Source organism: Miniopterus natalensis, chromosome 4 (assembly GCF_054644295.1).
Source record: "Miniopterus natalensis isolate mMinNat1 chromosome 4, mMinNat1.hap1, whole genome shotgun sequence".
Classification (NCBI taxonomy): domain Eukaryota; kingdom Metazoa; phylum Chordata; class Mammalia; order Chiroptera; family Miniopteridae; genus Miniopterus; species Miniopterus natalensis.
This window is the reverse complement of record NC_142084.1, coordinates 10,506,823-10,578,561: the sequence shown is the minus strand read 5'-3', so window position 1 is coordinate 10,578,561 and position 71,739 is coordinate 10,506,823. Positions and strand designations below refer to the sequence as shown.

Below are 71,739 nucleotides of genomic sequence, written 5' to 3'. Positions count from 1 at the left end.
TGAGTGAAAGAAGACAGATATTAGGCAAATAGTTAAAAGAACTTGTCAACAGCCAGAACTGCCCAAATATGTAATGAGCTCTCCCCAGGGGTATTTGGGAGAGGAAAGGTGGCCACAGGACAGAAATCATTTTACAGGGGCATGGATAGGACTTTGGGTCATGGCCAGGCCTTAAAGGACTTTCCAACTAGATTATCCCCTGCTGAGTTCATGTAAATGTGGAGAGAAAGGCATGTACCTAGAAACGGAAAATCTGAAAGGTTTTGTAGCTTCCTTTTGATTATATGTACGTTCAACCTCCACTCTCATTTGGCTTCCCCTAAATTTAGGCTTTATCAGAGCTGAGGGGAGAGTGGTCCTCAGGTACTGGTGGTCTCTGGAGCTGGAAAAATGCCTGATTCAGATTTTATTGAACTTAAATCACCATATTACATACTGAGTTTAGGAAAATGCCTACCTCTGAAAAGGCAGCCCACATTGTTGGTGATTCTTTAGCCTAGAAAGCAAACCTAAGTCTTTTCCATTAATGATAATGGTAAACCCAAAATAATTATTGATAAAAGCACCAGTAGAAATAAAAGTTTATGGCAAATAATAAAAAATGAATAAGTAATAAAAAGTACTCATTGCATGCCAAGGACTGTGCCAAATACCATGGAGCTTATCTAATGCTATGCAAACATATAAAGGACTATTATTACCCCATCAGCAGATGAGAAAACCAAGGCTATGTAGGTTGAGAATCTTGTTTGCCACCCTCGAGGCCTCATGACTGGAGCTGGCACATGCGAGGGAGTCCACAGCCATGTTCTTCAACATGCTAGAAACTGTCCTCTCCCCACACATTCTCAGCATCGGTGCAGATGAAACATCTGCGTGTGTCTCAGGAAGATAGGGTACGCCTTCGGCATGGGAGCAAGTTGTTCCTTTTCTATATTGGAAAAGGGTTATGGAGGAAATCTCTAAAGAGCAGTGTGTTGAATCTTAGGTTGGAATCTGCTCAGCGTCCCTTGGTCAAATGCTACATTGTCCACTCAGCACAGGACAGAGACTGGTGCCAAAGAAGGGTGTCAAAATCCCATAATTCATCTGCTGAACTTTACATAGAAACTTTTAACAAACACCACTAATCCAGTGTTTACCGAAGGACACACCTTTTTCTAAAGATGATTATGGGAAGGATCCAATGTCTAAAAACATTTTCAATAAACCATGAAACATGCTCAAGATGGAAAATTTGATAAAAGAAGTAAAAAAAGAAAATGTCGTTAGAAAGCCTTCCTTGTTAAGCCCTGGTGGATCATCTAAGGTCCAGCTATTCATTCCAGCTCAAGCTCCTGGCGACACAGAGCGAGGCCGCCTGTTTTCCCTGCAAGAGCCCATCATGTAGCTGAGGGCAGTGGCCCACTCGCCACTCCTGGCCAGGCTGGGCCCCCTCTTCTACAGCCTGAACAGGGTACTAATGGAAACGTGTTGAGTTGAGGGTTTGGGCTTTAAAGGAACAGGGGCCCACTCAAGGGAAAAGGTATGAGGGAGGATTCAAATGGGTGCTAGAAATTTCATCAGAAGCTAAGGTTGCTTTGGGGCTCAGCTCTTCTTTCTGCTCTGCCTCGTGGCTCACAATGTGGCCATCTTTTAAGGCAGCTCTGCCTTGTCCCTGCTCCCCTCTTTCTCTTGGGACAGCCACTTCTCTATATCTGGTCTCTTATCTTAAAGATTCTGCTTCCTTATCGTTTCACCTCGCCGTGGCCTCTCTTGACTCAAAGCAGTCTTTTGTTTTCAGCTTCTATCGCCCACTATTTCGTTTTCTTGCATCAATACTTTCATGCTCCTAAATGCAAATCCTGACCTACATGTGTGTGTGTCTGTGTGTGTGTGTGTTTTAACCAGGTCGTTCCATAGTTCACAGGCCAGCCTGGAACTTGCCTGCCCTAGAGCCAAGTGCATGGTCCCTGGATAAGTCCTTCGGAGCCCTTGCATTGGTTTTTCTGGTCAACTTCATGGCCATCTAGTAAATGGGCTGTGAGAGAAAAGGGCTTCCTTTCATCAGCACAGTAGGCATCCTGAGGCTCCGCCTGCCCAGCAGAAGCATAATCCCTTACATTTCCTTAAAGGTTTTCACATATAAAATGCCTTCAAATACACATGACTCATTTATCACCAACATTGTGAGGACAGCTACTGTTTCCAATTTAAACAATAAAAAACAACTGAAATGAAGTACCTGGCCCCAAGCCACTGTTACCAAGAGTGATCCAGAATTGTGGTTGGTCTGATCTTAAGACAAGTGTTCTTTCTTCTGTCTCAGAGGTTCTCAACTTGAACGTACATTAGAATACCTTGGAGGGCTTATTAAACCACACATTCCTGGGCTTGAGCTCCAGAGTTTCTGATTCAGTAGATTTAAGATGGAGACAGAGAATTTGTTGACAAGTTTCCAGAAGAGGCCCTTGCTTCCAGATGTCGGTCTGGGACCATAATTTAAGTGGCTTCATCTGAGGCTCTCACTAACAAGTGATTGTAAGATGCCCTTTGTATGCGTCCCTCTCTCCCTCTACCTTAGAGAAGGGGAGCGTCTCATCTACATACCAGACAGTGAGTTACTGACGGCAAAGACGGTCATCCCCAGCCCCGGGCACAGTGCTTGCCACAGGGCAGTTTCATGGTTCACAGCACTGGCTTTAACTGGCGATCCTCTTGCAAAAGATACTTATTATTAAGCATTTATTTGTCACCATACAAATGGTTTCCAAAAATTCATTGAAAGACACGTGGCCTTTCAGTGCTGGTTGTCTCATTTAATATTTTTAGTTTTCAACCCTTGTTGAAAAAATATATTTTTTAAAAAATGCGTCAATCCTTGTTCCTAGTCACTGTGTAGAGTTGAATGAGCTGACTTCCTTTAATGATGAAACACTAGCCTATTGTTTAGGGCCCTGGTTGGGGTGAGGTGAGGCTGAGTCATTCAGCGGCGGAGTTGAATCCTATCTTTATTTAAAATTTTATATTTTGTTTATCATGAGTGTTGGGTTTTAATTTTAAAAAATATTACAGCAAGGAATTATTTATCTTGCTGCTGAGTTTTTGGAGCTCCCTTACATTTTGACCCTGAGGTACCAGCCCTGCCAGTGTTCTGATTACCAAACACCATTATTTTACTTGTTTTGGGTACAAATTTGACTGAATATGGGATCCCACTGGTACTTGAGTTTTTGACACTATTTCCATGGAAGCTTATTGAGATAGTGTAGCTGGAATTCTTGTTTGTTTGGTTTTTAAATTTATCTTTATTGTTGAAAGTATTACAGATGCCTCCTTTCTCCCCCCATTGGTCCCTCCACCTAGCATCTTTTTGCCTTTCTTGCCTCCAGCCATGCTACTCATCCTCACCCACTGTTACATTCCTAGGTTCTGCCCACTCCTCCAGGCCTGGCCTGAATTCCCACCCTCCGTGAAGACTCAGACTTTGCCGGCGTGCCTCAGCTTCCCACTCTGGGGACACTCATCCTAATTCCCATGCCAGCACTCACCGTTGTTTTGGCAGGACCCTGACTGTGCCACATTTCCAAGTTCTAGATTTGCCGGATTTCCTTCTGTCTTTGAGTTACAGATTTCAAAATGTTTTTCCAGTAACTTTAAGTGTCTGAATTCTGTCCAAACTTGAGTATGTAATTGGTTATCATTAGTTTCTTTAAAAGCAGTATCCTGTGGGGAAAACCTGGGAACAGGAATTTTCCTTTTCCCTCTTTTGTAGCAACATCATTCCAGGCCCCACCCTTCTCAGTTGCTAGTGGGGTTGTCTGCAACAGATTTCCTCTTGTCCTCTGAAAATTTCCCCTGGTCTGATCAAGGGCTCTTACTATTATTTCTGTGTTTTTTCTTCTTAGCAACAAGTCAGTTCTGAATCGTGGTGTAAACTGGCAACAGCTACCATGAACTAGTAGTGAGTCCATTGATTTGGCCCAGAACTCGCCTCTGAAATAATATATTGCAAACTTTATCCCTCTGGGTTTTATCAGTCCTGGCAAGGCTCTGGCCTCGGGACTATTACCCATGTGTATCATTCCTGACATGACAGGGCTATCTTTGAAACCGCAAATGTCTTCTTTCTTACCTCCTGCCCACCTAGTAAGGAATTAGGCCTTCATTTTAGTATCTGATTTATTTTCTCTCCCCTAGGCCTTTACTCTGTATGGGTTTAACAAAAGCAAAAATGAGCATCCGAACCCCTTACCACTTAAATAGGAGCTTTATTCTTTATAACTCAGGTGGCATCTATTACATTATGTGTATCATGAACGTTAAGCACGCGAGGGCTGCTGCTTTGGCCGTCCAGACTATTAGGTGCTTATTAAAGTTCCCTCCATACCCTCTTCAACAGCAGTTATTTAGGAACCAGTATCAGACTTCTGGCCAACAGCCAAAAAATGACATTCAGAGCCTGAGACTCTGATCCTATATGGATATACTGAATAAATCTTTATACTAATGGCTCCCAATTGTTGTTGTCGTTGCTCTGATCAACGCTGTGTTTCCTATAGAAATTGAACACTTCCACTGTCCACTTATTGGTTGGGACAAGAATGGGACATAATCCCTCTTTCCACTTGCTGTGAGATGGAAGGGGCAGTGGCCACAGCTACTGGGTGTTACTTCAGGCAGAAAGCAGTGGGCAGCTACCACCGCAATATCCATCAGTGTCACAAAAAAGCCTGGGAGGCGGGGAGTTTAAACTGTCAAGTGACTTTTAGCTTGGAGGGAAAATGCATCCTTGCTAGTTGACTTTTGCGGAGTGCCTCTTCAGGAACTCTGGGCTTAGTTCCAGGACCCTTTCCAGGATGCAAGAGTTACACCTATTTATGAAGGGAGTAGGAAATGTGTGAGTCAAGCACATGTGCTGGGAGTTTGAAACATGCCCATGGGCTTCTGTTACTGCACTGAACTGGGTCCCAGTGCTTAGCCAGCCAAAAGACAACTCTGAGATGATTTTATGAAAAGGAACTTAATTGCTAGCCGGCAAGCCAGGACACACTGGGGATGGCTCCCAGAACAGCATGTCCCTGAACAAACCATCAAATCCATCTTTATTAGGGGAAATCATGCATCGGCATCAAGGTAGGCTTCGTCATTGTGTGCGTGGGTGGAGACATTTCGGTGCATGTGCAGCCAGAAAATACAGCTATGCATGTATCACATGTTCAAAATGGCAGGTATGGTATCATGAGAAAAGTTCATGAGATGGTCGCTGGATGTCCTTCAGGCTGCTCCAACTGGTCTCAGGCGATTTTAGTTGATTCACCCCTTGGCTCTGCAAGATATTCCGGGCTTGTTCCTGATAAACAGTCCCAGCTCTCATCAATATCAGGGATGGCATAGGTATGGATAAACATCTGACTAAGTCTTGGTCTTTCAGCAAATTACCAAATAGAATTATACAAGCCTTATAAATTTTAGAGTGATCCAAGTGGGGTTACAGGTTAATTGAGACAATGTTATAAACTCTAAACATAGGTTAATCTGTACACTGGGTTACCTGTGTAGGTTAGCTTACACTACTACAACTTGAGGTTCCTTTTAATGTGGAGCATGACTAAAGTGTCTCGTTAATTTTTTCCCCTTTCCTTCTCTTATTAAACATCCAACAAGCACCTGATATATAACATGTACATAAACACTGTTAGACCCATCTGCTCAGATTCCTTGGTTCAAAGACCCCATATCACCATTAAGACACTGAGCCATCCACTAAAGTTTTAATACCAAACCAGCTCATCTCCAGCAGGTTTTGGCTGATGCTTATGTCCAACCTTGACCTTCTATAGGCAAACTTAAAGCAGTTTCCCATCAGTGCTCTGGACTCTAGTGTTAAGTCTCTCTTTCTGCAGTCTGATCATACCTTGTGATCAGTTCTCTCAGGAGTCCTATCCCTTTTCTGTTTGAGTCTTGGTGAGCTGGTCAGCATGTCTTCCTCTTTAGAGTGAGATCTTGTTTGTTTCTTGCTCTTGTTTCCCGAGCTCTTAAAGCTCTATTCCTGAAACATAGCTCAGCCCATTTTCAAGGTGTGATTTATTCCCTAAAATTCTGTTTTAATCTTGGATTCCTGGAGACCTGCCTATAAAGATGGAGTGAGTTGTGACCAGATGGCCTGGGAAACTGGGTCATATTATGAAGGATTCATTTGTCTGCGAGCTGGATTTGCACCTCTGGTGTCCTCTCCAATGTAGCCAGCAGGGAGTAAAACAAGTACTTTCAGAAATCATGCCCAATGAAGACATAAAGAACCGGGTTGAGGCAGCTGTTGATAAAGGCCATACGATGAGGCCAAGGGGCCTATAAATAAGGCAACTTGGTATAGGTCCTCCCTGTTCTCTTGGTAGGAGGCAAAGTCCAGCCACAGGATACTTGCAAGGGCCACCAGCAGAGGAAGAAGGCAATCTCTATGGTTGCAAGGACCTGGAAGAGTCAGCTGAACCTAGCCAGCTGGCTTTGTTTACGCTTCAGCGCTATAAGGATATAGCAGCAGGTCATGATGGCCAGAGGGAGAAAGAAACCAGAGACAAATGGCTGGAGATCAGCCGTGTTACTGTAGAATAATGATCTCCTTCAACAGTTGGTGACTTCCTTGAGTTTGATTCCAAAGGTCATATTGGTTGAAGCAATAGGTGACCCCCCTGTAACTGTTTCCTTAAAGGAAAAGTAGGGCACATAGAAGGAGACTGCCAAAAGCCATGCTCCCAAAGACCCCAGAGCTACTTTAGCTTGTGTGTTGTGGTTTCAGGATTGGATTGGCCAGAAGATCACAACACAGTGGTTCATGGAGGTGAGGGTCAAAGAAAGACACTGGACAGAAGATGAAGAATAGACTTAGTGCTATTGAGCTTACAGAGCAACTGGCCAAAGGGCCAGTGGTTGTGCAGAGCCACCAAGATGAGCCGGAGAGGTAACGAGAGGATGATGGTGAAGCCAGCCACCGCCAGGTTGAGGTACCACACCACGCTGATTGTGTGGGGCATGTGGAAGCCGGCCACCCAGAAGACAAGGCCATTGCCAGTCAAGCCTAGGAAGAAAGTCACTGAGTAGACTACCATGGGAAAGATGTCAAGAGGAGACTTGACTATCTCCAAAGAATCATCATCATAGTCTGTCATAGGCGTAGAACTCTCCGTGGTCCACAGTGATATCATAGATACCTTCTCCATGCTACTGCAAAGAACTAAGGTTTAGTTAGACTCCAACTTCCACAACTACATACATTGCTTAAATTCTCACCATCTCCCTTCTTATAATAACTGCCGAGAGCTTTCGTGTCCATGCTTTAGGGTGTATCTTTCTCTGCTGCTGATGTTTCTTCTCCTCTTTGGACTGTTCCCCTCCCCTCCCCCTCCTCCTGTTCTTTCTCCTTCCTTTCCTCTTTATTTTCCTTTTCTATTCACTTTCTTCACTACACTTAGATCACTTATTGTATATCACCTACTTTTCATATGATATTGCATATAATGAGTTAAACACCAACTATGAATCCAATGCTTTGCTCATATATTGCATTTATCACTTATAATAAGCCTGTGATGTAGAAAGAAATTATTATGCACGAGGAAAAAGGGTTCAGAGAGGTTAGTAAATTCCTGAAAGTCAATTATCCAGTAGTAAAAATAAAATAAAATAAAGCAGAACTGAATTTTGGGCCTAATTCTGCTGAATTAATAATTCATATTTCTGGCACTGTTCTTTGATTCTCAAGGTACACTGCTTTCTCAGTGTCATGAGGGGACTCATCTTTATTTTTAAAAATTTGTTTACAAAGGAGCTTTCCTGTACTTCACAGCATTTAATAACTCCCAAGGTGGAATGCTTGGCCAGACATGTTTTATTATTGATCTCATTTTACATATATGGAAACAAAGACTCAGAGAGGCTGTTTTCATGTGGTTAGCTACACTGGGAACTAGCAGATCTGGGTCTTGAACTAAGACTTCCTGATGCCAAACCCTATCTTTTCCCCACCTCATCTCAATGCTTCCTTATTATGGGGAAAGAGTATCTTGAAGCTGCTGCCCTGGAGGTACTGGGCTCTCTTCCAGTGAACCTCCAGGTTGTCTTAAGGGACTGTGGTCCCATCAGCTGCATTTAGGAGCCAGGCATAAGAGTAGCACCCTTATGAATAATTGTTCCTCAGTTTCTTACAGAAAATTCAGTAAATTTTGCCTCACATTGCTGTCTTGTCATCTATTTCTATTCTGTTCTCCTGTTTTAAGCTTTACATCCCTTAAGCAGTGGGGATGGTCTTCGATCCTATTAATGCCCTCAAGTTTTGCTTACACTGTTCTCACTGCCTGGGATGCCCCCACTTTTCTGTTGGTGAAATCCTGCACAAAATATCCTAGTAGATTCAGTTGTTTCTCCCTCTGACTGCTCCTAGTGCTTGGTATCTGCTTGATGCCAGCAGTCATGCCCGTTTATCAGAAACCCTTGTCTCAGGGTTCATCTTACAAGCCACACCCTCCTCTGCTTCTGCTTCCTAACACTTTAGGCCAGAGATTTAGCCTCTCTGAACTCTATGCTCTTCCTCTTTAAAATGCATATATAATATTTATACCTCATAGGGCGGCTGCCAAGCTCTGCAGGAATAGTCCTGTGAAACATTTGGGAGTATATCTGATATATTAAAAATACTGCTGATAATGTCAGCTATTACTTTTGTTGATGTTGTTATTATTACTTTATCCCATACATTTGGTTTATATTAGCCATTTCATAGCATTTATTTATTTATGTATTTATGTATTTATTTATTGTAGTACTGATCAAGATTAAACGAGATGATATAGGAAACTATGGTGTCTTATTTGCTCATTTATTTAAGTGAAGCCTCCCTCTTCTTGACCAATCCATACCCAGCTTCCCACAAACATCTCCCCAAATACCTATTGAGCCCTCCCGTGCCTGTGTCAGGAGTGGAGCCCCACACTCTCACCTTGGCTAGCTTGGGGGTCTGCTTTGCTGTGGGGCTTCCTGGAGGGTTGTTCACTGCCTGCGGTCTGTGGGATTCTGAGGCTTCCGGGTTAGTTGTCAGACTGGAGAAGACTCTGCTGAGGACCTAAATAATATGATTGAAAGGAGGAACTTAGGGACATAAATGAGAAGGTTTGCCTAAATGCCTAGAATTATTTCACAATAAGAATCTTTTGTACTTCTCCTGGACTTGAAGTTCACTGGCCATTGGCCAGGCCACTGAAACTTTTAGGAAATGGTAACCTTATCCTTGACGGGATTTTTTTGTCTACACTTTTAAAACAAGTATATAAAAAATAATACAAAAGTACATGAGCATAGTAAAGCTTGATGTTAATTATAACAGTAACAGCTAATATTTATGGAGTGCTTAGTACAGGGCAGCTTTACTCTCTCGTTTGTCTGTATTTGGCAACAGCAGAGTGGTATGAGCATTCGGAAAGACCACACCAAAGAATGTCCTGTGGGGATGGAAGGGGCGGTCGCTTGGTCACAAATGCCAATCAAATCACTGGGCTTCGAAGGCTTTGAGTCTTAATGTTGAGACCAAGCTGTAAAATGAGCTCAACCTCATTAGGCCCTAGCAAAAGAATTAGTATCGATTCCCGTAGCGTAAATAGGTCCAGTTAATGAAAGCAATCTGACAACCAGAAAGCATACTACGAATGTGTGAATTATGGCTTGGTTTAAAATAGTTTGACAGGAAACAAGATGGCGATGTAGGGAACCGCTGCACTCGCCGCCTCCCGCAACCACGTCAAAATCACAACTAAAACACAGAATCACCAGCACTCAGAGCCTCCAGAGATCTGGCTGCACAGAAGCCCCACAACCAGGGACTGAAGCAGCACCGAGATCGGGAGGAGGGGCGGAGACGCGGCCACCCGGTGCTGCTGGGTAAACCCAGGAGGACATCTCCCTGGTGGGGGTTTCCTGAAGGAGGGAGGGGTCCCAGCCCCACAGCAGGCCCCCCGCCCAGGGCTCCAGGGCCAGGAAGAGAAGCCTCCAAAACTCTGGGCTGTGAACCCAGCGGAGACTGTCCCTGAGGGTCGCGGAGGCTGTGGGAGCCCCAGCAGCTCCTCTGAAGGGCCCGGCGCGGACTCACTCGGACGCTCCCTCTGACCCGGCGCCGGGAGCAGCCTGAAAGGACCCGGGACACTCGGGGAGGAACTAACCTGCCTGAGATCCGGGCGAGAGGCGGAGGGCGGCTTCCTCCCGGGCAGAAGGGCTGGCGGAGGCCATGGCTCCTTTAGCGAGTCCTCCAGCACACAGCCGGCGGGCAGGCGCCATGTTTGAGTCGCCAGCACCTGACTCACCTTTGGCCCCGCCCCGTGATTCCCGGAGGCCCCGCCCCTCCCACCTGCAGCTCATCCGGGCCATTTCCAGGGGCTTTTCTGTGCCAGTGGCCTCTCAGGCCCCATGCTTAGGACTTTCCTAAAATCTCTCAAACAAGCAGCAGTGGGCACCATCAGCTTGATCAGCGGCCCCAGGCCTGGCGCAAGCAGCAGCTGCACTGGCTCACAGCTTGGCCTCTCCTGGGCACCGCCAAGCCCAGCGCAAGGAGCAGCCAACTACGGTTTGCTGTGTAGCTCATGCTGGGTGGCCCTGGGCAAGGCACTGGCACAGGCTGACTTTGCACCTCCCGGGAGGCCCCAGAGACAGTGCACCTGGTGGTCAGACTCGACCGCGCTGGATTACAACCCTACCACATCCACAAGTGACACTCAAGGGGCACACTTGGTGAACACCAAAGCCCCACTGAAGTAAATCCTGCTCCATAGGGGTGTCTCCAGCACAGCAGCTCTTTGGCTGTAGCTGCAGCTGGTTGTCACAGCCGATTGGCCTGGGCATCAATTCCTTCCAATGATGCCAACAACAACCAAGACTCAACTACAATAGGACAGTGCACACAGCCCACACAGGGGAGCACCTAGAAGGCCCAGCTCAGGTGACTGGGGAGGCTGAGCCACTGGACCCTACAGGACACCTACTACACAAAGACACTCTACAAATTCCAGGAGACATAGCAGCTCTACCTAATACACAGAAACAAACACCTGGAAGCAGCCAAAATTCAGAGGCAAAGAAACATGTCACAAAGGAAAGAACAGAAGAAATTTAGTTCCTAGAAGAGGAACTAAATGAAATAGATCCAAGCAAGCTAGCAGATACAGAGTTCAGAATTTTGTTTATAAGGATGTTTAAGCGGACTATTAGGGAAATAACTGAGAAAATTGATGACATAATAAAGTACCAATTTGAAATGAAGGCTACACAAACTGAAATGAATAAGTTACAGGGAATCAAAAGTAGACTAGAGGACGCTGAGAATCAAATCAGCAATTTGGAACATGAGGAAACAAAAAACACCCAACCAGAAGAACAAAAAGCAAAACAAATCCAGAAATATGAAAATAGTATAAGGAGCCCCTGGGACAACTTCAAGGGGCCCAACATTTGTATTATTGGGGTGCCAGAAAGGGAAAAAAGAGACCAAGAAATTGAGAACCTATTTGACAAAATAATCACAGAGAACTTCCCCTACCTGGGGAAAGAAATCAACTTACAAGTCCAGGAAGCACAGAGGGTCCCAACAAGAGGAATCCAAAGAGGCTCACAGCAAGACACATCATAATGAAAATGCCAAAGGTTAAAGACAAAGAGAGAATCTTAAAAGCAGCAAGAGAAAAGCAATTAGTTACCTACAAGGGAGCTCCCATATGACTGTCAGCTGATTTCTCAACAGAAACCTTGCAGGCCAGAAAGGAGTGGCAAGAAATATTCAAAGTGATGAAAAACATGGAACTACAACCAAGATTGCTCTACCCAGCAAAGCTATCATTTAGAATTGAAGGTCAGATAAAGAGCTTCAGAGATAAGAAAAAGCTAAAGGAGTTCATCACCACCAGACCAGCACTACAGGAAATGTTGAAGGGTCTTCTTTAAGAAGCTAATGAACAAAAGAATCTGATGAACTAAAGATATCCAGAGACATGGACGTATGCAACAGACGATCATATTTCAGAAGGAAGAGGGAAAGAGGGTGGAGGGTGGGAAGAGATTAACCAAAGAAGTTATATGCATAACCCATGGATACAGTTAATAATGGGGTGAAGGCCTGGGAAAGGGGTGAGAGTGAAATGGAGGGGGTCAATTGGGGGGAAAAATGAGACACCTGTAATACTCTCAACAATAAAGATAAATTAAAAAAAATATAGTTTGACATTATAAAGATGTAATGTTAGTATTTGGAAAGGCCATCTTCAAGGTTAGACTTAGGTAGAAGAGAAGACTGAGGCTCAGAGAGCTTCTCTCCTGTCAGGGCACTGTTGAGATGGCCCATTGATTGTACTTTAGGAATGTCTAGTGACCTCCCCTATATGCAGAAAGTCAGAACTGGGAACCTCCCCAAAGATGGGAGGGGTTACTGTGGGAAGGCTGAAGGCGAGTGAAGTTTTAATATTGAAAGAGAGGGGAGAGATTAGCATTAGAGGTAAAAGTTGGATATAATTTTGAACTTAAGTATTGAATATAAATATATTAATATAAATCGTGAAGATGAATCATGAGGCTTGGCTCTGGTAGCCGTGACTCTGTGTTTGCCTGTCTGTCTCTCCAGTCTTGGGGCAGCAGTTTGCTGTGTGTCTGCCACATCCTACAGATCCAAGAAGAGTTGTTGATTTTTCAGTCTTTTCGGCTTCTTACCTGTCGTTAGGACAAAGTGGAGACTCCCAAGCTCCTTACACGTGGAATCAGAAAACAGCTCTACCTTTCTAAGTGTTTTTTCCTATGGTTGACCATAATATCTTGCAAGTCCTGCATTTGGCACCTGTGGACTTAGGAACGCAGGAGGACTGAATATTAATGCAGCCCGTGTCATGACACAACCTAAGGATCCCAAAGCTCTGTCTTTCCTGCTATTTTGGGATGCTGTGAAAGTCTCTTAGGATTAGAGGCTTCCTCAGTCAGTTTGACTACTCTGCCATCACCCTGTGCATCCCACCCTCCTGAGGCACAAAAACACACATATATGCCCAAATCCTCTATAATAGTCTCCAAACCTTCTGCTGCGTTTTGACGCAGTGTTTCTTTTAGCTGGATTATCATCTGGGAAGTAAAACAAAAAACAATAAGCTCGTGCCTTTTCCTTTTAAACTTTACAGTTATTTTTTGCTTCTAGTATAGGGCCTGACACATAGAAGCTATGCATAACCTATGGTCTCTTGTTTTGCTTTGTTTCATAGACAAACTGTAGCACAATCTCTAAACTGGCCACAAGAGGGTGCTCGTAAACCATTCTGAAAATTATTCGTGGTCAACATCAGATTTCACAAACCCGCAAGGTTTCCTAAGGCTTGGAAGAAATAAAATGTACAGTTATGGAGCTTCTAAACAAAGGAGCATATCAGCCATAGTCTAATCCAGCTTGTTAGTTTAGTGAGGCACTGCAAGTTATTCTATATATTTCAAAAAAGAAATATTTTAAGTATTTAAATTGGTATTGAAGACGTCAAGTAAGCTTTGCTTTTGACTTAAATTATTATAGCTCCTCTTACTTGATCGTCAAAACCTTAACAAATTGGAACTCATAGGGAAACAGAATTTGTGCATCGGTATTTACTGAGCTGAAGACTTCTGCTTGTAATACGGTTCCAGAGATGGTGGGAGAGAAATTTAAGCATTTTAAAATGGTTTATTGCAGTCTTGAGCACTTTTTAAAAAAGAGTGTTAATTGATTTTTAGAGAAAGAAGAAGGGAGAGGGAGAGAGAGAGAGAGAAACATCGGTGTGAAAGAGAAACATTGATTAGTTGACTTCTGAACGTGTCCCGAATGGGGATCGAACTTGCAACCCAGGCATGTGCTCTGACCAGGAATCAAACCCGCAGCATTTTGGTGCATGGAATGATGCCCAACCAATTTAGCCACACCAACCAGAGCATTGAGCACTTTTTTTTTTAATTTAAATTAAGCTTTAGGCCAAGGAAGCTGTTGGAGTCTCTTATTATGGAAATGGAAAGGGCAATGAAGACTATTTAATCCATCCTCTTATCTGTTATAAGAAACTTTCCTACAGTATTTATGACATTAGTCAACCTCTGTTTGTGGGTGTCAATACTGAATCACTAAACTGTAGATTCTTATCATTTCTAATCACATTTCAAAAGAACTCTCACATTCTATTCTCTATCTAAATCTGTTCTTCCTTCATTGTGATAGCCCTCCAAGTATTTGAATAACAGCTTAAGGTCTTCTCGATTCATCTGATCTCCTGGCTGATGTTCCCATCTTCATTAACTGTCCGTCATACAATCACTTGAAAGCCTGGACACCCTTTTTTAATACGGGTTTGTTGTGGATTAAATATGGATGGTATTGTTTGCACTTCCTCCCACCAAGAGGTAGAGTCTGTTTCCTCTCCCCTGGGACCTGGACTGGTCCTCTGGCTTGATTGGATTAACAGAATGTAGCATAAGAGATGCTGTGGCTCTTTTGAGGCTCAGCATTAGGAACATCTGCAGTTTCAATTTTCAAATCTCAGAATGCGCTGTCTTGAGCTTGTGGAGACAGTTCCCGCCGAGCTCCTGGCCAAGCCAACCACAAATGCCAGTGTTTTGCATGTCCAGCCATCCCATCAGCAGTTCAGGTGGATGGAGCTAGTGCACTGAGATGTGGGCACAGGGTAGGAACAGGACTTCTTTCACTGGAGAGCTGATTTAACCGAGAGAGGTGAGGCATCCACGGGTTTGGCCTGGCATGGGGAGTCGGGGCCCTAGTGGGGTGTGAAGGTCTTCCTGAGGAGGCAAGGCCTTGCAGCGTGAGGAAGACATTTCCATGTATATATACCTACCTTTCCTAGCTCTGTCCACTGAGATGGCCTTGGAGCAGGACACCCCAATTGAAATGAGCAACTTAGGACGTTGATGATCCCACAAAATTACTGTTCTGTTAGAGAGAGCTAAGGCCCTCTGTTGGAGAGAGGGTTTATTCCAGGGCTGGACCGGGATTATTGAAGACGAGCCTGGAGCATCTTGTGGTACCAGAAAGCAGGGAAGTTCACAAAGACTGATGGGGACACACCAACAGGCAAAGAGAGGCCAGCGTGAAGGGGCTCCTACTGGCAATGTCTGGGTCACTTTTGTTATTAAATAAAACATCATAGTAATGGATTATAATTCATTTAATAAAGTATGAAACCATGAATCCATTCTGATAATTTAAGATAAGTTGAAAGTTTGATTAGGAATGGGATATTTACATAGTTTCGAAGTACTTTCCCACAAAATACTTGTTAATTAACAAGACGAACAGGACAAAAAGTCCTGTGGAGAAATCTGGCAGACTCTGCCTTAATCAGATTATCCAGATGAACAACTTCAGTTAGTAAGGGGACAAATCCCGTGCCAACTCCTAAAGATCCACTGAGAACACAGCTTGGGTTCTTGCATAACCGGCGCCTAGCCCTGAGGAAACGTCAGACAAACCCAACTTGAGCAACAGCCTGCGAAAACACTGGCCTATAATCTTAAAAAATGTCAGGGTCGTGAAAGTCAAGGAGAGAATGAAGACCTGGCAACTAAGCATAACACACGATTCGGAACTGGACCCTTTTGCTCTAAAGGACATTGTTGAGACAGCTGGCGACATTGGAATTAGGTCTAAGTCTTAGGTGGTAGTTATGCTAGATCCCTGATTATGGCCATGTAGGAGAAGGTCTTTCCTTGTAGTGTGCACCAGTATTTGTGAGTGATGGACCATTATATCAGCAATTTACTCTCAAATGGTTCAGAAACAAGGTTTTTGTGTTTTGTTTTTTTTTTGTACTATACTCAGATCTTTTCTGTAAGTCTAAAATTTTCTCAGATTAAAAAATCTTATACCAAAAACCCCCTCCATTATTTGTTTACTTAATAGGGTGGTTATCAATCCCCCTCGTTCTATAGGAAGTCAAAGAAAGAGGGGATGTATTAAAGAGAAAATTTTAAATAAAATCACTCAGAATTAAGAAATAGTGTTCATGAAAGTGTCAGTAATGGTGGTTGCTGTGTTTGAGGTTATAGTTAGGAAGTTGGAAAACTTAAAGTAGAAATGGAGAGGGTACAAATGGAGAGAGTAAATTGCTGATCTAATGCTCCATCGCTCACAAAAAAAAAAAAAATCCTCTAACATATACTGAGTGCCCATTCGGAGGTACTGATTTTTGTAAACATTTAATGTATGTTTATTCATTACTCCTCAGAACAATCCAATAGGGAAGACACTTTTGTTAGCCTCATGTTATAAGATGATAAAGAGGCCCAGAGAGAAATTAGCTTCCCCAAAGGAGGAGTGAGGCTGTGAATGCAGACAGGCTGGCTCCGGGGCCAGAGCTTAATCACTCCAGAGAGCAAAAGAGAGTTCAAGGAGCAGAAGAGCAGCCCAGGGCTGGGGAGGGTTGGAGGAGCTGGAGACATTGCTGAGCAAACACCATTCACTGTGCACACTTGTAGGAGACTTGCCTGGAGCCAACATGCCTTATAAAAAGGCCTCCCCACCCTGTACTTCTGGCCACAAGAGTCACAGTATAAACATTTGGAAAGGGGGACATGATTTATAGCTGAGGCACTGAGTGAAGACCTTTACATGGCCAAGTACACCATGAACTCTTGATGTTCTTCTTGGAATCGCACCCACATGGAGAAGGTGCGGTTTGGCTGGGCATTGACAGTGTGTCCAGCTCACACATACGGGACAAGGCAAAGCCAAGGCCTGACTGAAAGGACTGCTAAGGATCCAGTGAACTGCTTTTAGATTCAGTTTATCACTTATGCAGACAACAAAGAGATGCCAGGTCCCTGTCATCTTCGTCTCACACATCAGAAAGGATGACACCCAACAAGAGGGACTGGATGACTGCAGGCCAGTTGTCGGGCACCCTCTTGCTGAGGAGCCAATTCTAGTGGACAGCTAGGAGGTTTTGGCTTTTTATCCTGCTGCTCTGTCCTGAGGGGGGAGGGCAGGGGGCCCCTCACCTCAGAGAACCTGGGAGGCAATGAGGAACATCTATGACAGCCTCCCGGGGAAGATGGAAGGAGAGTGGGAGGTGGCTCAGAGCAGCTCCTTCAGGCCTCCCATCTCGTGTTCCAGGAGTATCACAAGGTGTCCCCTACGTCTCAGAGAAGCCATGGTTCCACCCTTTGCCTGTGTGGATCTCTGCAAGGTTGCCAGGGCACGTGGAGAAATCATCCCGTACAAAGGGCGGTGGAAGGCAGGACTCAGGACAGGACCGTGGCGGGGAGAATGCTCGCGGTGCACTGAAGAGCTGTCCTCCACGAGGCTTGACATCTTGCTGGAAGTAAGGTGTGGCAGGGCTGTCCCGACCCCCTAAAAAGGCAGCGACATTAGCTGTGAACATGAGAGTGGCCATGGATTGGCAGCATGTGGTTATCTGGGCCCAGAGTCCAGGTCACTGAAAGGCCTTCCTGCCTCCCTCACACTAATTTGCTCTATAAGCTCCTATGACCAGGTTCCCCCTGCCGAAGAACCCATATTTGTCACTATTGATCAAGTCTTGCCAGATCAAACTCAGACAGAGTTTAGTTTTTTGTAGCAATTCTTTCTCATCAAACTCATCTGACACAACTCATTAATTGTTTGATTGTAAACCAAACACTTGTTTGACATCTGCCGCGGTCAGACACTGTGAATGAACAGCGCCGGGCACAGAAAGATGAAAGACACACTGTCCACACCCGATTTTTTCAGCCCACCCGATTGTCCCAAATTGTTTTCTAAAACAAAACATGGCACATTCTAGTTTTAGTTCTTACCTTTTATGCTTATCCAAATTTTTGAATGCAAGAACCACTTGAAATTCATGAAGTCTTCATAGGAAAGCCAAGCCTGGACAGCAATTCGGTAGGTCTTATTTTTCTGATGTTCCCTAGATTTTGCTTCAGTTGGGCCTTGGTCATTTTTCTGTGTTAAATCCTCCTGTGCTCACCTTCCATTTGGATTTCTCTGCAGTGCCTAGAAAAAGTGCTAAACGTTACCCTCAAGTGAAAATGGACTGATTTGCTTGCACTAAATAGGAAGCAATCAATATGGAAAGCAGCCAGGAACAGATAGTTCAGTTCAGTTTTCTCAAGCTTTGTGAAGGAGATACACTGAGCTGTGGCCTTTGATTATATGTTACATGCCCGTGTTTTTAAAGACAAGTTTTGAGACTATTTCCCCCCTTTTATATAGACTTACGTTTAGGTCACTTTTGACCAGCCAATTTGCAGCAAGTAAAGAGTAGACCAGGCTCTCGTTTGATGTTTCCAATGACTGTCTCCTTTCAGCTAGAAGAAGGGTGTTCGATGAAATCTCAGGCTGAGTCTTGTCTTTGTCTTGATCAGTGTCTTGTGTCTACATTCAGGTGACTTCTTTATAATTGTCATTCCTCTAACAGAGGAAAAACTAAGGCTTACCGAATTGCTTCTACCAGTTTTCTTTAGTTAAAATGAGGCAAGATTCACGCCTGATTTGGTGCTGCTGTATCCCAGAATCTGCCACAGAGCCAGGTGCACCAAACGTGCCCAACAAACAGTCGTTGAATGGGATGGCTAACTGAATTTCTACTCCCGATTATAAATTTAACCTCCAAAAGAAACCTTTCAAAAAGCACATACAAAATTAATTTAGAATCACTGACGTTAATTTCTTTTTTCTTTCATTTGTCTTCATGAATTTATTCGTTTCACAAATGCTTACTGGAAATGCATGTTAATTAAGTATTTAAAGGTAAAGAAGTACAAATCGGAAAAGAAAGGGCTAAAATTCTGGCCGTGTTGTTTTCTAAGTGACCTTGGCATTAATTCATTGCTTCCAGCTTCAGACTATCATTTACAAAATGGGATAAAAGCTCTTAGCATCAGTGGTTTTATGAGAATGAAAAAGGATACCCTAAGCAAGTGCAGTGCCTGGCACTGATTAGTGGCTCCTAATAATATTATCAAGTGTGTAGGATCCAAAGATGAACAAGACAAACCCCCTCAAGATGTTTACAAATTAGTCCTGGGAAAGAACACATTTGTTCAAATAATTATGCAGCAAAGAGAGAAAGCATCAGTGCAAGAAAAAGCTAGATGGTTGTCTTAAAATATGTTTTATTATTATTCAGGCTAACAGACCAGGAGGTGACTGCCATTGAAAAATTTGTTAAAATCGCAGAGCCCAAGAAAAGGAGGCCTGCTGTTAATGTCCCCAATTTTAGAAATGTCTAATCCAAGACTACAAAGAGTAAATATTGAATCCCAGGTTTTTAACAAGGCATTTTGATTTTAGATCCTGAGCCCATTTTTCTAGACTGCACACCTGGGGCTCCCCAAAACAACCGGGAGGCCCTAGACAAGGTCAGAGTTCTTGCCAGAGTAGATGTGTGAGTGGGGACCGGGTGGGCGGAGGTGAATTCTAGAGAAACATGGCACTAGATGCCATGAAGCTGAGTCTGTATTGCACCAGGGCTGATGGCACCTCCAGATGGCTTCCCCACTGGGTCGCTCACTGGGTAATGTGATTGTCCAAACTTTAAATAAGTAGAAAGCTGGAGGAATGCCACAGAACTTTTGCTCTCTTCATCAAACCTTCTTTCTTTTTCTTTATTCTTCCAGGAGGATCCTGCGAGCCCCTTCCCTCCCCCTGGCATCTCTGTTTTGTTTTGCAAGGCCTTGTGCAAGAGGCCCTTGAGACTGCTCTAAATTACAGCTTTGTTTCTGGTGGGAACGTGAGGGAAAGCGGAAAAACCTCCGATTTGTTTAGGGATCAAACATGACCTTCACGCTCTCCGCTGCGGGGAGTCAAGTGGCGGCGGCTGCCGTGGGGGCCCCCGGCAGGTGCATAAATACATGTGCCGAGCGCGACCCTGGCTCGGAGACTCGCTTTCTAACGTCCAGGCAAAGAGCACAGACATCCTGCCATGAAACTGGTCAGCGTGTTCCTGCTGGTGGCCGTCGGCATTTGCAGTTACTCTGGTAAGCAGCCTGCAACGCATGACACTTCTCTCCCTTTCTGTTAACAGGAGCACCAGTGGTCAGCGGAGGCTCCCAGGGAACGTGGTGGCGGGAGTGTCAGAGCCACAGGATGGTGAGGTTGGGGGGCATCTCAGACCTACCCCACTGAACCCCCTCCCTGATCCAAGCCCTAACCCCGCACCCCTAGTTCATCCTACACAGGAGCCAATCAGCTCCCACTGAGGGGCAACATTGTTGAACGCTGGTCTCCATAGTTTTCCTTCTCTTCTGTCATCTTTAGTCAAAGCCTCATGTGGCGGCTCCTTCCTTTTACGCTTTTGAAACCCTGCGGAGCCATGCTTGCCGTCACCTGTCATCGGTCGGGCTGGCAGCCCGGCTCTCCTGAGGCAGAGCCGCATTGCCCTGCTCACGCGCTCAGTGGACAGCTAGCCAACGGCTACGGCCTGCTGGGCCCTGGGTCAGCCCTGGGACACTCAACGTGCAGAAATGCTGTTCCCAGGTGCCCGCAGCGTGGCGGGGGGTGGGACGTCGGCCAGAGTCAGTACAACTGTGTTCAGCTGGGGCGCTGGGACCGCTGAGGGCAAACTGTTGGATGTCCGGGGCGGGTACAGAAGCTGGCTTCTCGGAGGACACTGGGAGCTGACCCATTCTTTTTGGAGGGAGTCATTTCACTCTCAGGATAGATCTGGGTGTACCCGAAAAGCGCGTGGCGATGGCCACTGCTCATTCCGAGGGCAGAAAGCTTCGCAGAGCCTTCCCCCAGAAGTGCGTCAGTACAGACAGAGGGGACACCGAAGTCTTTAAAATGAGAAGTGGGGGGATCGATCAGGAGATGCTAGGTGCTGCGACTTTGTCTTGTGTTTACATAGAATTTTTGACAAATTTGTAGCTTCATCAGTTTCAGCTATTTTGTGGTTCTTCGGTGTCCAGGGACAAACATCTGTTGGCAGAGGTGACGGCTGAAAGGTGGGTGGCGGGAAATAAACATTGTCCCCCTGGGAGAGAGTTTGGAGGGCAAGTAGGTGACAGGAGATGAAGGTGAGACAGGTGAACAGACTCAATTTTTACAATTTGAAGGGGGAACTGAAAAGGGTCAGGAGGAAAATAAACTATGGCAGGGTCTTAGCCAGCAGGAGGATATGCAGTAGGTATTCCTACGTATGTGATCATGCACATGTGTGTTTACATATCTGCACACGTTTTATAAAAATGAGTCATACATATTTTTCCATTCTTTAGACCTTTCTGCTGATTCATTTACTATGTGAAAGTTACCTCTCTGAAACGGAAGATCTAAAATGCAGTTGTCTCATATAATTACCTTGATAGCTTCCCATCGCCCTTAGGAAAAAACCCCTGAAACTCACTAGTATGTCATTCAAGGCTTAGAGAAACTTGACCTCGCCTAAGTTTGCAGCCTCACCGCCTCTGTCCCTCCCCAGCACACACCGCTGGAGTTCTGTGCTCCAGCCATCCTGGGCAGAAGACTCACCGCTCTGCGTACGCACTTTCATTTTAATATCTCAGTGCCTTTGTTAATTTTATTCTTTTTAAAATGCCGTTCCCTTCTTTACCTTGCGAATTTGCCTCAAGACACAACTCTAGCTTCTGGGAAGATTCCTGCGAAACCTCCCACATCAGAGCCAGCCGTCCCTTCTTTGGTGTTTCCGTGGAGGACTGTCCACAGTGTTAGCACAGCATCCTCTGCACTGTGGCGGACACAGGTTTTTATTTTCTGCCAGATTTTGTGAGCTCTCTGAAAGGAGTGTCCTTGTCTTGTGCATCTATGGAGCTCCCCCAACTGGCACAGAGTCAGTGTCCAGTTATTTTTTGTAGCATTGAGTTAAACTGGCTGGGAACAGTGTCCTGGGCTGTGGTTGGGTCCATTCCTGTCCCCAAGCGGTGATTGCTTATGGCACCTCCACTTACATGCAAAGTACATTCCTATTCGGTCAACCACTAGTATCCCTGAGTGCTCACTACATGCCAGGGTGCAACAGGGTGCGCTAGGCATGGGGCGCAGAAGAGTGAAACGTAAGTTCCTTTTCTCATGGAGATTCTGATGAGAGGATGAAGGCAAAACCGAAAGGATTTAATATTCTAGGTAGTGGTAAGAAAAAATAAAGATAGAGGGTGACAGAGTGCCATTTTCGATACCTCTCTGAGAATGTAACATTTGAGGAGAGACCAAGTAATGTGAGGAAGAAAGACATGTAGCTATCTGGGGAAAGAAAGCTCTAGAGAACTGGGACAGCAGGTGCAAAGGCCCTGAGGCAGCAGTTTTCCCGGGCGATCAAGATGAACATGGCTGCAATGGAGCAGTGGATGGACAGAGTGGAAGGCGGTGAGGTCCGAGACCGGAGCGGATGTTCCTCTGTCACTTCGTTTCTCTTTTGCTCCGCAGCTACTGCCTTCTTCATGAACAGTGTGCCCCTTCCTGCCAAGGATGCCTTACCTTTACCTTTGGACGCTGTCCCCCTTCTGGATCCATTCAAGCTCCTTCTGGATGCTCTGGGCATTACAGTTGAGCACCTTGTGGAAGGGCTAAGGAAGTGTGTGAATGAGCTGGGCCCAGAGGCCTCCGAGGCTGTGAAGAAACTGCTGGTAAGTACAGCTCGAGGGGTAGTTTGCCGAAGGGCAGGGCTTAGCTACCCTCAGTTACCCTCAGTGCCTGCACCACCCACTCTACTCCCACCTCCCCCCGTTCTCACTTGCGATGGTGTATTTCCTCCTTCCTGACGGCCCATATAAAGCTTACATGTTTGGTAATCTTAAGGGGAATGCAGTACCTACATGTTTAGTAGGAATATTTGAATAACAGAGACCTGTGGGGTTTTTTTTAAAAGAATTTTAAAAAATGTATTCATTGATTTTAGAGAGAGAAACACTGATTTGTTGTTTTACTTATTTATGCACTCATTGGTTGATTCTTGCATGTGCCCTGACTGGGGATCGAACCCACAACAGTCATGCTCTAACCCACTGAGCCACCCGGCCAGGGCAAGACCTGCGCTCTGGTTGTGACTTAGCCACTTTCCAACTCTCTGAGTCTGTATTGAACCTAACCACTCTGAGACCTTATTTTCCCATCAATACAATGGTGCTAAATAGGAGAGAAACATGCTAACTCCATGCAATCTGATTTTTATTACTGTCCTTCTGCCTTTCAGGGGGCCCTCTCACATTTGCTGTGACGGCAGGAAGCGAGAGCGGGGCGAGGATGATGGTGTCCTCCCCCTGGCTGAACCTTGTTCCATCCCAAAACATAGCGACTCCTGGAAAGAATAAATAAAGCAGTGGATAGACTTCAGCTTGGCTTATTTGTATTTCTGGGGCCTCGGTTCAGAAGGGCCTTCGCCAGATAATTTTCCCCTTGGGTCATAAACTCTAGAGAGCCTGCTGTTCTAAAGGTAATCATATTTTCAGGAGGACATGATTTCTTATCTCGAAGTTAAACACCTCTGCCTTTCTAGACTGTTCTTTCTCTGACAGTGTTCCCAGACCCCTTATGCTCCTGCCCCCCCTTCTAAAGAAATTTTAAAACACGAAATGGAAAAGAATTTTCAAGGTATTGTTCTGATGAATCTAGGGTCCCACAAACCTCATTGGTTTGGAGTCTACACCCCCGGAACGTGTCTCTATTAAGTTGGTAGTTATGGTAGGACCACTCCAAAGCTTCGCTGACCAAGTTAGGCCTTGACTACACCAGCCTTTGGCAAATGGGTTCTAATCTACTCTTTCCTTCCCCCAGCCCCCATGCTACTGCCTACAACGATGCCAGAATTTTCTTCTCAAGGCATAATTTTGGCCCACCTATAAAATGGATTTCAAGGCCCTTTGTGGTCCGGCCTTTGCTTCTATGCCTAGTCTCATCAAGAACCCTTTCTTTGCATGGGCTCCAGCCCCGCCATGCTGAAAAGATAGCCACACCTCTTTACTGTTAACACTTTTATGCTTTAATGAAAAAATCAAGATTTTTTTCCCCCACCCGGAAAGCCTGCCATGGTCTGCCTTCAGCCCTAATCTAGTGCCAGTCTTGGGTCTGTTTGCCCTCGAGTTTGTTCCCCACCCTCCCCCTACTCTGCTCGGTGTGGGGGGAGGCAGAGGGCATGGAGCTGACCCCTGCAGGATGACTTTCTTGGGTTCCCAGGTCAGCTGACTCTTGGCCTCTGTTCTGCCCCTGGGAGTCCTGGCAGGAGACAGGTGGCTGGAAAAGGGGAAGGCCAGAGTGTGCCCCTCCCCACCCATCTCTATTTGAGAGAAGTCTCCAGAAGTGCCTGTAATGTGTCTAAGCCGCCAGGTCCTGCTAGATAGGTCTGCATGGGTTCTAGCTTTTGTCAGGTGACTCCAGCCCTGGCTCTGGATACATCACCTCTTTTCTCTTTCTTCCCAGCTGAGGTTGGTAGTGGCTTCCTCTTGTTATCTGGGTTGTCTCACCATCCCCCACTTGACTTTTTAGGTCTTCTGTCATCTATTGAGTCAGTTCTGTGCCCACTAGTCCCCCCATATTCATGGTTTTGCTTTATGTGGCTTCTGTTATCCACAGTCAACCATGGTCCACAAATATTAAATAAAAAATTCCAGAAATAAATAATTTGGATTTAAATCGCACCCCATTCCGAGTAGTGTGATAAAATCTTGCCCATCTTAGTCTGTCCTACCCAGGATGTGAATCATCCTCTCTCCAGTGTCTCCGAGCTATATACACCACCCACTCGTCAGTCACTTAGGAGCCGTCTCAGTTATCAGATTGACAATCGTGACGTGACATCGCAGTGCCTGGGTTCAAGTAATCCTTATTTTACTGAACAATGGCCCCAAAGAGATTCATATAACTTTTACTAAGGTATATTATAATTGTTCCATTTAATTATTGGTTATTTCACCTACTTAATAAACGTTATCATAGGTTTGTATGCGAAGGATGAAAGACAGCATCCAGAGGGTTCAGTGCAATCTGCGGTTTCAGGCCTCCACCGAGGGCCTTAGAACGTGTCCCCCGCAGATAAGGGGGGAACCACTGTATTATGTCCCCTCTGTTCTGAGCATTACAGTGGTTTCTGTTTCCTGCTTGGTTCCTGACCGAGATCATGGTAACCATCATCTCCTCTGTGAAGATTATATTAATTTCCTGCCATTTCTCTCCCCTCTCTCATGTTTTTTTTACAACTAAAAGTGTTACACTTTGTGAAACTTCTTCTTTCCTTCTTCATTTAACCCGAGTCTATAAGACTAGATGAGATTGCCCAGCTGTAGTAATAAATAACCTAAATCTCAGGGGCCTACATTCGCAGCATTTTAATTTGCTCTCACGCCACATGGCTGTCTTGGGTTGGCTATAGCTCTCCCCATGTCGTCTGAATCCTGTGACCTGGAGCTGATGAAATAGTCTTTGTCTTGAGCATTTCTGATCATCATGATGGCACAGGGAAAAAGAGAGCTTAGTGAGTCATGGGCTAACTTTTAAAGCTTCCCCTGGGCAGTGATGTATATCACTTCTAGTGCCATTTTGTTGGCCAAAACAAGTCACATGACCATGCCTGGCTTATTTAGGAGGAAGATATATAATTCCCAAATGTGGGTTACATAGTGTAATTTACCACATTCCTCAACTACTTCAAAGTCATTGCCACCTGAGATAACTGAAATGTCCCGCTCTGTTTGGATGATCTTTCCTTCCACTTCCAGTTTTCTTCTTACTCTTTGATCATTACATTTCCATTTCTTTAAATGGCCCTTATTATTCTGACTTCCTCTGAAGGGAGATGCCTCTGAAGATGCTAAACATAATTCCTCATCTCTTTTCACTTTATGTATAGTCTTCACTGGGAATCTGTCATTCCTATGGCTGACAATATAATCTCCATGTTAGAAACTCTAAAATTTATAGCTACAGTCTCCAGCTCCTCTTTGAGCACAAGCGTTTCCATCACCTATAAGACACCTCCGACAGATGTCTTTTTTTATATTCAACGCAACAAACCTTCACCTGGACTCATTATCTTTCCTTCAAAACATGCTCCTATGTTCTAATTTCCTATCTCAGTATATAGCATTACTATTTTCCTGGTCGCCTGAGTCAGAACCTTGGGAATTATTATAAGAAACTTCCTCTTCTCAGCCTTACTATTTAATTGGTAACAAAGTCTTGTTTATTATAAACGTTTTACATTTTTCTTTATCATTGCTCTTACCACAGCTCTTCCCCACACTGTGTCATTTCTGGGCAGACTACTGCATTAATCTCCTGGTAGCATCTGTATTCCCAAAACTGGTCCCTTCCAGTCCATTAACCACACAGCAGAAAAAGGGTTCTTGAAGTAGCACAAGAATCATTCCCCAGCTTCTATCTCATTGATAGTTTTTCAATGCTGATTGAAAAAAAGTCAGACATTATTTTATTTTTATTTTATTTTATTTTTAAAGATTTATCTTTATTGTTGAGAGTATTACAGGTGTCCCATTTTCCCCCCCAAGTGACCCCCTCCACTTCGCTCCCACCCCCTCCCCAGGCCTTTACCCAGTTATTGACTGTGTCCATGGGTTATGCATATATGCATGTAACTTCTTTGGTTAATCTCTTCCCACCCTCCACCCTCCTTCCCTCTTTCCTCTGAGATATGACTGTCTGTTGCATGTGTCAGTGTCTCTGGATCTATTTAGTTCATCAGATTCTTTTGTTCATTAGCGTCTTCTTAAAGAAGACGCTTCAACATTTCCTGTAGTGCTGGTCTGGTGGTGATGAACTCCTTTAGCTTTTCTTTGTCTGAGAAGCTTTTTATCTGACCTTCAGTTTTAAATGATAGCTTTGCTGGGTAGAGCAATCTTGGTTGTAGTTCCATGTTCTTCATCACTTTGAATATTTTTTGCCACTCCCTTCTGGCCTGCAAGGTTTCTGTTGAGAAATCAGCTGACAGTCGTATGGGGGCTCCCTTGTAGATAACTAACTGCTTTTCTCTTGCTGCTTTTAAGATTCTCTCTTTGTCTTTAACCTTTGGCATTTTCATTATGATGTGTCTTGCTGTGGGCCTCTTTGGGTTCCTCTTGTTTGGGACCCTCTGTGCTTCCTGGACTTGTAAGTCGATTTCTTTCCCCAGGTAGGGGAAGTTTTCTGTCATTTTTTCAAATAGGTTTTCAATTTCTTGGTCTCTTTCTGCCCCTTTTGGCACCCCAATAATACGAATGTTGGGCCTCTTGAAGTTGTCCCAGAGGCTCCTTATACTATTTTCATATTTCTGGATTCTTTTTTCTTTTTGCTCTTCTGGTTGGGTGTTTTTTGTTTCCTCATGTTCCAAATTGCTGATTTGATTCTCAGCGTCCTCTACTCTACTGTTGATTCCATGTAAATTATCCTTCATTTCAGTTTGTGTAGCCTTCATTTCAAATTGGTACTTTATTATGTCATCGATTTTCTCAGTTATTTCCCTAACAGTCCGCTTAAACATCCTTATAAACAAAATTCTGAACTCTCTGTTAGCTTGCTTGGATCTATTTCATTTAGTTCCTCTTCTAGAGATTCCTTCTGTTCTTTCCTTTGCGACATGTTTCTTTGCTTCCGAATTTTGGCTGCTTCCAGGTGTTTGTTTCTATATATTAGGTAGAGCTGCTGTGTCTCCTGGAATTTGTAGAGTGGCTTTGTGTAGTAGGTGTCCTGTAGGGTCCAGTGGCTCAGCCTCCCCAGTCCCCTGAGCTGGGCCTTCTAGGTGCTCCCCTGTGTGGGCTGTGTGCACTGTCCTGTTGTAGTTGAGCCTTGGTTGCTGTTGGCGTCCCTGGGAGGAACTGACCCCCGGGCCAATCGGCTGTGAGGACCAGCTGCAACTACAGCCAGAGAGCAGCTGTGCTGGAGACACCCCCATGGAGCAGGATTTACTTCAGTGGGGCTTTGGTGTTCACCAAGTGCGCCTCTTGAGTGTCACTCGTGGATGTGGTAGGGGTGTAATCCAGCGTGGTCAAGTCTGACCATCAGGTGCATTGTCACTGGGGCCTCCTGGGAGGTGCAAAGTCAGCCTGTGCCAGTGCCTTGCCCAGGGCCACCCAGCATGAGCTACACAAGCAAACCGTAGTTGGCTGCTCCTTGTGCTGGGCTTGGAGGTGCCCAGGAGAGGCCAAGCTGTGAGCCAGTGCAGCTGCCGCTAGCGCCAGGCCTGGGGCCACTTACTGAGCTGTATGGGGCCCGCTGCTGCCTGTTTGAGAGATTTTAGGAAAGTCCTAAGCATGAGGCTGGAGAGGCCACTGGCACAGAAAAGCCCCTGGAAATGGCCTGGATGAGCTGCAGGTGGGGAGGGGCGGGGCCTCCGGGGATCACGGGGCGGGGCCAAAGGTGAGTCAGGTGCTGGCGACTCAAACATGGCGCCTGCCCGCGGGCTGTGTGCGGGGCGGACTCGCCACAGGAGCCATGGCCTCCGCCAGCCCTTCTGCCTGGGAGGAAGCCGCCCTCCGCCTGTCGCCCGGATCTCAGGCAGGTTAGTTCCTCCCGAGTGTCCCGGTTCCTTTCAGGCCGCTGCCCGGCGCCGGGTCAGAGGGAGCGTCCGAGTGAGTTCGTGCCGGGCCCTTTAGAGGAGCTGCTGGGGCTCCCGCAGCCTCCGCGACCCTCAGGGACAGTCCCCGCTGGTTTCACAGCCCAGAGTTGGGGGACTTGTCTTCCCAGCCTGGAGCCCTGGGCTGGGGGCCTGCTGTGGGGCTGGGACCCCTCACTCCTCTGGGAAACCTCTGCTGCTGAAATTCCCTCCCAGGTTTACCCCGCGGCACCGGGTGTGGGCCCGCGGCCACGTCTGGGAGATTCAGCCCCGATCCGCCCGCGTCTCCGCCCCTCCTCCCAGTCTCGGTGCTTCTTCAGCTCCCTGGTTGTGGGGCTTCTGTGCAGCTGGATCTCAGGAGGCTCTGAGTGACGGTGGTTCTCTATTTTAGTCGTAATTTTGATGTGGTTGCGGGAGGCGGCGGGTGCAGCTGTTTCCTACACCACCATCTTGTTCTACCCCATATTTTATTTTTATTTAAAAAAAATGTCTTTATTGATTTCAGAGAGGAAGGGAGAGGGAGAGAGAGAGAGAAACATCAATGGTGAGAGAGTCATTGATCGGCTGCCTCCTGCATTGTCCCCCACCGAGGACGGAGCCTACAACCTGGGCGTGTGCCCTGATCAGGAATGGAACCAGGATCTCCTGGGGTCAATGCTCAACTGCTGAGTAATGCCGGCTGGACAGTTAGATATTATTTTAAATCAAAAGACATTATAATACAGATTTGGACAATTATTTTTATACTTATTTCAAAATCTCCTTTCTAGACTGAAGTCAAATGGAGAGGGACTTGAACTTATTTATGGATGCGTCCTCAGAACATAGCACAGAGCCTGAAGAAAGTCAGTGTTGGGTCCTTGTTTACTGGATAAATGATTTGTTTTTGTTAAGTTTTGTCTCATTGGGTTGATCCTTTTGTTTTCTCCCATCATTCATATTATTAAGCTATTCTTTGCTCTCTCAGTTTGTTGTTTTTGGCATATTAGAGAAGAATAACTCTCTATGCTCTCATTCCACCTACTAAATGGAAAAAACTGGGACAGAGTCCTGTGTCCCCAAGCTCTGAGTTATAGATGTAATGTGGCCGTCTGTTGGGGGTAGAGGTTTTTTCCTGGAGGTGTATCAAAGAGAACGCTTGAGTAAAGAAGGAATCTGAGGGCAGGCTATGTTTGAGGAGTTAGCAGAAACTGATGATAAACACTATGGCAGAAATTATTGATAAAACTTATTATGAAAGTAGCATCACCCAATACTGATGAGGCTATAGAAACATTGGATCCCTCATATTGATGGTGTGAATGTAAAATAGTATAGCTACTCTGGATAAATAGTTGGACAGTTTCTTGAAAAACTAAGCATGCAACTGTCATATGATTCACCAATTGTACCCCTGGGCATTTATCCAGAGAAATGAAACATGTTTATGCAAAAACGTATGCACAAATGTTCATAGCGGTTTTATTTGTAAGAACCTAAACCTGGAAACACATGAAAGGTTAAGCAACCTGTTGAATATCTAGAAGATGGAATTCTACGGGCAATAAAAACAATGATGCACTGATGAGCTCAGCAGGCTCAATGGATCTTTATAGGATTATGTTAAGTGAGAAAAGCCAATCCCTAAAGTTAAATACAGTACAATTCCATTTATATAACATTCTCAAAGCCACAAAATTATACAAATCAGAAACATATTTGTGCTTCCTAGAAGCTAAGAGGGGGCGGGGGTAAGAGGGGAGTGGTTGGGCCGTGTAAAGGCTACATGAGAGATTCTCATGGTGATAAACATGTTTTGCATCTTGTCTGTATCAATTGTCTGGTTGTCTCTCAATGGTCTTGTCTGGTTTTGATATTGGAGTATAGTTTTGCAAGTTGCTGTCATTAGGGGCAACTTGGTAGAGTTATACTGGGTTTCTCTGTATTCTTTCTTACAGCTGCAAGTTACTCTATGATTTTCTCAAAATAAAAAGTTTAATTAAAAATATTGTGAAGATACACAGAATACAGGAATATCTATACAATTTAATTAATATAAGTTGCATATAAATATGAATGTAATTATATATGTAACTCTCCTTACCTCCTCTAAATCCAACAAACTAGAGAAAACCGCTGTTAGCAGTTTTATGTGATTTTTCAAAACATTTTCTGCACATTTAAAAACATGAATATGTGAATGAGTGATACTTTATTTAAACTGTCATCTGTGTAAATATTTAAATTATTCTAGTAATTTTTTTTATTATAAAAAGTGCTGCAGTAAATGTATTTGCATTTATTTTTGTATTTGTCTCATTAGAAAAAATCTTGGAAGTGGAAATTCAGTGACAAGAATTGTGTGATGTTTACCATTTTGATAGCTAGTAACAAATTTCCATTGGAAAAAGCAGTTGGGATCTGAAGTCGCTGAGGTCAGACAAGTTCCTTTCCCAAAGATGGAATTAGGGACCAAGACAATGGCTAGGATATGACTGTTCTGCCCGAGGAAGCAATAACGCCCCTTTTTACTATGTGTTGGCATCAAGAGAGGCAATGTATAGGTCATATTGTTTCTGTCCTTCCTGCGCAAGGTGGGCAATACAACAAACAGATAGTAAGTGACATATATGTATTTGCTGCATTTCTTTTTAATTTTAGAAAGGGACCAGTCGAGAAGCTGCCAGGCTAGAGCTGGCTCTCTTCCCTGACTCTTACTAGCCCTCATTTGCTTCCCAGTCCCCTTGGCCTTTGTCACTGTTGGCACGTACCACGCCCAACGCAGGTCTTTTACAAATGCTGTCCATTCAACGGGAAATACCTCTCTCCTTCATTTTCCTTCTCCTGAAGTTTCTCCTATTTAACCCATTTTATTTTATTTTATTTTATTATTTTATTTTATATTTTATTTTATTATTTTATTATTTTATTATATTTATTTTATTATTTTATTTTATTATTATTTTATTTTATTATTTTATTTTATTTTATTATTTTATTTTATTTTTAAATTAAATTAAATTAAATTTTATTATTTTATTTTATTTATTTTATTTTATTATTATTTTATTTTATTTTATTTTTAAATTTAATTTAATTTAATTTAATTTAATTTAATTTAATTTAATTTAATTTAATTTTATTATTTTAGATCGCAGCTCAAGTCACACTTCTTGGGAAACCCTCCCTGATCACCTGTGTAGGAGAGATGCATTTGTTACAGGTGCTGAGAGAACCATGTTCCTTCCTTCCTGAGCCTGTTTTCAAAACTTAGCTTTTAAAAATACATATGTTGTTCCACTTTCACCTCACTTCCCCCCTTAGGGTGAGCATATGCTACTTTAATAATTTTCCAAGGGGAATTTTGAATAAAACATTTTATCAGTTAACACACATTAGACAGTAAGTTCCCCTCCTCCTCAACATAAAAATAAAAGTAACAAAAGGAAATCCTGTCATAGACTGAAAAGGCAGGGAAATGTAAGCAGGGGCTTCAGGCTTGCACAGGCTTATGTTCAAGTTCAGACTTGAGCAGTAGAGACCTGAGAGCTGTTGGTCAGGTTCCTTAAACTTCCAGGTTTTCAGTTGCATTATTTCAAAATGGAATGATAATATCGAATTCTTGTACTCGATGTGAGGATTCAATGAGGTAGCATTTAGAAGGACCAAGCATGGGACATGTCCCAAGAGTATCTGTTGCTTTATCACCTTGGGTAGCTTTTGAAGGGCCATCTTGGAATGAGAAGCATTGTCACTGTCTGGGCTTTGACTTAAGCTGTCCCCTCTGGTTGAACGGTCCTTACCTGCCCTTCTTTAGGTCTCCAAATCTTTTCTCATCTATCAAGATGTAGCTCAGATAGTGTTACCTCTGAGAAGTCCTCCCAGATCTCCCGAGGGAGCATTAATGGCTCTTTGTGATGCTCCCCAGGCTGTGATGATTGTGCCCCTGTTAAACTAGGTCCTGCTGAGTGCGGTGGGTTGACCGCGTGCTCCTATCTTCTATATCAAGCCTGTGAGCTACTTGAAAGCAAGAACCATGGGATGTCCCATGCGCCTCCTTCCTGTCTTATCCTCAGGTAGATGTTCTATGATTTCAGTTTCTTTACTTAATACAGATTACAACACATATTTATCGACCAGCTGCTCTCTGCTGAGCACTGTTCTAGTTGCTCACAATTGTGCCAGTGACGTTGAACAAAAGAGGCAAAATCTTACCTCATGGAGCTTTACATTCTATTGGGAGTAGACAGACTAAGGAACAACATTTTCTTTTAAAAAAAAGTTTTAACACTGTGTTAAATGATGGGGAGAAAAAAAAATATAGCTGCTAAAGGAGATAAGAAATGGTGGGCCACAGGGTACAGTTTTAAGTAGAAGAGTGACTTCAAGTTCTACTTAAAATTGTTCAATGGAGTTCTCACCGAGACAGTCATCTCTGAGAAAGAACTGAAGAAGTGGGGGAGAAAGCCACGTGGCTATCTTGGGGAGGGTATTTTAGGCAGAAGGAAGGGAAAATGCAAGGCTCCGAGGAAAGAACATGCCTGGAGTGTTTAAAGAAAGGCAAATATTCCAAATGGCTGGAGTGGAGGGAGCAAGGGCATGAGTGATAGAAGAAGGCGTGAGAAGCAGGTAGCTCAGATAGGATCCTAGTCACCTTGTAAGGAAGTTTTAAAATATAGCTTTTGCTCAGAATGACATAGGATGTAGCAGAATGAATTGATATAATTTGAATTATATTTTAGTAGAAGTACTCTTTCTGCTCAGCATCTCTATCACATGCAATATGTAAATTTTCTTAAGGACTGATGTCATGGCAGGAACTTCGAGATCGGGGACAGAGCAGGGATGCTGTGGATTGTGTTTTCAGGATGTCATTCACAGGGGAATATTATTCAGCTTTTAAAAAGAAGAAAATCCTGTCGTTTGTGACAATATGGATGAATCCTGAAGGCATTATGCTAAGTGAAATAAGTCGGATAAAAAAAGACAAATACTGTATGATTGCAGTTATATGTGGCATCTAAAAAAAATGCAACTCATTGAAACAGAGAGTAGATTAGGGGTTGGTTGCCTGGGGCAGAGAGTTGTTTTTGGGAGGAAATAGGTGAAGGTGGTCAAAGGGTAAAAACTGTGTTATAAGATCAATATATGATATATTTTGGGGATCTAATGTGTAGCATGGTTAATATAGTTATAACACTGTATTGCTAAGTAGTACTAGAACTTGAAAGTTGCTAAGAGAGTAGACTTTAAAAGTTCTCACTACAAAAAAATAATGGCAACTATATGAGTAATGGCTTTGTTAACTAACCCTACTGTAATATACAGTATTTGTGTATCAAATCATCACTGTTATACCTTAAAATTACACACTGCTATATGTCAATTATATCTCATTCATGCTGATGGCAGGGGGAGAAGAAATTGGCACAGTCTCTGGAAAATGCAGTGTGTAGGTTGTCTGTTTTGTAGAAAGTAATACGCATTTTTAAATATTTAGTAAGTGTTCACTCTTTGTTTAGCCACTTACATTGTTAAAGAATCTTTGTGTTGCATGAAAACCTATCATGGCTGCATAAAAGTAGGAAGACAGTCAAACCAACAGAAGATTTTATTGACAATACACTGGAGTTGTTTTCAGAGTCAGGGACAGGAATCAGGACAGCTCTCAAGAACTCAGTAGCAGAAGCACGTAGACCTTTTATCCCAGACTACAGCGCTGCCGTTCAGTCTGGCCTTGCTGAGCATGTTAAATAATTCTAGGAGACTCTTTCAGGTTCAGCTGGTCAGGCTTTGCAAGGGTATGACCCTCTATACCTGAGTGGCAAGGACCCCAGCAGGGCCACCGAGGACCCGCCTCTGTGTCATGAGGTGACAGAAGCAGTGACAGGGATGCACTAGACTTTTCAACCGGACACTCTTCCACTGGACACTCTGCTCTCCTCTGAGAATAATAAAGCCTCCATAGAATAGCAATGACCTCGTTCATTTTTATTTTGTTTTTTTCTTAAAGGCCAGTTTTTTATTTCCTAGTCCAGGAGAGTGGGCTCAGACATTTTTGCAAGACTTTCCAAAAGGGATGTATGAAACTTTTATCTCTGAAGCTTCATGCATTTTTAGAGGCTGAGAAGGTATCTTCTGCAGTCCGAGTGAGATCGTCCTTTATCATTTACTGATCCCGTGCCTTTGGACTTGTTGCTTTATCTGGGCTTTAGTTTCCTTGTGTTGAACCATTCTTTGGTCATTCTTGCTAATGACAATTCTTACATACTTAATATTTTTGGCAGCATTAAAAACTTTAAGCATGCTCAGGAGAAATTAGTTCTGTTAATAAAAAGCTTCTCAATGAGCTAGAATACGTGAGCCCAGAGAGACACATTTATTCTGACTTCTAGAAACAAAAATGTGAAGTCAGGGTTTTCAAAATGAGCTGCATTTGGTGGAGGCCAGGTCCTGAATCCTGAGAGCTTGCTGGGAGGGACTCTGAGGCCTCCGTCCTGAAGGACTTGTGAAGCAGAAGGACTGGAAGAGCAGGACTTGGCTGCCCTGGGATTATTCTGGAGCCGTGTAGGTGTGTCCTTAGATACAAGCCAGAGAGAGGGAAACGGTTACCAGCTAGAGAGGGTTTAAGGTTTAAGAAAAATACAAAGATCTTTTCGTCTTTTCTTTCCGATTTTTATGCCTCTACACTTTAGAATGTGAAACGACTTATAGTGAAACCTACCCTAATATGGATCTGAGGAAGCAGGCAGCAGCAACAAAAACAAAAATGCAAGATAAGGCGAGAGCGAGCAACCGGGAAGACTGGCAAGTGCGCGGAGGTTGAGCACAGGGATGGATCGAGTCACCAGTTTCACTTTGAGTTTCCAGATAAAGGGGAGAAAAAAGAAACAGACCAAGTTATAGAAATATTCTAATCAGAAAGGAGGAGGCAGTCCTTAGGAAGGCAACTTTTCCCCCTCAAAAGTCTCAAATTCACCATTCTTTCCCCATTGCCTTCACACAGTGCAACTGAGTGATGCCACCCCCAACTGCAGTTTCTCAACAGGAGCATGTGAATTACCTGTCAAATTCACTTTCTCCAAGGCATGACCAGGGCACTTTTACATGTGACTTTTGATGAGATAAGGCAATTATCATGCAAATGAAACTTAAAAGTCCTTATTCGATGCACAGTCGCCAGGGTTTAAAGAGGTGCACCTCATCAAACCATTCAAAATTTAATCTCTGCTTCAGAGGCTTCCTTCTTTCAGGTCCCAATGGTTTTTATGTCTCTAGGTTGAGCCATTGCTCCTTGCCCATTCTTTAGTGGACCCACTGAAAGCTTTTTAGGTGCGGCGAAAAAAGAAATTCTGGCGTTAAGATCCTCAACAGTTAAGATCCTCACATTTTTAATATCCTTAAGGAGGGAAGGGAGGCTCAAGCCTCCTTGAGTAACTTCCCCGTGGTCACATAACCTGTAAGTAGCCAAGTTAGACGTTGACTCTGCTTCCCCTCTGAGCCCTTTGCTCTCCCTAACTCTTTTGCGCTGTCTGCCTGTTGGCCTGACCCACATGTTGAAGCCTTAGGAAGGCTTGGGTTCCATGGGTTTGGCTGGTGGGTACTAAGGGGTGCAGGTGTGTGCCAACAGCTGGAATGAAGGCAAAGGGTTAGGCAGGACATCTGCCACACGAGGCTGGCTGTTCCCGGAGAAGGTGGGATGGGAAAATGCAAGCACGAGTGCTTGCAGGACCTTAGCTGGCTTTGGGGTGAGAGTCAGAGTGTCAGTGTGGAGCATGGCTTGATTCCAAGGCCCAAGCCTGATTTCCACCCTGCAACGCTGACGGGAAAGGGCGGGCTAAGTCAGGGTGACATGAGAGGGGCTTCCTGAGCTCACACTGATCATGCCGGGTTATGAAACGGAGCCTGCAGGGAAGAGGAGCATCCAGATCAGGTCCGACATGGCAGCTGGGAAAGGCCATGCTTCCTGGAGATGCAAAGCAGTAACTCAACCGATGGAGGTGTAGTGGTTTATTTCTACAGGCACCTCGAGGCGTGTCTAAGGTCAAATATCTCAATTACTGTTTCCCACTGCTTCCTCCAACTGTTTTCCCGTGTGCACTGTGGCTTAGTGAGAAAGCACAGGTTCTGGAATCCGGCTGCTTGAGTTCAAATCCTTCCCTCCTCCCTTATAACTTAGCCATATACAGGAATCTCCCTGAGCCTTGATTTTCTTATTTACAAAATGTAAGGATACAAGACCTATTTTAAATAGGGATGTCAGCATTAAATTAGGTAGCACATATGTAGCACTTAGCTTAATGCCTAAAACAGAGTCAGTACTCAGTTCCTGCTAGATCCTGATATAAGTTCTCTCCAAGCTCTGCATTTCTGTGTTTATATTTCCCTGTCTATTCTCTGGAGAGAACTGGGTAAGAAAAGCAAATATTTCTGAGCCCTCAAACCACATTGTTTGTACATAAATCTGACTGTGGTATTAGAGAGATTGCTAATCCTTCCTTCTGGAATTAGGCTCAGCAAATCTTACCCTTCTATTGAGTGACTAATGCTGTGATTATGTGGGCCTTAGATTTTAGTGCATATAATCCCATCGTTTCATAGGCTGGATGTGCACAAAACCAGTTCCTAGAAGAGGTGTGACAGGAACTAGGCCCCATACCCCTGAGCACTTACTTGTTTCACCCTGAAATTGTGTCTCCTCCCTTAATCCTTATGTCAGTATCTTCTTTATGATGATAAAAAAATCTATTTAAAATTAATCTTTAAAAACTCCAACAAGATCCAAGCAAAAACAAAACAGCAAACAAATACACCTTTTTTTTTTTCCCCTCATAGGTAGGCATGGATGTCTAAATTCATTAAATAAAATCAGACAGACCTTTTTTCTTTATTTCATATACTACTATTTAAGATGTAAATTGTTAGTTAAAATCACCTGGGAGGTCACTTTGATGAATGTTCTCCTTTATCACCAAGTTCTGTAAACCCTCTTGAAAGGAAAATAAAGAGAAAAAAATGAATTACAATTTAAACTGAATAGAAATGTTAGAAGGATCACTGGGTTGTCTTATAATGTTCTAGCCACACTTCTCCCCCCCCCCCCAGATTTTCCTATATCAGAAAGAAATAAGCTCTAAGATTTCTATAATTGTTCATAGTTGAAAAACTATTTATGCATAATTATCTCTTTAAAGTTACAAACAACTCTTTTAATTAGGTTGTCTACTTATATATATATACTCTGTACACACATATATTTTGATATATTTGTTCAGTACTATACCCCCAGCACCCAGAACAATGCCTAGCCTATAGTATAAACTAATAAATATTTATTGAATGGCAAAATGAATGATCTTTTCATCTCTTTTTACATATGAAAAAATCTCTTAAGCTCAAAGAGATTCAACAATTATCATTTTAGCCTGGCTGGTAAAGTACAAAGCCAAGTCTAAAACTCAGACTCCAGAATCATGAATTAATGCCCGAATCACTGTTGCCTCCTGTGCATGGGTTGGGCACGGGAAAGCTGCTGAGAAGGTAAAAGATGACTTAAGCATGGTCTGTGAGGAGGTCATAGTCTGGCGGAGAAAACACACATTGAGATACAAGCAATTTAAACTGAGGGTGGGAGGAGCTGTTTCGCAGGTTTCTACAAAGCATTATGAAATCCCGGAGTGCCCGAGTTTTTAAATTGTAGAGGTCTGTGGTGTCTCCAGAGAGCTTGTCTTTGAATTAGACTTTAGAAAATGATTAGACTTGTCAGGTGAAGAGAGTGGAGTTGGGGTTGGGGGGTCCGGCGTTGCTGGCAGAGAGATAAGCATGCGCCAGGGCCCTGGCAGTTTATACAAACACGACTTGCCCTGAAACAGAACTCATTTGTCATTAGGGCCTCAGGTGCTTGGCTGCAGGCGTGAGAGAGACGATCGAAGGATGTGTTAGCATCAGGTCAGGACCTTTCACATCGGCGGAATGCATTTGCTCTGATTTTGTAGGCAAAGGAAGTTCATGAAAGGGGATTGAGCACGGCAGTGTAGGACCACATATGTATTTTGTTATGTCACTCTGGTAGGAGGCAGGGGCTGAACTGGAGTTGCTGTAGACCGAAAGCGTGAAACGGATTGCAAAGCTCATTAAGATGTCGCAGGAAAGAGATGATGAAAGACTTGACCAGGCCAACAGGTCAGTGGACTTGAAGAAGAGGCATGGCGTAGGAAACAAAGCTAGGAGTAGAATATTCAAAACTGAATGAAGGCAGTGATGAGCAGGAAGGATCCTCGGAGGCCCTGAGGTTTCTGGATTTGGGGTGAGAGGGGATGTGACTGACTGAGATAGGGACACGGAGGAGGAGTGGGTATGTAAGTGAGCTGATGGGCCTGCGTTTAGATCAGTTGAAGGTGTTGCGTTTACATCAGTGTGAGGTGTTGATGGAATACCTAGGTGGGGTTTTGTAACAAACAATTATCATTTTAGCCTGTAGCTTAGGAAAAAGGGTGCAATAGATGCCTAAGTTTGGAACTCACTCGATTATAGGTAATACTCTCAATGTGGAAGTTGTGATGGGAAACACCAGGTAGGTTACATCTGGAGCCTTGAGGAGCAATGATGTTTGAGGGGCAGATGCCTGAAGAAAAGCCAGGTAAAGAGACTGAGAAAGAATGGCTAGAGGTAGGGCGAGAACCCGGCAAATGTATCATGGAAACCCCGGGAAGGGGGAAATCCACAAGAAATGAAGGCTGCTCAAAGGTGACCAGAATCCAGTTTCCGTAGCTCTAAGGTAATCCAGAGGCAGGTGGAGGGAGCAGGTGGAGGGAGGCAGCTATGCTGTCCTAAAGGCACTTTTCATGTGCCTGACACAGTACTTACGCGTCAGATATATTGGAGTAAATAAAGCAGAGTTTTCACCGCTCCTGTCATTCTGTCTAATCAAATCTCTTTGAGGCCTTTAAGGCCCAGATTGCATCTCACCTTCACCATAAACACTCCCCTAAGCACCCTGGCCCCAGTGACAGCTCCTTTCTCCAGAAATTACCTGCAATATCTGGCTGACATTTATCTTTTTTAGCATGGTAATTACCATTGCTTTTGCTCATGTCATCTTACCATAAAAACCACAAATTCTTTGAGGAGAAGGGGTTTAGAGTCTAGATTTTCCCTTCGCTATTCCTGCCCCTACTTTGTACATATTAAGTGCTTAGAAATACTTCTCCCCCATTCCCCATTATATTTACGGCCTTCCGCTGGACAGAGGGCAAGGTACTGTGCTATAGCAATGAGCTAGGTAGATCTGATCTCTACTTTCACATGAACAATATTTCATATTTCATATTAAAAATAAACAACTTATTTGAGACGTTGCTATATGTTATAGTGACACTATGGCAAGATAAACTGATAGCAAATAACCAGGCAATGAAAGAAGGCAGTGTTAATAAGAGTGGTTATAGGATAATTTTCTGAGGAGGTGACTTAGATGAGCTTCAGGACAAAGAACTGGCCATGAGAAAAGGAAAGGGCATTTTAGGCAGAAATGAAAGCAGGGACAAAGAGCCCGAAATGTTTAAGTTCCAGGAACAGAAAGAGCATCATTTACTCAGAACATAATGAAAGAAATAGAATAGCAGGAGATTAGGTACCATTTCTGCACCCAGAGTCAGCCGCAGTCCTTTAGTGTTTCAGGCAGTTGACTTTCAGGGTTAACAGAGGGGAAAAAATGCTATTTTATATCTAGGGAATTCCCCAGGGAAGGAATAAAAAGAACTATTATTGTTCCAACCCCTCATATTGCTATTGTTGTGATTTATAAAAATATGAATTCAACTGGATTCCAATCTGTACTTTGCACATAATGGGTGTTACTCTTATTGTTTGCCTGCCAGTTAAGGATGTTAACGATCCTGAGGACACAACCATTGCCAAAGCAGCCACAACAGAGAAAAGAACAGTACGGAAATACACATCTGTAAGTGTCCACGTTCTTGCAAGATAATTGTATGCAGAATTCTGCCTGTCCACCTGGTAGTATGTTGATTTAAGTAGAGCACAGATTACAAAATGACCCCGATTACTTCAGTACAAGAGTGGTTCTTAATCTGTTTTTGGTCATAGACCTCTTGCAGAAACTAATAAAAAGTTAGCCGGTGTTTTCCTAGAAAACTGCAAATAGCCACATTTACACAAAATATGAATAAAACTTTAAAGGCTACGTGGCTCTTTAACACCCACCCATGGGGCCCAGAACATCTAATCAGGAGCTTTCAACATTTTTTTTTTTTTCAGAATCACCTGAAATCTCGTTAGAAAGCATTTCCTTAGCCTTGTCCCAGGAAAGGTGCAGGATGGAATGAAGGCACCTGCATTTTGTGTAAGTTCTCCAGGGAAATGTCAAGCAGCTGGATAATAGATGAGTTTTCCAAACTCTGCTTAGGGGTCTATGAAGAAGAGAATTGGGGAGCAGAGGCTCAGAGAGGTGGAGATTGAAAGTACCTGGAAATTCAGAATGAATTGGACCCTGGAGAGCCCATCTTGGGGAGACTAACATGGGGAGAATGAACAGGGTGAAGCAGAAGTAAAAGCTAGAGCTATGTAGACTCAAGTAAGATGTCTGAGGAGTTGGGCCAGGGGCTTGGAAGTGGAGTGAGAACATTGGGAAGATTTTGGGGGGCTATGATCTGCCACCAGCGCAACCCCTCATGATCAAAACTCTCATATAGATTGTCTATGAGGAGAGATTAGCTACTGTCCCTAATCCTTCTGAGTTACTCCAACTAGAAAATAAGGGCAGGACTCATCACGACTGTAGCTATTGAGTGCACCATTACCACCACCTTTACCAAAGAATTGCAGCGTCTGCACTGGGCAGGGCGGGCCCTTTATTCCTTCATCTTTACAGGTAAGCAAACTGAGGCCCGGCCAGAGGGAGCGCCTCACCAGGGATCCCTCAGTGACACAGCACCCGTTTCAATGCCAAGCCTGGCTTTGCCTCTTGCCTGGTGCCCTTCCCCTTACTTGGCCCTGAGATAAAAAGCATGTTTACGGAACCACCTGATGGGAATGTGCTCACCCCAAAGGGGCCAGGGAAATTCATTCAGGTGCAAACAGGACTTAAGGTAGGGCAACGCTTTTCAATTTAAAGAATGCATTGGCATGCACCACAAGTTCAGTTCGCATTTGTTTTAATGCAGCGCGGCCACCTGCCAGCCACGACTGGGCCAGAGCAGGCCCGTGGGTGCTTACAAGTTCCTCCCCATGGAGCGGAGCACAAACTCCACCGCGTTCTCGATGATCTCCGTGCCCAACAGGTTTAGGAATGTTGGCATGTCTGGCACTGGTTTCTTGCCTGAGTCATCTGGCTTATCCGGCTTGTCATCTGGTTTGCCACCTAAAAAACAAGTCAGGAATGTCTTTCTTCTTTGTGGGGAACCCCTAGCGCCCATCGTACCTCCACGAACTAACTTAGGAGCATCTTATAGTTGCATTTATTCAACATTTAATGCCTGCCCAGTAAAAGTCTTCACATACATGATATCCCTTATCCCTAAAGACAATCAGACAGACCCACGGCCATCAGTCTTTTGGTAGATGCTGTTCCCCTTCCTGAATGAGAACCCTGAGGCTCATGGAGGTTAAGTAACTTGGCCAGAGTTAAGCAGCTGGCATATGCCTATGCCAGGGCTGAAATCAGAATGCCTGGTTGCATTTCAGTTACATGGTCTCTTCCTCCATGCGATCCCTGGGCCCGTGCTCATGATGATAATGAAGATGAAATACTAATGAGTAGCCTTTGTTGACCACATGCCTATGACAGGAAATCCACATGCATTATCTCATTTTATTCCCACAACAAACCTATGAGGTAGACAGAATCCTTATCCCGATTAGAGGTAAAGAAATGGGATTTGAGACAGGTTTAGAAGCTGATTCAAAGGCACGGTGTCGGTAAGTGGCAGAAACAGAATGCGACCTCGCGTCTGTCTGGTTTCCAAGTCTGGATTCTTAAGCACTCAGTGATGAACTGCATGGTCTTTGACAGAAAAGTTGTGATCTAACCACAAATGTGTTACACGATTGAAAGTGGTGTGATAATAATGATGGCGAGGAGAAATTCTATCCCTTGTACATGATCTGACAGTTCTGAAAATAATGGTTTTATAAAAGCTGTGTGATTGTACCCTCGATCAATCTTATAGGGCATGCATATTTTTGTTCACTGGACCAAGAAACTGGAAAGATTAGGTGACTTGCAGAAAACTCACGAATGGCAAGAGAAGATGAAACTGTAACTGGGGGCCTCTCACTCTTGACTCTTAATTAAGTGCCCTTTAGAGTGAGGCCAAGGATCTAGAGAGTGAGGTTGGAGGTTGGTGACCTGCAAGTTCCCTTGGTGGTGGTGGTGGGGGTTCGTTTTACTTAGAAGTCTAAATGTTCAGGAGATTAGAAAGGATGAAAGAGGGGCAATTGGCAGCTACACGTGGCCTCCCCACTGGACCCTGGTGCCAGGATGGAGTAGGACCTGTATCTTTTTGCTTTATTATAGCGTCACAAGTACTGCTGGCAGACTCGATAAATAAAAACACAGGATGCCCAGTTAAAGTTGAATTTCAGATAAGCAATAGTTTTTAGCGTAAGAATGACCCATGCAATATTTAGGACACACTTAAATGAAACAATTATTCATTGTTTATCCGAAATTCAAATTTAACTGGGTGTCTTATATTTTATCTGCAACCCCACAAGTTTTGACTCAAGAAGTCCCAACTTCTAGACAATATCCCCCGGGATTCTGAATGAAGGAGCTATAACTGGCTTTTTGTGTGGAGGCTATCAGATTATGCCAGAAGCCTTGCATCTATATTATATCCTAAAATAGAAACTTTTAGTGAAAAGATATGGATTCCAGCCTGACCGGCGTGGCTCAGTGGTTGAGCATAGGCCTGTGATCCAGGAGATGGAGGTTTGATTCCAGGTCAGGGCACATACCCGGGTTCAGGGTTGATCCCTGGAAGGGGGCGTGCAGGAGGCGGCTGATCAATGACTCATCATTGATGTTTCTATCTCTCTCTCTCTCTCTCCTTTCCTCTCTCTGGAGTCAATAAAGACATATTAAAAAATAAAAAAAAGATATGCCTTCTAGTTCTACAAAGATGTATTGCTTACTATGCCACAACAAAAGATTGGATAGGAGCACCCGTCTGGGACATATCACCAGAATTAATATACTAATCACCAAGTATCCATTCATTCAGCTGTTGCTGTGGATTTTTGTTGTTGTTGCTGTTCAGTAAGGATTTTTTTGAGCCTACTATTATGTACAAAGCGTATGCTAAGAGTTAAAGTAAAAGTGGCCATATATGGACGCGCCCCTCACATAAAGTGCAGGGCAACCACAGTGAGCAGAAAGCTTTGTTTTTACCACAGGCAGGGGAGGAGAGTGTGCCTATGTGCAGGCGCTGGGATGGTGCTTTCACAGCATGCCTCGGTCCTTATTCAGGTCCATGATGATGATACAGTTTTACAGGAGAGAAAACAAGACACTCAGAGAAATTCAATGACTCACCTAAAATCACACATCTAGAAAGTGGCTGAGCCAGGCTTTGACCTAATTTATTTTTAACTTCACAGACCTTGTTACTTGTATCATGTAATACAGCCTTCAAGCAGTTATCCTCTGAAGACATTCCCCAGGTGCAAAACAGATTCCCTGCATGAAAACTGAATTCTTTTTTCTGTGTTCTACCTGCTTATTTGCAAAACCAGACTTTTTATTTTAATATGACACTAAGTGGTAGCGTCTCAGTATGCAAGGAGCCCTGGGTTGGAGATCAGATCCTTGGCCCCAGTCCTTGGACCAAGTACATACTGAGCAGTATTAGGGTCTGGTGGGTCACATGTTTTGGGGTCCTACATACCTGAGTTTGATTCATGTGTTCAAAAAATTAGCCATGTACCCTTGCACACAGCACTTAACCACACTCTCAGTTTCCTAATTATGTTATTGTCAGGATTAAAAGATGTTTCATATATCTTTCACGTATGTTGTATATGTATGCATATATATGTGTGCATATGTACATATAGCAGATCGTATATATATACCACTATCACATACCAGGCCCAAGGTAAGACCGCAATAAATGCTTGCTTTATTATTATTACTATTATTATTAATAATAACAATAAAATGACTCACAGTAGCTCCTTTAGTGTTTTTAGAGATTATGAAAATTACAAAATGTTGTTAAAATATTAAGAAATTTGAAAATGTTGGAAAGCAAAACAAAAGCAAATAACAATAACAATAAAATTAAGAAATGTGATATACTAGAAACAAATGATCAAAGCCATAGTTGAATATTTTCTCTTTTCAAATATGGGATAGTTCTTATTTACATTAACTGCCTGGTTGAGTTTCTTAGTCAATGTAATCATAAAGTTCTAAAAAGATACAGGAATACTGATATTTGTACAGTTTTAAATAAAAACTTAGAAGTGATTACAAAAGCATGTTCATTTGATCTGGTGAAGTTTATAGTTATCCCATCTTACAGATGAAGACACTGAGGTTCAAAGCAGCGAAGTGATTTAACCAGTTTCAGAGTTCCTGAGAGACAGAGCTGGGACGGGTCTTTAGGATAGCGATCGCACCTTTCGCTTAATGGGGGGTTGCTTTGGGAGCGGATGGATACAGTGGTCTCTGAGGCCATCTCTACTGTAATTCTGTTGGAGTGTCTGCCTGCGTGTCCTGCCGTGGACAGTGGGGGGCTGAGGGTGTGAGTTCTGCCAAGCGACATTTAGAACAGTTTCAAGGGCAATATTTGCACTGTCTGTGTTTTGTGACCATTCTGAATAGAGCTCACCGTCTTCTACAGACTGAAAAGAAATTAAAATTAATTACTGAGAATTCTGCATGTGGTCCCCTATGTGCTTGAAATGGATGTGAAAGAAGTAGATGCTTAGTTATAAGGAAAGAACCGAGGGACTTGGGTTTTAGTCCCAGGTGTGCCATTGCGACCAGTGCCTGTGCTCAAGCAACGTTCCTTTTGCAAACCCAGCTTACTAACCTGCAAAAAGGGAAGTGATCAAGCTGTGCATGCGTGCCTTAAAGGGGTGTGATGAAAATTAAGTGAGATAATACATTGTCACAATAGCAGTTTATATTTACTAGTGCTTTTTATGGTCCAAATACTTTTCCACTTTTGGTCTCTTTTATTTACTTTTCCTGATACATTTATGAGACAGTTAATAATTGACATTTTATTTTACATGCAAGTCCCAGAGAAGTTAAATAAAATGCTTAAAGTCTCATTTCTGATTTTCATGAAATCAGGCCTAGGAGTCTCATTCCAGAGTTTATACTTTTCACCTTTAAACATTATTAGTTGTAATCATCAAAAAATAAACACCAGGCTCTCCTAATTTATAACACAATAGTGTCACTATGTCACATGAATATATAAGAAAGCAATTGTTACAAACTTCATACATTTACTGAAGAGGGGCTGTAACTGAAGCACATTGAATAAAAATCTTACTTTCTTGATTTTGTTATTTGTTAATACTCACCCAAAGATATTTTTTCCATTGATTTTTAGAGAGAATGGAAGGGACAGAGGGGGGAGAGAGAGAGTGAGAGAAACATTGATGTGAGAGAGGCACATTGATTGGTTGCCTCACACACGGCCCCTGACTTGGGCCAGGGAAGGAACCTGCAACCCAGGTACGTGCCCTTGACCGGAAATCAAACCTGCTGATGCTCCAACCACTGAGCATCACTGGCCAGGGCCCTACTTTCTTTTTGCTAGAAGATCTGCCTCTAGTCTCCTAGTTCAGTACGTAAAGGTCCCTCCCCGTCCCTGCCCTTTGTGGTCTGGATCAGTGCCACCAACTCCCTGCAATCGCATCTAACTGCTGCACACTGCAGGAGCTGCGACTAGAAGCACTTACCCGCATGGCAGGTCAGGATCAAGGCAAGCAGTCCCAGGACGATTGTCACCCGAAGCACGGAGACGGCCATGCTCGCAGCGCTGGGCATTGGTGTGGATAAAGCGCTCCAGTGCGTCTGTAGCCTCCTTCCGTTTATAAGGCATTCCTAGGTGACATACCTGCTGTGGAATTCAGGCTGTTGCACAAGACGTCCGCAGCTTGCTGGTGGCTCTAATGAGCCCTGCCCTCTCTTTCAAACCTAAAGTTTTTCATGTGGGCAAAGAAAAGCCCTCTTGGGTTTTCTAGTGTGTATTTATCAATGGCATTGCAATATCTCTTTTGGAGGTAGTTCCTATGTCAACACTGACAATTAGATGGGTATCGGGCACAATTATTATTTAGCACAAGGAGCAAGTATTAGATCAGATTGGCGAGGTGTGCCTGTTCCATCCCTGCGCGCTCTGCTTCTTTGCCCACGCTCCGAGCTAATTGCTTGTCCACACGTGGCATGTCCACTCACAGCCCATGCCTTCGTTCACGCTCTTTGTCCTCCCTGGGATATATTCCTCATCCTCCCTGCTTGGAGTAGTCCTACTGCCCGCCGGGCTCTGGTTCAGGTGCCCCACTTCTCCCTGAACCTTTATGATGACCCTTCCCCCCACTCCAGAGAGTTAGCTGTTGTATCACTTGCCTTCTAGAGCCCTTGGACTATTGTTTGAGCTCTAAGGGCTCTAGTATCTCTCTTCTCATTCAGCCTGCAGATCTCCCCTAAGAGACTGTGCTATTTGCTCCTGAATCCTCAAGGGGCCTAATATTGTGCTTGGCATTGGCCTCAGCGTTGACTTCCTTGAAGCTTGTTTTGGTTTTTCCAAGAAGAACTAGGTGTTTCTCTCCTGTGCCCAACAGGTGCCTGATTTTATGTCTCCACCAATTGGCTGTAGGCTCCTTGAGGGCAAGACGATCTTTTTCAGAGTTGAATGCACATCGCTCAAGGCATATAGCAAACATTAAAAATATAAGAGTAATAAAATTATTGCTCATGATAAAAAGAAATTTTATCATGGGTTTGAGATGCTGCTATGTATTTCAGATGTAAGATGCCCTTCCTTTTGGAAATGGACACTCAAGGGGAGGGTATTTGTTCAAGCCTAGATACCGGTTATCTTGAGAAATGCTGTAATTCAGTTCATTGAGATGAGGACATGGGGGTCTCTAAACTTACAGTTTGACCAAAACTTACACACTGTGACTGCCAGAGGGCCCTTTTAATAAATGTGAAATTAACTGAGGTCTGGAAAAGGGAGGCTCGTCTAGTGTCACAGAGCCAAGGCTAGAACGTGGCCCTCTTGCTCCCGGTTTCCTACTCTCTCCAAGGCACCAAACTTCACTTGAAAGCCATCAAGCAGCTCTGCTTGGATCCTTCCAGGTCTCTCCATTTTGTCTTCTCAAGAAGACTCTGATCTGGTCTCTCCTAAAGAGTAGTGATCTGGAGATAGTGGTCCATGGTAGGAAGCTTCCAGTGAGTTAGAGAGATGCCATCAGGGCCCCTTAGAACTGAGCACTGCTCATGACCAAGGCACTAGTGGAAAAAACATTCCAGTGTCCTCTATCTGCCATGGACCCTGACTTGTGGCTTAATCACAAGGTACTGGGAAAAAGTAGCAGTACTTTATACTTTGCACAAGCTTTGAGCCCTCAGGGTTTAACCAGCCTAGAGGAGGCATCTTTTTCTAATTTGCTATAAGAACACTGGGCAGGCAGGCAAAACTCTGGATATTATAACCTCTGAGAGAGGCCTGCTGGTTTCTCAAGGGTATCAGCTGGAGGGGGCATGCGGGTTAGTTCTGAATCAGATGCTCTAGGTGGTCTGGTGTCAGGGAAATAGCACCATCTGGAGGGTAAGGGTAGCTGGCTTCTTTTGCTGTCAGTGCCACCACTCACTGGTGACCCGATTAAATAAATACCTGCCCTGCCTGACATCCGGCTTTCTCTGCCATGTTCTCTTCTTGTCCCTTGGATTATTATTTTACTTTTAGATTTCAGCTAAAGTGCCTCTCTTTTTTGGTGAAAACTTCTGTGATCTATTAATTCAACTCAGATCCTTCTGTTATATCTTTTCCACATTCTGTATTCTTCCTAATTGACACTTAAATATTATTTTTTGTTTGATTGTCTAATGTCTCTCTTCCCAAAGATGTAAAAATCCAGGATGGAGGGATTCTGGTTATGTTGTTCATGGAGACAGCTCTTGTTTCTAGGATAGTGCCTCACACACAAAAAATACCCAACAAATACTGCACAATAGATGAATTAATGAATAAGTTTGAGAAGAGAAGTCTGGACTCATGTAGTAGCTCTATCAGTTCTTATCTGTGTGGCTCTGGCAAATGACTCATACCACTCTAAGTCTCATTTTCCTCATCTGTAAAAATGGGGCCCATTATAATTTCCTGCCTACTTATCTGCACTATCTTAAGGATATAGGCCATAGCAATGAGTTTTTTAAAATTTATATTGTTGAAAGTATTACAGATGTCCCACTTCCCCTACCCCCATTGACTCCTTACACCCCACTCCATGCCCCCAGGCCTTCTCCACACTATTGTCTGTGTCCATGGGTCATTCATACATGCATATAAGCTCTTTGGTTAATTACTTCCCACCTCCTTACCCCCGCCTTCCCTCTGAGATCCTTCAGTCTGTTCCATGCTTCCATGTCTCTGGACCTATTTTGTTCCTCAATTTATTTTGTTCATTAGAGTCCACATATACATGAGATCATGTGATACTTGTCTTTCTCTGCCTGGCTTATTTCACTTAGAATAATACTCTCCATGTCCCTTCAAGCTGTCCTAAAGGGTAGGAGATCCTTCTTTCTTACAGCTGCGTAGTATTCCATGGTGTAAATGTCCCACAGCTTTTTTATCCACTCATCTACTGATGGGCACTTGGGCTGTTTCCAGATCTTGCTATTGTAAACTGTGCTGCTGTGAACATAGGGGTGCATAAGTTCTTTGTGATTGGCATTTCAGGTTTCTTAGGATACATTCCTAGAAGTGGGATCACTGGGTCAAAAGGCAGCTCCATTTCTAATTTTTTGAGGAACCTCCATACTGTTTTCCATAGGGGCTGCACCCATCTGCGTTCCCACCAGCAGTGCACCAGGGTTCCCTTTTCTCCACACCCTTGAAAAATTTAAAAGACCTTTAATGTATGCCACGTTAATAAAAGTTAAGAAGCTATGACTCACCCTACATTGGCATAAGCAAATGAATTTGATTTATGTAGAGGAGAAACTAGATGAAGACAGATGAAGAAAGCTGGGGAGGGAAGTGAGGGCCTTCTTCCAGAGCACCATTCTAGGTCATTGAGAACATATGAGAATGAAAGGAATATGGGCCGCTTTGACTCATATGATAATTTCCATGAGTAACTGAAAGTCACCAGAGTCCCTTCTTAGGGTAAGAAAGGATTACAAGCTGGGTTGGAAATTGCACAGAGAGATTTTGAAGTGTGTGTCATGGTTAACAGCATGGATGTTGGGATCAAACAGAACTGTGACAGCCTCGTAGACTGAGAGCAGACTGACAGCTTTGGTGTGGGGCCTGGCTGGAGTGGTGGAGGGACTGAGAAAAAAAAAAAATAGAAAAAACTCATGGATGTGTACAACAGTGTGGCGATTGCCGGGGAGAGGGGCCATAGGGAAGGTGGAGGAGGGTATGGGGGATAAATGGTGATGGACAGAGACCTGACTTGGGGTGGTAAGCACACAATACAGTGTACAGGTGATGTGTTGTAGAATCATGCACCTGAAACCTGTATAATATTGTTAACCGGTATCACCCCAATAAATTAAATAAAAAGGAAAAATTTTTTAAAAAGAACTGGGTTTGAGTTTCAGATTTGTCACTTACAAGTTGTGTGACCCTGCAACCTTAGACATATTTTCTAATTCCCGTATGCATTAGATCCAATGTCTACAAAATAGAAATAATGCCATCTCTATGAGTTGTTATGAGATTGGTTCTGAAAATACATGCAAACGGTTAATACCGTTTGCCTTGTACGTACCAAGTGAAAATAAATGGCAGACTTATTCTGTTCTGTACTGTCCTATCCTGTTCTGTTCTACCTTGGGTTGTCCCAGAGGAGGGAGTGACAGCCATGCAATCAGGATTAGGGCTAATAATAATTAATAACAATAGCCTATTGTTGTTAACTCTGGCCAAGTTTCAAACAAGATGCAACATATCAACAAAGCTGTTGGGAAGCTGATATAATTATCCTAACTTTATATAAGGAGAGGTTAAGTAATTCTTCCTGGGTTACAAATCCTGTGTGAGCTAGAACAAGGAATCGAACCTCAGGACATGTGACTTTATATATTTTTTAAATATATTTTTATTGATTTCAGAGAGAGGAAGGGAGAGGGAGAGAGAGACAGAAACATCCATGATGAGTGAGTCATTGATCGGCTGCTTCCTGCAGGCCCCCAACTGAGGATCGAGCCCCCAACCCCAGGCATGTGCCCTGACGGGGAATCGAACCTCAATCTCTTGGTTCATAGGTCCATGCTCAACCGCTGAGCCACACTGGCTGGGCAGGACATGTGACTTTAAAGTCTGTGCTCTTAGTATCGCATTATGTTGTATGGGCACCTGCTCAGTGCAGCTGCTGGCAAAAAGCCTGGGTCGCATGAAGAACCCTGCACTAGGCCGGCTCGTCCACAGATCCCCGTGTCTCCTCTGCTTTCCCCATTGCCTCTGGATTGCCCATTGGCCTCTTAGTGAGGTCGGACCCGCATCCCTGGCCTCCGTTTCAGCCCAGCTGGATGCATCCGATGTGCAGGTACAGGGGCCTTCCTGGAGTCCTCGGAGGAAACGAGCTGCAGGATAAAATGTAAGATGCTCAATTAAATTTGAATTTCAGATAAACAGTGAGTAATTATTTTAGTAAAAGTATGTCCCAAATACTTCACAGGGCATACTGATAGTGAAAAAATATGTTCGCTGTTTAGCTGAAATGAACATTTAACTGGGCAGCCTGTTCTTTTACTAGCTGAAGTGGGCAGCCCTTACTGGAGAGGCTCTCAGGAGTGTTTTCTTACATCAGACCTCAGATAAGGAGTGAAGGACAGGGTTTAGGAGGTCAAATAAATGATTGAAAAGTAGTGTCTGAAAAGTTAAAGTCATACATGGAAAGTGGAAGTTATTGAAGGGCTCAAGTTTGTCTTTGATATTGTATCTGCGGCACGTTTCCCCCTGTATTTCTCATGAGAAAATCATTAGCTCCTCTCTTGTTCTTGGTTTCCTCTAGCTAAAGTTTCACACCAGCCCTGGAAGGGGTGCCTGTGGCTTCAGGAAGGCCTCCCGTTTCCATGGCGGCAATTGCTGAGGAGTGGCCGCAGTCTTTGTCACCCTGATCACCTTTCTACACATAGCTTATGACTTAGTCCATCCTCATGTGGCCAGTCAATTTATTAATTTCTTGTTCAATGGACATTTGCTGAGCTTGCGCTATTTACCAGGTGCTCTGCGAGGCACTGGGGGCGATACACAGACGATGGTTTATAGAATTGTACGCCTGAAACCTATGTAATTTCATTAACCAATGTCACCCCAATAAAGTCAATCAAAAAAATAATAAATTAAAAAACAACAACAAAGTAGCAGTCCCTGACCTCGCCTCTGTTGAGGAAGCAAGCATGTGACCAAATAATTACAATTAAATGTGAGAGATGCTGATGGAGTTAACAACAGATTCTTTTGGGAGATGGTTAGGGAATGGTTGACATTGCCCGGGGAGGCAGTCACGGAGGTATCATTCGTCTGGGGCCCTGAAAAGTGGGTTGGCAGGTGTTGCCATGCGAGCAAGGTGTGGAAACACACTTTAGGCAGGAGGCGTCACAGCTCAGGGACACAGGCATGGAAGAGCACAGCATAATCTGGGAATGGACCCTCAAATCCTTGGGTGTTGTATTAGAAGTAAAAATCAAAGTGGGCTACCTGAATTCTGAAATTTGTTTTAGTTAATGAACATGCTAGAGAGAGAGACTGAAGAGAGGGAGGTGGGGAGAAGAGAAAATGGCCCGGGGTGTGTGTGTGTGTGTGTAAGAAATCCCAGATCACTAAGTATTACAGCCCATAGTTTTTTCTTTGTTCCTGTTTCCCTATGACAGTCTCAGGGGAGCACATGGCCATCTATCCAATTACATGAGTTACAAATGTGAATTTCCTTTCACTCTTTTTTTCACCACAGAACCCATTTGCTCACAAAGTCCTATCAATTCTTGTCTCAAATAGCCTTCAAGTTTATCAAATTCTCTCTCTCTCTCTCTCTTTTTTTTTTTTTACATAGTTTAAGACTTCACCTTGACTATTACAATAGCAGTCTAGTCCTCCTGGTGTGTGACCCCCACCTCCTGGACATTGCCGTCATTTTTCTCTCTCTAAAACCTAAGTATATTTAAGTCCTGTCATCTCCCCTCTCTAATAATTTCTGTGGCTCCTTACTGCATATAGATAAAGCCCTTCAGCTTTTGTTCTCAGTCGATGGCTCCAGCTTTGTCTTGGCTGCGCTACAGAAGGCCTCAGGGTGCAGGGTCTGCGGTCAGGTTGCCCGCTTCCATTTCTGACCTCACCAGGGCCGGCCTCTACCTGGCAGGCTGGAACGCTCACCCTGCTTGTTCCCCTCCAGTCCACTAGGAAGGGTCGGTATTCATACCCTTGTCATATCCCATGTTCCCAGGTCCTAAAGTAGACTTTGGCAAGTAGTTAACACTCTCTAAACTTCAGTTCCCCATCTTTAATCTGAAGATAACACAAGTGTGAGCCTCATGCAATGCTTGTGTGCATGGGGTCATGCTGTGAAGAATGGTTACTGTTTGAATTATAGCCTCCCATGCCCTCTGAGCACACGGCTTCCTCTCTTACCCTACCAGGCTCACCTCCAGGCTGCCGTGGATTCCACCACCCTGGTAGTTTTACTGGGAGTATCCAACGCTGACCAACCCACCCTTCAAATATTACAGCCTGCAGAAAAGCATCCTGACCACATCCCTGACCTAATCCATGGCAAAATTCATCACTTCTGTGACATACCTGTATTATAATATATTATTACACCTAACCATAAGTTATTGTTTTATACTTGACACTTTTACTAAGCTACAGGCTCCTGAAGCACGAGCCATGCCTCAAATACCCTTTGCCCGCAGCTGTGACTGGCAGCTAGACAGTGCTGAGCAAATGCAGTGGATATTCAACGGATGCTTGTTAAATGTGTGAATGGACGGTTGGAGCTAGTGGCTGGAGGTGATTCCAGAGCCCCCCTGGAATGAGAGACAAAGCTAAGGCCAATAGATCAGGTACAAGCCATGGAGGCGATTAAGATCCAGTGGCTTTTGTCTTTCTAGCAGCTAGAGCTATGGCTGAGGGTGGAGGCAATAATCCAGAAGAGGAACTTGGCCGTGCCTCACTTAGGTACATGGGATAGAATGAGGGAAACTTAAAAACACAATTAAGCAGCCCTGGCCTGTGTGGCTCAGTTGGTTGGGCATCATCCTGTGCACTCAAAAGTTGCCACTTCAATTCCTGGTCAGAGCACATGCCTGGGTTTTGGGATTGATCCCTGGTTGGGGGTGTGCAGGAGGCAGCTGATCAATGTTTCACTCTCATATTGATGTTTCTCTCTCTCCCTTTCTCTCTAAAAACAATAATAATAAAAAACAAGCATTAATTAATCACATGGAAATAGTGAATTTCCCATAAATTATGAAGACCCTAGCATTAAACTCAAGAGTGTAAATATCTCTATGTCAGTGATATATAAATTCCCTATTCCAGATAAGGGTATAATAATTCTTAAATCACAAGGTTTTTCTCTTATCAAATTTGTGAGGATACCAGATTGATTTAAAAACTATACATTGTCAAACTATAAATTGAAGGGAAACTGTGATTAATTAAAGGAGGTTATGTACTGAGTCAATAATGGAGATAAAAGTAGATCCATAGAAACTATTCATTTAATCCAAAAGTGGGCATAAAGGAGGAGAAAAGAAAGAATAGATGGAATTAAAAGAAAACATCTAGCTACACTGTGGATTTTAAGACACCATATTAATAATTCTACTAAATGTAAACAATTTAAGCACGCCAATAAGACAGATTGTTAGACTGTACTGTATAGAGAAACTCACTTTACATGCACATATTTGATTAGATTTATATCTAACATTTTATGTTTTTTAGTGCTATTGGAAATGGCATATTTTAATTTTAATTTCCACTTGTTCTTTGCAAGTACAACACATGCGATTGATGTTCGTATGCTAACCTCGAGGCCTACATCCTTGTCAAATGCACTTCTCAGCTCTGGTAGAGTTTTTGTAGATTATTTGGAATTTTCTACACAGACAGTTATCTCTTCTGTAAATAGAAACACTTTTGTTTCTTCCTTTCCAATCAGTAGGTGTTTTAATTATTTGTCTTGACATACTGCCCTAGTAAGGACCTCTAGTGCATTTACCAAAAAGGAGTAGTGAGAGCATCGGTGTTTTGTTCCTGAGCACAGGAGGGAAGCAGCCATCTTTCAACATAAGCACAGTGTCTGCAATGAGTGTTTTAGGGATTCTCTTCATTAAATTAAGGAAGTTCCCTTTTATTTCTAGTTTGCTGAGAGGTATATGCATACAATTTGTTGATAAATGCATAAATGCAGGAATGAATAAATCAGCATGTGAGAAGTAACCAGGTTCCATGTTTCAGACTGGAACCTAGTTATGTGCATTCTGATCACTGGTTTTAGCATCAGATAAGACTGAGTTCAAGTCTAAGGTCGGCCCTGTCATAGCAGAGTGACGTTAAGTTAGTCAATTAAAATGTCCACACTTTGATTTTGTCATTGTGGCAGTTAGTTTGTTTTTTCTCTGTAATAATTTACAAAGTGAGGATAATTATACCTGTCCTGACCTACATTTCAGGCAGGTAACTGTGAGAAATGCCTGAGTTCTCACATGGGAGAGGGCCTACCAGTGCGAATTATTCTACTAAACTGAACTGAGCTATTCAACCAAGAGAGACAGAGGGCAGGGTGCCCAGGGGTGTGCAAGATCATCGTTCTCTTTTGTCTTGTTTATCCCCGGGCTCTGGGTAGCTGTTGATGCAGCTGTTCACAGCTCAGCCATAAATACTCTGGTGAAGGAAGCCCATGGAAGAGAAAGGGTGGTGGCCAGAGGAACCCCAGCCCTGGCATTCCCACCACACACCAGCCTGTCATGTGTGGGAATACCTCAGAACAGGGGCCCTGCCCAGACTCAGCCCACATGCCTGGTCTCTGGGGAAGTGTCTATTCAGGTCCTTCACCCATTTTTCAATTGTACTGTTTGTGGGGTTTTTTGGTGTTGAGTTGTAGAAGTTCCTTATAAATTTTGGATATTAACCCCTTATCAGATGTATAGTCATGATTATGCTCTCCCATTCAGTGGGTTGTCTTTTCATTTTGTGGATGGTCTCCTTTGCTGTGCAGAGGACACACAGATGGCCAGTAGATGTATGAAAAGATGCTCATGTCACTAATCATCAGAGAAATGCAAATTAAAACCACTTAAGATACACCTCACACCTGCCCGAATGGCTGCCATCAATAAATCAGCAAGCAGCAAGTAAGTGCTGGCGAGGGTGTGGAGGAAGGGGAGCCCTGGTGCACTGCTGGTGGGAATGCAGAAGGGTGCAGCCACTGTGGAAAAAGAATGGTGTTTCCTCAGAAGATTAAATATGGAGCTGCCTCATGACCTAGTGATTCCACTTCTGGGAATATAACTGAAGAAACATGAAACACTAATTTGAAAGAATGTGTGCACCCCTATGTTCATAGCAGTGTTATTTACAATAGCCAAGATTTGAAAGCAGCCCAGGTGCCCATCAACAGATGAGTGAATAAAAAAGCTGTGGGACATTTACACAATGGAATACTACGGGGCCATCAAAAAGAAGGAAATCCTTTTGCAACAGCAGGGGTGGACCTGGAGAGGATTATGCTGAGTGAAATAAGCCAGTCAGAGGAAGACAAGTACCGTATGATTTCACTCATATGTGGAAACTAATGAACAAAATAAATATACAAACAAAATAGAAACAGATTCATAGACAGAGAACAGACTGACAGCTGTCAGAAGGGAGAGGATTTGGGAGGCTGGGTGAAAAAAGTAAAAGGATTAAGCAAATAAAACACCCTCATAGACACAGACAACAGTGTGGTGATTGCCGGAGGGAAAGGGGGTGGGGGAGGGAGAAGAGGGTAAGGGGGGATAAACGCAGACGGAAGACTTGACTTGGGGTGGTGAACACACAATACAATATACAGATGATGTGTTATAGAAATTGTGTACTTCAAACCTATATAATTTTATTAACGAATGCCACCCAAATAAATTCAGTAAAAATTAAAAAGAATTAAAAATCAAATCAAATCAGGTGCTCAGTCTGAAAGACTGAGGAATCTAAAAGCTACCAGAGAAACCACCTCTTCAGGTGTCATAGGATGCCAAGGCTAGAAGGCACTCTCACCATTATCCCATTAAATGTTTTCATTGGAAAAATGGAGAAACTTGGGCCCAGGAATGGCCAAGATCGACCAGCAAACTGCAGAGTTGGGATGCAAACGTAGGCCACTGGTCCACTACGTATTCCAACCACTCTGAGCACCACCACCATCCACAAGGCTCTTATTATAATTACTTTTGGTTTCCCTTATTAAGGTATAATTTACATATAGTAAAATATTAAGGTATAATTTACATGCAGTTTAAATATGCACAATAAATAAAATATCAAGTTCGGTGAGTTTTGCCAAACAGAAAATTTTGTAACTATGACCATGCTCCTGACATAAAATGTCCATCATCCTGAAAAATTCCCACATGACCATTTAGAGTAAGCCCCTCCCTCCTGCTCAATGCTTGTCAACCACAGATGCATTTCCTGTCACTATAGTTTTGCCTTTTTCAGAATGCCAAATAAATGACATCAGAATTATACAGTATGCTGCATTTTGAGTTTGGTTCATTTCACTTAAAATAATGCATTTGAAATTCTTCCATGTTGTTGCATGTATCGGTAATTCATTCCTATAATAGTAGTATTCCCTTATGTGATGTACCAGTTTGTCTAGACATTCACCGGTGAGGGCCATTGGATTATTTTCAGTTTGGGGCAATTGCCAATAAAGCTCTATAAACATTTGTGTATGCTTTTTGCGTGAACCCAAGTATTTATTTCACTTGAGTATATACCTGGGAGTGGGATTGCTGGGTCATATGGTTAAGTATTTATTTAACTGTACAAGAAATGGCCAAGTGTTTTCCAACTTTACATTCCCACCATCAATCTGAGAAAGTTCCAGTTTCTCTGTATACTCGCTAGCACTTAGCAGTGTCTGTTTTTTGTTTTTTGTAGTCATTCTGATAAGTAGGTAGTGATACCTTATTGTGGTTTTAATTTGAATTTCTCTGATGACAAACGGTGCAGCATATCTTTTCATGTGTTCACTTATTTATTTTTAAGTGTTTTTTGTTGATTTTTAGAGAGAGGAGAAGGGGGAGGGAGAAGGGAGAGAGACAGAAACATCAATGAGAGAGAAACATCCATCAGCTGCCTCCTGCATGCCCCCTACTGGGGATGGAGGCTGCAACCCTGAATGGGAATGGAGCCAGCGACCTCTTGGTGCAAAAGTCGAAGCTCGGGCACTGAGCAACACCATCCAGGCTCATGTGTTTATTTGTTATCCACGTATCTACTTGGATGAAATATCTGTTCACATAGTTTGCCCTATTTTTAAAAAATCTAGTTATTTTTCTATTACTTAGTTTTGAGAATAATTTATGTATCTGGCTATAAATCCTTGAACATATATGTAAATTTTGTCTCTGTGGCTTGTGTTTGTTTTTTTCTTAAAGGTGCCTTTTTATGTGTGTGAATCATGTTTTGTTGGTGTATCTAAGAAATCTCTGTCTAACCCAAGGACATAAATATTTTTTTCTCTATTTGTTTCTAGACATTTTAGAGTTTAAGTTTTTACATATAGATCTGTGACACATTTCAAACTAATTTTTATATATTACACCAAGTATAGATGGAGATGATGAAGATTTTTATTTATTTATTTTTTTTGCATATGGATATCCAATTTTTTTCAGCATCATACATTGAAAAGACCATGTTTTCTCCATTGGATGACCTTTGCACCTTTGTTGAAAATCATTTGACAGCCTAAGTGTGAGTATATTTCTGGACTCTATTCTGTTCCATCAGCATGCTTGTCTTTCTCAAATATAGTACTGTCTTAATTACGGAGCTTTATAGAGGCCTTTACATCAGTTAGAATGATTCCTCATGCTTAGTTCTTTATTCCCCCCAAATTGTTTTGGTTCTTTTGTTTTTTTTTGCCTTTCATATAAATTTTAAAATCACTTAGTCAGTTTCTATACAAAATCACTTTCACATCTTAGCAATATTTAATATCCCGATCCATGAACATGATACATCTCTTCATTTTTTTGATTGTTATTTTATTTCCTTCAATAACACTTGTTTGTCGATTTATTGATGATAGCCATTCTGACAAGTGTGAGGTGATAGTTCACTGTGTTTTTTAAAAGTTTGTTTTTATTTATTTGAGAGGGAGAGAGGGAGAGAAACATCGATGTGAGAGAGAAACATTGATTATTGCCTCCTGTACGCACTTTGACCGGGAATCGAACCTGCAACCTGGGCATGTGCCCTTGACCGGGAATCAAGCAGGTGACCTTTTGGTGGACTGGTTGATGCTCAAAAAACTGAGCCACACCAGCCAGGGCTCACTGTGGTTTTAATTTACATTTTTCTGATGATTAGTGACATTGAGCATCTTTTCATATGCCTATTACCCTCTTCACACAGCAAAGGAAACCATCCACAAAGTGAAAAGACAACCCACTGAATGGGAGAGCATAATCATGACTATACATCTGATAAGGGGTTAATATCCAAAATTTATAAGGAACTTCTACAACTCAACGCCAAAAAACCCCACAAACAGTACAATTGAAAAATGGGTGAAGGACCTGAATAGACACTTCCCCAGAGACCAGGCATGTGGGCTGAGCCTGGGCGGGGCCCCTGTTCTGAGGTATTCCCACACATGACAGGCTGGTGTGTGGTGGGAATGCCAGGGCTGGGGTTCCTCTGGCCACCACCCTTTCTCTTCCATGGGCTTCCTTCACCAGAGTATTTATGGCTGAGCTGTGAACAGCTGCATCAACAGCTATCCAGAGCCCGGGGATAAACAAGACAAAAGAGAACGATGATCTTGCACACCCCTGGGCACCCTGCCCTCTGTCTCTCTTGGTTGAATAGCTCAGTTCAGTTTAGTAGAATAATTCGCACTGGTAGGCCCTCTCCCATGTGAGAACTCAGGCATTTCTCACAGTTACCTGCCTGAAATGTAGGTCAGGACAGGTATAATTATCCTCACTTTGTAAATTATTACAGAGAAAAAACAAATTGCCACAATGACAAAATCAAAATGTGGACATTTTAATTGACTAACCTGACGTCACTCTGCTATGACGGGGCCGACCTTAGACTTGAACTCAATCTTATCTGATGCTAAAACCAGTGATCAGAATGCACATAACTAGGTTCCAGTCTGAAACATGGAACCTGGTTACTTCTCACACGCTGATTTATTCATTCCTGCATTTATGCATTTATCAACAAATACTCTGTGACCTGTACTCAAAGAGAGGACTTTGCATGAGCTATAGAACTGGAAGTCATCGCCGAGAAATGAAGCGATGGGAGTAGATGGGACGATTCATGGAGAGTGGGTAGAATATGAAGAGAAGAGCACTTCAGCAGGAGCCTGAGAAACACCAGGGTTTAAGGGCCCTGCAAAGTGAGAAGACCTGGAGAAGCTTAGAAAAATCTATTCGGAAAGACAGAGGCAAAAAGAGAATATTTAAGGGAAGAGAGGCTTCATGGAGAGGATCTATTCCCCTCCATGCTGTGTTGGATGCTGCTCAGGGATCAAGGAGGAGCAGGACTGGGATGTTATTAATCTCGCAGCAAAGAGGTCTTAGGTCACCTGCAGAAGGAGTGCCAGCGTCATGTGTCCTGTTTGGTGGCGACAAGTCTCAGGCAGCGTGAGTCAAGACAGGAGATTCCATGGCGATGAGCGTCTTTCAGGGCTGGCTGCCTTGTCTGTGAAACAGACGTTGACATGTGTCTATTTCAGACACGTGAGAAATGTGAAAATCTCTAAGGTAAGCAGGACGTGATAAAGTGGCGACCCTGACGCGCAGAGGAGAGCTCGCATGCTGCGCTTGCTAATTCTGTGTCCTGTTGAATCCACCAGGGCTCGCTATAAAATGTTTTGAAATGTGAACATGATGTGACTGGAAGGGCTAAAGCCAGGGTTTTAATGGTTTGCAAAGGTTTCGTTCAGGTCCTGGTCATCTGCTCAGAGCTCGCTCTGCCACCCCCTAGTGTGCCTGCGCACTTGGCACCTGCAGCCTGAAGGTGGCGCCCTGACAGCTCAGGGGTGCTGCGCGGGGCAGGTGCTGGGCAGGCAGGACAGGGCTTCGCTGCTTCTCCCCCAGGGGCTCTTGGTCAAGTTACTTAACCTCTCTAAACCTCAGTTTTCTTGTCTGTGTAATAAAGATTATAATACCTAGCACAACGTCTGGCACAGATAATATATTTAAAAAATGATTTTTTAAAAACATTGTTTTCTTTTGAACAGCTTTGATGGGTGGAATATTTATTTGTTTTAGCTTAAAATGTTTTCCTGTGACTCCCACATATTGGCCCTCGTTTTTGCCCTTGGACCTGAGCAGCAAGTCTACTCCCCTTTCCCTAACAGCCCTTCCATCATTAAGTGTTCTCTTCTCCACGGTAAACATCTCAATTTCTTTAAAATTTCCTATTTTTATTGCCCCTCTCCATCATTGTTGCTATATTTTGAATCCCAAAGTGTCTCTGTTCCTCCACAGTGGCATTTGATCTGCGAGTTGAAGGGCTTGGGTGTGGGGGTGGGAGGTCAGGTAGAGGGCATTGCCGGCTGAGCAAAGATGTGAGGTGGACCCTGTGGGATATGTCCAGAGACGGTGCGGGGTGAAGCTGCAGCGAGGCTGTGGGCTGGTGCTTGAAATTAAGCTTGAGAACACAGGTTAGGGCAGATCAGGGAGGGGCTTGGATGCCTTTTTAAGGAATGGATTCTATCCAGTTGATAAGAGAGGTCCCACGGTGCTTTTGGAGTGAGTGTGAGCCGTGATCAGAGAGCCATTCGGCACGTTATTCTGGAAGTGGTATATGTGGCTGCCATAAGGGAAAAGGGGGAGAGAGAAAGGCAGTGATCCTCGTGTGCGAAATGAGAAGCGACACTAACAGGGGTGTGGCCAGGACGAGAGAGACAGAGGGAAGGTGTATGCAAGCAATTCGCAGGAGCGTTGTAACTCGCCCTGATTCTTACCGTATCCAGTATGGACACACTTGTCCGTTTTTAAAAACAGATGCTTACTAATATTATTTAGTTTGACAAAACATTATTTTAAAATGCTGGGAATCAGAAAATAGAAGTAAAGCATTGGGTACGTTCACAGTTCTGTGTAGTGTGATTTAAAAACAGAAATCTTCATAGAACAGGAGGCGCTTGAACTTGACTTCTAAGGACGGCTATGTTTCTACTATGTGAGGAGAGACAATCAGGCACTCCAGGTGGGAAGGACAGAGCAAGCAAAGGAGGGTGGGAGGAAAGCCCCAGGCTAATGTCCCCTGTCCCCCCACCGTGAACACCGCAGGGAGTAGAATGGTGTCTGCCAGGGCCTGGAGGTAAAGGAAACGGGGAGATGTTGGTCAAGGTGCACAAGGTTTAATTTGCGCAGGATGAGTAAGTTGCGGAGATTGTAACTATGTGAGATGATGGATATGTTACTTAGCTTGATTATGGTGATCATTTCACCTTGTATTCGCATATGAAGTTATTAAGTTGGACACCTTACATATATATAAAATTTAATTGTCGATTATGCCTCAGTAATGCTGGAAACAACACAGTTATACAAAACGTAATGACTTTGAACTATTAAGGAAAGATTCATGAGGAACTTAACACACAATATATATAAAAAGTAGTAAAATAAAGTCCATGAACTATGTGGCTGAGACATATTATTTATCTTACCAAATTACTCCTGTGTCAAAACAAACACACAAACAGATTTTTAAAAAGAATTAAAAACTCGTACCAAACAAGCAAACAAACAAAAAAACAACAACTAAGAGCTTAACACTAGAGATCTTTGGATCAGTGTGAAAAAAATCAACTTGCCATTCAGAAGGAAAACTGCAGCCTTTTATATTATGGAAACTTTTCTTTGTTATTTCAAAAGTAGGCTTAAAACATTATGAACAAAATCACCATTTGACACTGAGGAAATCAGCCGTGTTTTAATTGTTGGCTCATAATGACTAACAAGAATAAGACCCTGAAAAAAAGATAAGGTTCCAAATACATTTCTAGGGAATTTGTCAATGAGATCATTAAAAATTTCCTCCACATATAATATAATCATTATCAGTTGATAAATCTTATTTTGAATGGAGAAAACGTGACACAGTAAAACACATTCTTTCCATAAACAGTTAACATGTTCCTTACTTTCTATAGAAATGGTAACAGTGACCGTTCTATTGCAAAACCAGGAGCGTTCGGGGGATTGGCTTTAGAATTATCCAGTCATCTCTTTGGCTCATCCCGAGCACCTGGCTTCCCTTGAAGACCTCCTTTGTCCTTTATTTCCAGCTTCATCCTTCCTCTTCGGAGTGGATTATCTTTCTTACCAAAACACCCCAGGCACGTTTTCATGCAGCAATTAAAAAAAAAACAAAAACTTTCCCAATGCTTAGGATGGCGATTCCATAGTTAAACAGGTCATGGGTTTTCTATTTACTAAAATTTTGCAGAACATCCACTGAATTGAGTACTTTGATTTTGGTTCCATTTAGATTGAAGTAGTTATAACCTGGGCATTTTGCTTCTTTAGCCATGTTTTGAAATACGGGTTCTTTACAATAACTATTCATGCTTTCAATTTATCAGTTAATGATGGCAGTGATTAAAGACCAATTTGTCACCCAGGGTCTTTATCACCCCTTCCTCCTCTGCTGCCACGAATTATATCTCTCCTGTCTTCCATCTCACATGATCTCCAATTCCAAAGTCTGCAAGAGATTTGGAAATGAATGGAGAGGAAGACAAATATACCACTCACCACCAGAAGAAAGCTGTAGAGGTTAAAGAAGAGAAGATGGGGTCCATAAAGGTAGAACGTTAACTCTGCACCCCCCCATTCATACACGTTCACAGTTCCTTTTTCTTCCATAGCAGCTCAGAGACGGAATCATTTTTTTTTTAAAGAGGCACAATGTAATCACGACTGTAATTCTGGAATATTAATCTGATGGTCATGCGTGCGTACTGGACTAAAGAGAAGAAAAACAGGAACCAAGAAATTAATTAGGAAATTATTTTATTATAATGAGGAATTAAACAACAATCTTGTCGGTGGGAAATAAGCAGAAGATATCATTACTGGTGGGACTGTGAAGTCGGAATTTGTTAGACTTGGCTTTGAGCCTGGGTGGTTGGCAAGAGAGCAATGGTGAGTTCATTACGGAAAGGAATTAAAGTGGGGAGACAAGGGGAAAGATGTTAAGCTTGGCTGGGCACTTACTGAAATTGAAGGGTGGGTCTTTCCCATGGCCAGATGGCAAATAGAACTAGAGGAATGGAGCTGAGACTGAATCCCAAAGATAGGACAGCTAAAGCCTTGAACGGATAGAACACTTTGGATTACCAATTAAAAAAAAAACACAAAACTACACAAACTATTATATTTAAGGTGAGATACTGAAGAATGAATCTGACAAGAAACAGTAAAAAAATTTGTAAACGAATCCTGAGAGTGGATTATCTAGAGGCTGAGAAGAAAGAGAATTTGAAGAGGTAAGGGATGCCTATTTAGAAGGAAGAAGTGAGAAGGTTTTGAGAGGCTGCTAAGAGCCCAGGCAAAAGGTTTACCCTTCCAAGTGGAGACACACTACTTTTCCATGGACAGGAGGAGCGTGATCTAGTTCTAGGTAAAATATTCAGGCAGAAAATAAAGCACCTGCACCCCCAATCTCTCTTTATTTTCTTGACATTTGTTCCACTCTGAGTAAAAGGGGAGTTGGAAATGAGCTTGGTCTGTTCTCTACGGGTCAAATGCATGGGATAGTGTCAGTTTGTCCTTCTAAAACCACCCTCTGCTTTTCTCCTCTCGCTCTGTGCCCTTTGAGGCTGATTTGGTTGGATCGTATCAGTGGGCCTCCTTGACTCCTGTTTCCCTGTTGGGTTTGCCTGATGGTGCTCAGCGGTGGGAAATCACAGGACAGTAGGAGAGGTTGGGGGGTATTTTTGCCCCATTTCCCTCCATGCTCCGTCATTATGTGTTGGTTCTGTCGCTTTGTGGTGCTTTGTGTGTAGTGGTGTGCACTGGGATTTTGGCCTCATTTTAGCTCAGGGTAGTGATGTGAGAACATCGATAAGGGGCCTAAGAGAGAGCACTGTGTAATACCTGGCCTTTGTATTTCTAACTTGATCACCTACGTTTCCCCCTTAAAGCTCTGGCATTCTCCGAGTGCGGACTAGCGCCTTGCTACTCTGAGTGTGGTCTGGGAGTGGCAGAATCACCTTCCCCACCACCAACCCACAGAATTAGGATCCACGGTTTCAAAAAACACCTGGGTGATTTATAGGCACATCAAGATTTGAGCAATACTGAGACGGCGCACAGTCATAGTTACTTATGAGCTGTATGAATCTGTGATGAGCTACTGTCCCTCTCTGAATACCGAGTTTCTAATCTGGCAATTATAAAAATAATCGTAGGGCTGTTGTGAAGAGTCGACAAGACAAAGCCATTGTGTATCATCCCATCTACTCATTAAACAAACGCCTGTGGATGCCTTCGGCGTGCCCAGCGCTGCGCTAGGTGCTGGGTAGCTAACAAAGGAGAGCCCCGGGGCTCCGGGAGCTGACACGGCTTGCGAGTCCGTGGGCCCCGGCTGTTCCTGCTCTGGACGGTGCGGCGTGGTGTTGTGGGTGGATAACCGACGTCAAAGCTGAGAACACGTGGATTTCAGGCTCCTTCTTTTATTTATTGTTTTTCCAGCTTTATGGAGGAATAACTGACAAAATTGTATGTGTTTAAGGTGTAAAACCCGATTATACACACACCCACACATGCACACGTATATCATTATTATCACAACCAAGTAAATTAACACTTGTGTCGCCTCAGATGGTCAGCTCTTTTCGGTGAGTGTGGGGTGAGAATGCTTAAGAGCTGCTCTCAGCAAATTTCAATTGTACAATAACATGTTATTGATTATTAACAAAAGTCATTGTGCTGCACGTTACATCCTCAGGTCTAGTTCATCACTCAAAGTGTGTATCCTTGACCTACGTCTTCCCATTTTCATCTCTCCCTAGCTCCCAGCGACTGCCATCTGGCTTATTTTACTTAGCACAATGCCCTCCAGGTTCATCCGTGTTGTCACAAGTCAGCTCTTCTTTTAAATGCACACTGTAAGACCTTAAGTCATTTCAGCTTATGAGCATTGCAAACCAGATCTTAAATATATTGGATTACTTTAGCTCTCTGAAACATGCTTCTCAGGGCACTAAATGAGTGCCTTCTCCATGGGAGAAGTATCTGCGGCCAGTAAGTTGGGAAACTTATTTCCTTATTAGGAGATTTCAATACCCTTTCACTGTGTTAAAGGCTTCAAGAGGTACCAAGTAAAACACTTCTTTAACTTGGTACAATTGAGCATTTTTGACACTTATTAGTTTATTTTTTCTTTTCCTTTCGCCTTCCCTCCCTCCCTTCCTTCTTTCCTTCCTTTCTTGCTTTCCATCACAATAATTTGGAGAGACTTACATTGGCTCTCTGAGGCCATTTATGGAGGTGATGGTTTGTGGATCTATTTTAGAAAAGACAGGAGGGAGGGGGAATTGGGCCAAGGGCAGACCTCCACAGCTGCTGGTTAGGATGACTCCCCATGGTTGTTGGTTTTGCCAAGAGGAAGTGTGACGTTTCAATAAAAGGGCAGGGGGTTAAGCACATGATCTTTAGGAGTTGTCTGACATTGAGCAAGTCTCTGGCACTCAGTTTCTGTGTCTTCATCAGGGTGTGGGATCAGCCTGGTGGTACAGTCATGGTCTGGAATGCTAAGGTTAGATTTGAGCCTTGCAGGAACCTAATATTGGAAATGACCACTTCCATTGGGTGAGGAGAGAGCCACATGTTGGTGCCAGGAAATTGAGAGGCAAACTCTATTGTTATTTGACTTGGAAATGGGTGCTTTCCCCAGTGAAAGCTGGGCTTCCTCTCCCTGTGTAAGAATTTTTGGAGCGTCCTACATTTGGCCTAAAGGGAGCCTAACCTGTTCCACTGGCCTAGAATGTGGTTTCAGAAATACGGCCACAATCCAGAACAAAGCCAGAGCATGCCTCAACAGGTATTTTGAACTTGTCTCTTCTCCCACATAAATTATGTCCCCAAGCATTTATTGGGAAGAAAAGAAGCATTTATTAAGCTCTACTTCCTAAAGTTTACTTTCCTGTATACTAATAAATGGAAACGGTATAAGGGACTATATCCTGGGTTAGTCAGTGGAAAAAGAAGAAGATGGTGAGCACCAGAAGTTTTCAGACAGGTGATTCAACAGATGAGAGGGAGCAGGCATGGAGAGAAGGGTACTGGTAATGGAGGAAAGGTTTTTGTCCATTCAAAGAAGCTGTTCTACCCACCTAGATTCAAGACAGCCTCAGGTACGGGGACCACACAGAAGTCCCACTCATCTGGGCAGCACAATGCAGCTTTGAAGAACATGGATTTTGAGGAAGACAAACCCAGGTTTGAACCTGATGGAGGAGATCATGTGAGGATGTGACACCTGGTTGACCCTCGAGCTGGACCCAGGCAACTGGAAGCGCCCCACCGCTCCTCTGTCCTCGCAATATACAGTCTGCCCACCGTTCCCACACTAGCATCATTTTCAAGGATGCATCCCTGAGAGAGTAATGTGTTGTTGAGACCATCTGGACGATATACATGACTGAACCCTGCTCATGGCCTCTGTGTAAACCTTCAAGATTCTAATGGGCAGGTGTGGAAATCTCTTCATCTTGTCCAAGAGAAGCACCATTGGGAGAGGCCTCTCTCTCATAGGCTTTCACATATTTTGATAATTCAATAGGGATTTTTGAAGTATGGTACTGTAAAGAAAGAATCCATCTGATCTGTGTTCAAATTCTGGTTCTGAAAGAAACCCCAAAACACCTGGTTCTGCTACTTGGCCATTTTGAGAAAGTTATTTTAACCTCTGAAACCTTTCAAGGTTATGGAGATCAAATGAACAACAATACATTGCCTATTATGACTGCACGTCTTATACCAACCTTCAGTGATAATAGCCGTTATCATTGCTAATGTAAGATGTTGGAGTTCTAAAATATGAAGATATGAAAAAGATGATAAACGTAGTACCAAAGTGGAAAAATGACTTGGATCCAAGCCCTCCAAGCTCCAAGTCACATGCTCTTGCCTCTACGTACTCGGCAGTCGTCCTGAAGTAGTTCATGAAGCACATTTGTCCAGTGGAGAAGTGGTGACAAGTCCCATGGAGCCCTGTGGACTTGAAGTCAGAGGTGAAAGTTAAAATCCTGCTCTGCCCCCTACCAACTGTGTGTCCTTGTGACAGCCACGCCACTTCTATGAGCCTCCTTTCCCGCATCCTGTAAAATAGTGACCATGACTCTTGCTTGCTCTCTGGAATGTTGTAAAGTTCAAACGAGATGAGAAAGAAGTTTGAAGACTGTAAAGAGCCTCAGGTGTATGAGGGATTTGTGTTTCTATTATGTACTTACAAGTGGCAGGGAACATAATTTGCTTCATACTGGTTTACTGATGTTTTGAAAATGACTGACTTGACTGGTTCTGATTTGGAGCAGGGGGAGCAAACGGGATAAGGGTGGCTCATTTGCGCAAGGAGGGTGCACTAGTGTGGCTGCCTGTTAGGAGTACTACTGTAACCAGAATTAACCTGAGAACCCCAGCTGGCCCTAGCGCATTCATCTTCAAAGAAATTAAGTTCACTCTCCAAAAGTAATTAAAAGTGATTCAAGTCTTTACTTGAATCTCTTGGCAAACAGAGATGTAACTCATACTCAATTCTTCTACAGTTCTTTTCCCTGCCCCTCCCTGTCTTCACACCTCTCACACTCTAGAGCCAACCCAAGCCTTTTTTATTTTATTTTATTTTATTTTGTTTTGTTTTATTTTATTTTATTTTATTTTATTTTATTTTATTTTATTTTAGTTTAGTTTAGTTTAGTTTAGTTTAGCTTATCTTTATTGTTGAAAGTATTACAGATGTGTTCCCCCCCCCCACTGGCCCCCTCTCCCCTGCATCCCCCAGGCCTTCATGGCACTATTGTCTGTGTCCATGGGTTATGCATATATGCATTTAAATTCTTTGGTTAATCTCTTCCTGCCCTTCCTTCCCTCCCCCCTTCCCTCTGAGATTCATCAGTCTGTTGCTTCTATGTCTCTGGATCTATTTTGTTCATCAGTTTGTTTTGTTATTAGATTCCACATATAAGTGAGATCATGTGATACTTGTCTTTCTCTGACTGGCTTGTTTCACTTAGTGTGATACTCTTCAGGTCCCTCCATGTTGTCTCAAAACCCAAGACTTTATTTTTTATTTTTTTTAAACTATGTCTTTATTGATTTCAGAGAGAGAAAGCAGAGGGACAGAGAGAGAGATATCAGTGATGAGAAAGTCATTGATCAGCTGCCTCCTGCACATCCCCTACTGGGGTTCGAGCCCTTAACCTGGGCATGTCCCCTGACTGGGAATCGAACCTCGATCTCCTGGATTCCAGGTTGAAGCTCAACTGCTGAGCCACAAGCCTTTATTTTAAATCTTCACTAACAATCTTACACAAAACTCACCTTGATAAAAATACAAAATAAAACAAAACTGATTCTTAGTGACTATTTTTCTTTTCCTCTCTTATTTTTAGCTTCTATATTTTACACTCTTAATTGACTAAATATTTGCTTTTCTGATGAAAATTCTCTCTTTTTAGTTCTACATTCATCTCTCTCTTCATTTGCCAATTCTGTATTTTAAAAATGGGCCAGAAGCAGAACTGGAGCTGTCTGAATTGATTTTTTGAAGCTGGGGAGGGATTGAGGTCTAGTAAAAAACACAGAACAATGCAGAATATTCTTTAATACATTGGGGAGGGGTAAAAGGTAATGAACACATAAATTAATATATACACTGTTTAAATTTAGTATAGTTTGTTTTCACCTCTCCAAGGGAATGACTGAATTAACTGTGTGGGTATAGGGATGTGAAATTTGTTTTGGGACCAGACATAGGGTAGCTAGTTGTAGGAAGTTGCTTATTGTTTGGTTAACACTCCTACAAGTTTTTCTGTTGTATTTTTCCAAGCATCTAAGTGCCTCTCTGTGCTATTGATCAAACCACCAATCTCTTCTCCTCTTCTTCCTCATTATTATTATTTTACTTTTAAAATCTACTCTCTAAGCAACTTTCAAATACTGTATGCAATACAGTGTTCTTAACTATAGTCACCAGGTTCTACATCACGTCCCCATGACCTGTTCACTCTCTGTAAATGCTGACGTCAAGTCCTGCTCTTGGAAGAAAATGCCTTTGTCAAAAATACTGGCTCACCACCAGGGGGCCTCACTCTCAGGCGCTCGTCCCCTGGCCTGCGAGGCTTCAGGGAAGCAGCCGCTCCCTGTTGCTGAGCGCCACCTTATGGCAACCTAATGAGCCACCATGGGGTGGTTGGCACGCTGGCACAGTGGCTTGGGCCAGAATTCTTGGAGGAGAATTCTTGCTCTGCTACCTCCTAGCTGTGTGGCTGTGGGCAGGCCTCTTAACCTAGCTATGTCTCAGTCGCCTTTGTATATGGGGACAATCGACCAATGTCATGGTGCCTGGTATTACAGTAAGCATTCAGAGTTGCTACTATGATGTTGTCTATCAGCTTGAGGGCATGGTCAAATATGACTAGATTGCCAGATAAGAGCAATCATAATAACAAGTACTGATATTAGTGTTAATAAGATAATGATGGCTGGCACTTACTGAATACCTACCTGGCGCAGGCGCTGTGGTGTGTTCTGTACATGAATCATTTCATTTAATCCCCGCAGTGGTTCTTTGTAATGAACTCAATTCACAGGTGAGGGAATCAAGATGCTGAGGTAACTGATTTCTAACAAAGGAAGAGTTAAATAAAATCCAAGCCCGACATTAAAACATATCATCTTAACTGCTTTAAGATGCTTGTGAGAGGATGGGGCAAGGAAATAATATTTCTTAGGGAGAAGACAACGTGTGCATGTGTGTGTGTGCGCATGTGTGCACGTGTGCATATGTGGGTACATGTGCTACACACAGAGGGAGCAAGAGGAGGGAGTATGGTGAGTTATGCTAATTGTCTTCAAATTGTTAAATAGTTGTCATAGGGAAAGGAATACTGTGTTTTTCCCTAAATGGCTCCAGATGGTGTAGTATTTGGGGTGATTCGTTTTTTGCCCATTTACACAGAGTAATTTTCTAATAGCCAGAATTGCTCAAATCTGAAGCGACCTGCCCTTGGAGATAACAAAGTCTCCATCATCAGAGTCTCTGACACAGAGTCTGCAGATACCTGTTAGAGACAGGAAGGGACTGTGTTGCATCACGAGGGATAATTAAGGTCTTTTCTAATCTCAGGTGTCAATGTTTCTCTAACACATTTCAAAATGCAATCACTTTTCTGGACTGCAGCAGGCCTTACGGCAGAAGCGATCCTCAGCTGGACTTGAGCATTGGATAGTACGCTTGGACTACAAGTTGTAGAATAAAAAGTAGGTTAAGAAAAAGCAAGTGAACTGTAAGGAGTAGGAAGTGTCTCGGGAAATCCTCAGGCAGGAGAAACGTAGGGTTTGGAATATCCTGTTTTCTCTCTCCACCCCAGCGACAGGCTATATTGTCTTCTTGTCTGCTCTGCAGAACGGCTGTCTCTGTTCCCCTGTCCAGGTGGGGGGCAGCAGGTCCCCATTAGATTGTTTCCGAGCTGACATGCCACAGAGCTGCTGTCCCGACAAGGAGAGAAACTGTTCTTTTGGTTCTAATTCCAA

The 71,739-nt window shown here is 43.4% G+C and overlaps 2 protein-coding genes across 2 annotated transcripts; one reads left to right on the top strand and one right to left on the bottom strand.

The window, feature by feature from the left end:
* The first annotated feature begins 19,949 nt into the window (after positions 1 to 19,949).
* Positions 19,950 to 23,198, top strand: SCGB3A2 (secretoglobin family 3A member 2). Its single transcript, XM_016219084.1, has 3 exons — positions 19,950 to 20,004; positions 22,409 to 22,608; positions 23,175 to 23,198. The coding sequence occupies exons 1-3, from the start codon at positions 19,950 to 19,952 to the stop codon at positions 23,196 to 23,198; spliced, it is 279 nt and encodes a 92-aa protein (XP_016074570.1).
* Positions 23,199 to 37,442: 14,244 nt separating this feature from the next.
* C4H5orf46 (chromosome 4 C5orf46 homolog) lies at positions 37,443 to 46,512 on the bottom strand. Its single transcript, XM_016219088.1, has 3 exons — positions 46,443 to 46,512; positions 41,736 to 41,880; positions 37,443 to 37,488 (listed from the first exon to the last, which is right to left on the bottom strand). The coding sequence occupies exons 1-3, from the start codon at positions 46,510 to 46,512 to the stop codon at positions 37,443 to 37,445; spliced, it is 261 nt and encodes an 86-aa protein (XP_016074574.1).
* Positions 46,513 to 71,739: the final 25,227 nt, after the last annotated feature.

Excerpts from the sequence above, each read along its gene's own strand:
- SCGB3A2 (XM_016219084.1), top strand. The coding sequence starts at position 19,950 with ATGAAACTGGTCAGCGTGTTCCTGCTGGTGGCCGTCGGCATTTGCAGT. Across the intron at positions 20,005-22,408 it reads CGGCATTTGCAGTTACTCTG|CTACTGCCTTCTTCATGAAC; the intron begins GTAAGCAGCCTG and ends TTTGCTCCGCAG. Across the intron at positions 22,609-23,174 it reads AGGCTGTGAAGAAACTGCTG|GGGGCCCTCTCACATTTGCT; the intron begins GTAAGTACAGCT and ends TCTGCCTTTCAG.
- C4H5orf46 (XM_016219088.1), bottom strand. The coding sequence starts at position 46,512 with ATGGCCGTCTCCGTGCTTCGGGTGACAATCGTCCTGGGACTGCTTGCC. Across the intron at positions 41,881-46,442 it reads GATCCTGACCTGCCATGCGG|GTGGCAAACCAGATGACAAG; the intron begins GTAAGTGCTTCT and ends CTTGTTTTTTAG. Across the intron at positions 37,489-41,735 it reads CGCTCCATGGGGAGGAACTT|AGGGTTTACAGAACTTGGTG; the intron begins GTAAGCACCCAC and ends TTTCCTTTCAAG.